At 46.3% G+C, this 66,301-nt stretch overlaps 8 protein-coding genes across 12 annotated transcripts; 5 read left to right on the forward strand and 3 right to left on the reverse strand.

Moving 5' to 3' along the window:
* Positions 1–5,425: 5,425 nt before the first annotated feature.
* Positions 5,426–25,190, forward strand: chn (zinc finger transcriptional factor charlatan). 5 transcript variants are annotated; one of them, XM_004444153.3, is made up of 7 exons: positions 5,426–5,993; positions 18,781–19,133; positions 19,218–19,774; positions 19,849–20,871; positions 21,063–21,266; positions 21,571–21,882; positions 22,196–25,190. In XM_004444153.3, the coding sequence occupies exons 2-7, from the start codon at positions 18,912–18,914 to the stop codon at positions 23,883–23,885; spliced, it is 4,008 nt and encodes a 1,335-aa protein (XP_004444210.3). In that variant the 5' UTR covers positions 5,426–5,993; positions 18,781–18,911; the 3' UTR covers positions 23,886–25,190. The 5 variants fall into 5 exon arrangements, with proteins under 5 accessions (XP_004444210.3, XP_015039967.2, XP_001361015.4 ...); XM_015184481.2 differs by lacking the exon at positions 5,426–5,993 and adding an exon at positions 10,233–10,575; XM_001360978.5 differs by lacking the exon at positions 5,426–5,993 and adding an exon at positions 10,233–10,575 and having other exon boundaries at positions 21,580–21,882.
* A 274-nt stretch (positions 25,191–25,464) lies between these two features.
* Positions 25,465–26,021, reverse strand: Polr2K (DNA-directed RNA polymerases I, II, and III subunit Rpb12). The gene is made up of 3 exons (XM_002138499.3): positions 25,878–26,021; positions 25,673–25,765; positions 25,465–25,576 (listed from the first exon to the last, which is right to left on the reverse strand). Exons 1-3 carry the CDS (start codon positions 25,933–25,935, stop codon positions 25,554–25,556), a joined length of 174 nt encoding a protein of 57 aa, XP_002138535.1. The 5' UTR covers positions 25,936–26,021; the 3' UTR covers positions 25,465–25,553.
* Positions 26,022–27,961: 1,940 nt separating this feature from the next.
* qkr58E-2 (quaking related 58E-2) lies at positions 27,962–31,126 on the forward strand. The gene is made up of 4 exons (XM_001360979.5): positions 27,962–28,467; positions 28,545–29,106; positions 29,177–29,277; positions 29,337–31,126. Exons 1-4 carry the CDS (start codon positions 28,224–28,226, stop codon positions 29,579–29,581), a joined length of 1,152 nt encoding a protein of 383 aa, XP_001361016.3. The 5' UTR covers positions 27,962–28,223; the 3' UTR covers positions 29,582–31,126.
* A 159-nt stretch (positions 31,127–31,285) lies between these two features.
* Positions 31,286–32,624, reverse strand: mRpS29 (mitochondrial ribosomal protein S29). Its single transcript, XM_001360980.5, has one exon. It carries the CDS (start codon positions 32,548–32,550, stop codon positions 31,366–31,368), a length of 1,185 nt encoding a protein of 394 aa, XP_001361017.3. The 5' UTR covers positions 32,551–32,624; the 3' UTR covers positions 31,286–31,365.
* Positions 32,625–32,795: 171 nt separating this feature from the next.
* On the forward strand, positions 32,796–37,416 carry rad50 (DNA repair protein rad50). Its single transcript, XM_033377343.1, has 10 exons — positions 32,796–32,973; positions 33,028–33,598; positions 33,654–33,867; positions 33,928–35,106; positions 35,166–35,232; positions 35,289–35,645; positions 35,699–35,868; positions 35,932–36,192; positions 36,256–36,358; positions 36,422–37,416. Exons 1-10 carry the CDS (start codon positions 32,905–32,907, stop codon positions 37,358–37,360), a joined length of 3,930 nt encoding a protein of 1,309 aa, XP_033233234.1. The 5' UTR covers positions 32,796–32,904; the 3' UTR covers positions 37,361–37,416.
* A 54-nt stretch (positions 37,417–37,470) lies between these two features.
* LOC26533432 (uncharacterized) lies at positions 37,471–37,950 on the forward strand. The gene is made up of 2 exons (XM_015184482.2): positions 37,471–37,662; positions 37,722–37,950. The coding sequence occupies exons 1-2, from the start codon at positions 37,501–37,503 to the stop codon at positions 37,932–37,934; spliced, it is 375 nt and encodes a 124-aa protein (XP_015039968.2). The 5' UTR covers positions 37,471–37,500; the 3' UTR covers positions 37,935–37,950.
* On the reverse strand, positions 37,669–38,960 carry LOC4804460 (probable palmitoyltransferase ZDHHC24). The gene is made up of 2 exons (XM_001360982.4): positions 38,646–38,960; positions 37,669–38,578 (listed from the first exon to the last, which is right to left on the reverse strand). The coding sequence occupies exons 1-2, from the start codon at positions 38,875–38,877 to the stop codon at positions 37,953–37,955; spliced, it is 858 nt and encodes a 285-aa protein (XP_001361019.3). The 5' UTR covers positions 38,878–38,960; the 3' UTR covers positions 37,669–37,952.
* ppk12 (pickpocket 12) lies at positions 38,951–41,767 on the forward strand. The gene is made up of 8 exons (XM_033377344.1): positions 38,951–39,069; positions 39,130–39,578; positions 39,627–39,827; positions 39,891–40,172; positions 40,233–40,348; positions 40,405–40,493; positions 40,547–41,132; positions 41,195–41,767. The coding sequence occupies exons 2-8, from the start codon at positions 39,397–39,399 to the stop codon at positions 41,473–41,475; spliced, it is 1,737 nt and encodes a 578-aa protein (XP_033233235.1). The 5' UTR covers positions 38,951–39,069; positions 39,130–39,396; the 3' UTR covers positions 41,476–41,767.
* Positions 41,768–66,301: the final 24,534 nt, after the last annotated feature.

The raw sequence follows: 66,301 nt of genomic DNA on the forward strand, positions 1-66,301 counted from the left end.
CGCCCTCTAAAGTCAAAAGTCGCATGCTATGTACTTCTCCCCTCCCCTTCTTGTCTTTCATTCTTTGGCGCGACTTTGAGCAACGGCATGCAAGTCTGTGCCAGCCTGTTTTAGAGAAGTGCGGAGCGGGCAGAGGGTGAACGCTGCATTGGCATCTGTCTGAATGGGAATGCATTTCCCAGACACTCATCAAACCTGTCGCAACACAATTGTGCCGCTCGAACATGTGCCAGGCTGTATATGGTTGGTGTATCAGCTAAGGCAACTCCTAAAACGGGCGTAGAAGAGCCCAGTATAAGTATGAGTTCTATATAAGTAACAGTATGCGTGTTGTATGCGCCTGATATAAGATAGCATATAACAGTTTCGACGCTGCTCATACATATAAGTTGCAGCTGAGTTCGAGTTGCAAGGCAAACGAACTGATGAGAAGAGAGACAACAAAACGTAAAGGAGGGAAATGCAACAAGAGGTTACCCCCTAATTTCACTGAACTGATATTAAATTGTTTAATTTTTAAAATATATTGTTCGACTAGCCATACAACCGGATCTTTATACCATCGGAAACTTGTGTCACTCAATTAGTCATTAAATTTTAGTTATAAAATACTAACGATTTTTGTATATTTGCCAATAAATTTATACTACCTTATATCACAATTTCGCAATATTTATTTCCACTTTTTTGGTATCCGAACATCTTATCTTAGACCCTTCCGGTCGCCTTTTCGTGGCATTTACTATCCGATCCTCTGCTAATGACCTGGCTACCATCTCCTCTTCAGAAAAGGACCACAAAGGAGCTGGATTCTAGGAGTGGCGGTATATTTAGCAGAAGTTCTCCCTACGATTAACTGTGTCTGCTCCGTTTGTTTCCACAAATGAATCAGTCAATGTTCCATTCCACTTTGCATTCAACAACCACCAAAAAGAAAACACTAGCACACTCGTACAAATGAAAATCTGAATAATTCGAAAAGCAAACGAAATATTTTCAGAAGCATGTGGGTGCAGCAGAGTCAATGGGGCATGGGATGTGGCGCGGCGCGGCGCGACGCGGCTATAGTAGGTCCAATAACTCCACTCTTTCGCTCTCTCTCCCTCGCCGGACACAGAGTTAAATACACTGGACGATAGTTTTAGTTGCACTTGAAACTTTCAACCTGCAGCTCGAAGCCCCCCCTCCCCGTCCAGCACGGGGTAAATGAGAAATGCACTTCCGATGATTCCGGGATTGAGGGAGAAAGAGAGAGCGCGGGAGAGTCATGACCACCCGCAACTTTTTTGTGAACCCGCAGAGCGGTAATGAAAATATTTCCCCGTCTGTGGGCAAGCATTTGTGTGTGTGTGTGTGGGTGTGTGTGAGTGAGAGAGTGTATTTGTGTGCCCTGGCACCTCACCCCACCCCGCTGTATTCCTTGTTCATTGAATCGTGCAACGTTCAACCCGTCAACTCGTTCATCTAAATTTCATTGGCCGCAGGCTGCAGAAACTGTAACTGACATCCACCCAAGACCCGAAATTGTACGCAAACTGTCTGCTCCACTCCCCCCACCAACACCCCCGTTCATGCCCCTGCCACCTGCCACAATTTTCAGCTAATTGAAATGTCTGTCTGTCTGTCTGTCTGTTTGTCAACGAGGATGCGCCGCATTGAGCACTGAAATCTCCGCAAACTAAATGCAGCTCAATCAGTGAAAGTTTTCAATCAACTTTGGCTGCCATTAGACAAAGTTCTTCTTGCCCCAAACCCAATCCGCCATCATCCGCCACTATGCCTCTCTGCCTCTCTTTTGGTCCAATAATTGTACAAAAATAGCTGCAGAAGAAGGGAAAGAAAAAGATGCCAAAGCAGACGCAGAAGCAGAAGCAAAAAATGGTGAACAATTAAACATGAATTATGTATTAATAATTTCTTCCACTGCAAATGGGGTTGGGAAAACACTCGATGAGGCGGCGGGAGGTGGGCGGTGCAGGGTGGGGGCGGGGTCCGGGTCCTGCCACTGATTCAGTTGCTTCGTTGCTGCAACAACAACAGCAGCAGCAGCGGCACAAAAGTTTTCTCAAACAAAACAAAACATTGGAAACGCTTCCCACGCGCACCCCAGACAATAGTGGGAGAATTTTTCTGTTTCGTTTCGTATTTTTATGTTTTCCAGGCATTGGTAATACTTGTACTACCGGCACAACAGACAAAAAAAAAACTCCAACAACAGCCAAATACTGGCTAAAGAGGGCAAAAATCTTTTGGCCACATGCAAGAAACATAAAAGCAGAGGAAGCAGAAGCTCCAGAAAAGAATAGCGACAGTGGAAAGATATGGATCAAAACCAGAAACAATGATGGTTCCAATGAGGCGACTTTAGCTGTGGTGCACCATGGTGGTTTGGTTAAGATACCAGGGGTTGTGCAGATCTACATATACAGGCAGTTTCATTATGACTCTTCCGAATAAAATATATTTTTAGGAAGATGAATCTATGTCCTCGCAAACACTGTGCATTCTGACAGCTCAAAGGCATTACGATACTGACTTTTCTAAGCTCTATGCACATGTATGTGTCTACGATTGATAGCTATTGCCAAAACAAAATACATACATATGTGAAACTATTTAATTTGTTGAACTGAATTGCAAATTAATGTGCTTATTCAGGAATATAGCTGCACATTGTATACATAATTTATTAAATTGGTATCAATTAGGCATTCCGCAAGCAGTTAAGTCTTTACTAAACTAATGAACTTCAAAATACTATAGATCCTATTAAAAATGTATGGCAACCGAATTGGCATTCCATATGTAATGTACATTGTATAGACATAGACATCCAATAGTTAATTCAAAAGAATTTTCGCTTCATTTTGCTTTTGCATATATATACGAATACGTATGGTTTGCCAAAGTATTATTTATGAATTTCCATTTATTTAAATCGGGTTTTTTCTGCTGATGGAACCATTTGTTCCATTGGATCTCGGAGTGGCCCCATTGTGCTGCGTTTTGTTAAACAAAAGGCAACCAATTCTCACACACATACAGACAATGCGTGGGAGAAACACTGCAGCATGCATACACAGACACACACACACACACACCCAGCCATATGAATATTTGCACTCGTGTGCGGAATTGCGTGCATGTGTGCCGCCATTTTCATAAGCAGCCAAAGCCAACATTTACGAGTAGTATCTGGGGTTATTTTTGCTCGTTTCTATTGCTCTTTTTCCACATATGTACGGGTATTCGTATATATTCATTTAAGTATATTTGTGTTGTTGTCTGGTGCGGCGTCTAAATAAGTTTTTCCGTTTCTTGTTTGCATATTTAAACAGAAGCAAGAGCAGCTCTACTAGTGAGTCCGTCTCTATCCCGCACTCGAACGGTGTCTGTCTCTGTCTGCCTGATATGTATCTGTATCTCCATCGCAGTCCTTTCATATTTATTCGTTTTCATTGCATTTTCATTGTAGCTTTCCCTTTGGCTTTGGGCTCTGCACTCCAGGGTCTTATCATTCCCATTTTAATTAAATGCATAAAGCAAGCAGTCCGCTTGCCATCAAATGTTGTATTAAAAATCACTTCTCTTCCAAACAAACCCACAAAGCTGTGGCAATATTATTTTATACTGGCCCCAGCAAGGGGTACTTCGGTTTACAGCACATGTTTGCTATGTGTAAAGATTGCTCTAACTGCCACAGACCCTTATTTTTTCGTATCGCTATATCATATTGCTGAAATCGTTCAAAAGAAAATTCTCTGTGAGAAAATCTTACACTAAGCGTGCAAGAGTATTCCAAGACTCAGCCTCCAAATCTCGGCTTTTTATTTGGATTTTTACAATCTTTTTGTTTTCCCAAACTGGAGACAAATTACCGAAGGGCTGCAGGTGGGAGGGGAATGGTGCGGTGCAGCCTCCCATTATGAATTGTTTTTAATTGCATTGAATTTTCTGTTGGTGAAAATGCGGCAACGTCCCTCAAACACACACCAGAATCGAGGGCAGCAGAAAAACCACACAAAAACAGACCAAAGAAATTAAATTGTTAAGTAGGAAAAGTGGTGAAAAAAATGTGTTTGCCTTTGTTGTTTGCTGGTGACGTTGATTAAAAACTTTTCGAGACAGTTGACGTTGCACGAAATTCTGCAAAAAGGGACGAAAAACTGCCGTGGTCGCACTCTAGAAGCTGTAGAGACGACTCTAAAATTAGGTTAGGCAAGTAGTTAGGGGGCAGGGGTGGGGTGTTTATGTCTGACTTTGTGGGGACACATGTGCGATTTGATTAAAAACTTGCTTGCCACCAAAAGACTGTTGCAAAACTGAGGGGGAAACGAGTAGAACTACTGACCAAATGGAAAGGAACGTCGTCATGGCCAAACGGAAATCATGTGTCAGGCAATCGATTTCACAGGTAACCACCTTAGGGGGGACAGGTTTCTTTTGATACAAATTAATTGAAAAGGCTAAAAGGTAGGACCAAATGACGCAGAAATGTACATTGCACCAAAGTTCGGGCTGCGGTCCCACACCCTTCGCCATGTATCGGTGATCGAGGGATGTCTACCATCCATCCTATCATGCTGGACACACCGCAGAAGCATCGTTGGACATGAGGAAGGTGCTGCCGCCGAACAGGATCTGGCCACCTTCGCGGTATGCACGTTCAATCGAAGTGTCTGCGCGCCCATCGGATCACATATGTGTTTTTTTCTGCAACTCCGCTGGAGCGATTACTGGGGTTTCTTTTTGGCCAGTAGATGGGCGGCAATCGACTCGGGAGTTCCTCAATTATTTTGTATTCGGAAATTCGCGCGCGCTACTTTTGAAATTTGAGTGTATTTTCATATTCGAAATTTTAAATCTCATAGCAGGCAGCCTCTGGGAGTCTGCAGTTGGTTTGTGTCTTTGCTATGTGTCCATGTAAAAGGTTACACCATTAATGTAGCAATCAATGTAAAATTAGTTGAAAACAAGGATATCCCTATAAATACAGCCATGTATAGAGAACATATTTTTTTATTTTAATTATAAAACCCCTTAATATCTAGTTTTGCCTACCTTTTTATCTACAATCGATGCTTTTACTCTTCGTTTCCCCTTCCACATTCGACTGCTGTTTTTACATTTCCTCTTCTAAAATTCGACACGAGTCAAACGTCCTGTGATGCCGCTAGGACCTCACTTGTAGAGCCCGAATACCGTTAAACTTTTTGTAAATAAACATGGCCGCCAGGGTATGAGACAAAAAGAGAACAAGAGCAAGAGAAAGAGAGAGCCAGGCAGAGAGTGAGAGAGAACTCACTTGTTATGCGTGGGAGCGTTGGTTGTGGAATGCGCGCGCTTTTTTACATCACCAGCAACAACAACAACAGCCACGACGAAGTGGGTGGCAGAAGGAGGCCAAAAGGCGGCTGGCTAGAAGCAAAAACATCGGCAACGGCGGCAAGCAGACAGGAAGCTTTTCCCAACAATTGCACAACATCGTGAGAGAGCGCAATTATTATTACGCGACTGGCAATCGGTGAGGCAACAACAGCGCGTGCCACGCAGCGCAATAACAAAAAACAAATCTATTTTTGAGGGGGAAGAGGGATCCAACTAAGCCCCAACCCCCAGTTAAAACCGTCCCACCCCCCGTCGCCGTCGGGAGCGTGCAGGGCTGGCGACTGTCGGAGCGCTCCTCCGCGACCATTCATTCAGTTACACAGAACAGCGCACTTTTCTCATTCGGTGTGTGAGTGTTGATGAGGTTAGTTGTGAAAGAGCCTCCGTGCGACTCCAAGAGATACCCCCAAAAAGTGCATCGTTAAGGGGAAACGTTCAATCGAAATTCGCCCAACGGAAACGGAACGGAAGTGAAGAAAGAAAGCGGCTGACAAAATATTAGCGGTTGTTTGTCTGCGGAAAGAGGACGAGGAGGACTGGAGAAGAAGGATTGAGTTGTGTTGCATACTTTGGGGCGGACGGCTGAAATCGCTGCGAAGATGTTGGTAAGTATTTCTAAAGTTGGCCATGTTGGCCTTAGCCATGGAAAAGTCACTGTTGACAGACAGATGGATGGGTTGGCCAATTGATTTGTACGGTCAATTAAATACATTTTCCCAACAGCATGATTTATTGATTTTTCCGCATTGCGTTGCCTTTGTGTGTGATTGTGTGTGTGTGTGTGCAAGTGTGTGCGTATATTTTTCGGTATGCACTTTTTCCCAGAGAAACACCCCGCCAGAACAACAACTACAACCAACAACCCCCAAACTAAAAAGCGCCAACTTCTATTTTTCCATCATCAATACTTCCCCCTGCCACCATTAAAAGCAGAGAGAGGGAAAATATCGCAATGGTATTGGTGTGGAGCAGGCGCTCTCTATGCAACGGCCAACAACCCCCAAACAATGCATCCCCAACATACCCACACTCTCTCGCACGTACACTCACTCTCTGGCTGGCTCTCCCAACAATGGCTCTCCAGTGTTTTGGCATTTGAAAACTAAAAACCAGTTGTCAGCCCCTACTACCAGACACCCACATTCCGCCACCTTTTTGGGGGTGGGTGGTTGTTTTTCCAACAGAGCCACATCATAAATTTCGTGTCTATAACAATTTTTGTTATTTCGCCCCTGGGCCAGCCACCAGCCCAACCCCACCCCATACGCTCTACTCTACGGCAAGTGCAAAGGAATTGTGTTGCAGTTTTCACAAAAGTTAAATTTCCGCTCTCGCTCTCTCTCTCTCTCTCTATTGGTACAAGTGCATAAGCTTGCGCTCTCTTCGGCTTGCTTTTGGCTCTCTTCTGCTGCCGCTGCCGCTGCTGCTGCGTTTCTAGCGTTGATTCTGCCGGTGCTCACTGCACTTTCATTTCGATTTTTGGGGGCGTTGGGCGGTTTTTGCATATGGTTTTTTGGGTTTTGGTTTTTATGCAACATATGCGGCATGTTTGAGTGCCTGTCCATGTGTGAGCGTGTCTGTTTGTATCGTATATAAATGCAAACATACTCGTACACATTATATAATTTGTATTTGATTATTTTTGCCTTTGATGAATTCGCATTGTGGAACGGCACCTACAAATTTGTGGCTCCTATGTTGCTAGGCAATACACTTGTCCAACAAATTGTGGGCGGTCGTCTGGTATAGACTGCAAAGCATTGCAGGGGGGAGTTGAGAGATAGACATAGCTACATATGTACATATAGATACATACATACATATATTCTACACATTTCTATATTCTATATTATATAAAATGCAATTTGTATGCACTTGAATTGCATGTCTAGGGGATTATGCTTATATAAATAAATCCACATAGATGGGTGTCTCCCTAGCTTAAATGGAATTTAGTTGTGCATTTAAAGCCCCTCCTCACGCAGCCTGAGAGCTTAATTACTTTTTGCTTGATTTCTGGATAGCGAAAATTGATTTTTTCATCACAATCAGAGAGTTGAATGAATATAATATGTAGACACAGACATTGCAATGGTTGGAAAAGTTCCAGATCGATGATGAGTTTTTTATAGTTCCAGAATCTGTTTGAAAGCGTTTAGGCAACAGCATTTCGTAATTGTCTATTAAACGACCGATATACTACTTTAAAATGGACAAACTTTCCTGATTTACTTCACTACTGACTTTACAATCGGATTCTATTTCACAAAACTCAAAAACGAATGCTGAGTTTCTCTTGTAGGAGTTCTGCAATCATATTCAAACTAATCGAACAAGTCTTACGACCATTAGATCTCAGACAACATGGAGGTCAACCATTTCCTGTCGATTCAATTTCATTCACACTCCTCCATCACCCATGGGGCCACAGAGCCAGTGACTCACACTCGCCAGACCGCAGGCAAGCGAAGACTGTACCCAACCCAACACATACACACAAACACAGACAGAGGCCCCGGCCCACCCACTCACACGAACCGCGTTGGAGTTTGAAGAGAATTGCGCATGCGTGGCCGTCCGACGCCCACCCGAGTAGGGGTGCCGCCATATTGGATGTGAACGATCGCTCAACCACCCCAGGAGGGCTCGAGTGCGACCCCAGTCCAGTCCCGTCGCTGTCGTTTTTTTTTGTTGTAGTTTTCGAGTCTTCTGTTAAATGAGACGTGACAAAGTGCAACCCATTTCGGGGCTGAGGGAATGCAGATTTCTTCCCCTTAAGTGGCGCCCATGAGAAGCCCTACGCTCAGACAGAGGGAACTTTCTCCCCGCCAAAAAGAAGGGCTTCGCGGGCAACAGGTTTTCGTCCAGAGGAAGCCATGTGTTACTGTTACCGCCGTTTTGTAATTGGCCCTGGCTCATTACGGCCCTTTGGTTATATCACAACTTCCACCGGCCCAAGGATGGACCCAAGTAGAGGCTAACGGGTCCACATCCACCCAGCAAGATGTTACCATCAAGGTTTCCTTCACTTCGTATCGCCCAGAACCTCACCTCCTGGGGGATTTGGACTAGTGTGTATGCCCCTCTGCCTGTCTGTGTGCGTCGTGCATCGTGCGGTGGTGGCCCACATGTTGGACGGCGGCGACGGCTGTTGTCAAAACCGGTTCCAGTTTCCAGGCTGCTCCTTCAGCCCATCACCGTCGTCATCCACTTCCACTTGAGTGGCAATGAAGGTGCTCCCGCTGCTCCATTTCGATGGTTAACCTGTTGCCTTCTAGAAGAGCATGTGGGATTCCTTAGTCAATTTGGTCATTGAAATCTTACTATCCAAAATCCTTAAAGGTTTCAAACAGTTAGTTCGGTTTGGTGTGTCCTTTAATGATCGGCAAATACTGTTATCCGAAATTCTTGCATTTTTGTGGAAGCAGAGCATTTAGAAGTCTCCTTTGATTCCAAACAACTTCTTTATACATTTTTGCTACAGTCTTTGGAGTTTTTTTTCGTTTCCTGGGGGGGAATACTCACGACGCCAGTTGCATGATCAAAACGATCGGTCAGCACCACTACAAACACCATGATCATCAAGGGATCCAAGATGATGCACTAGCGTCCCCGATTGCGTTTAACTTTCGGTTTCAATGAACTGTTGTTGTCGTCGTTGCACTGGTTGGTGGCTAGGTGTTTCCCACTCATGAGTCATGGATTTTGCATAGTAATCGAATCAGAGACTAGTTTTTTATAGCACAACGGGAGTACGCAATGGTAAAGGTTGAATGGCAAGACTTGAACCCTAAATCAAATTCGGGTGGGACATCAGACATCAGCCCACGCCACTGAACAGCGGCCAGTGCCACCCAATGCATGCATATGTACATATGTATGTATGTAGTATATGCCTATGTTATGTGTCTACCTGGACCATGTATCATGGACCCTCCTTCTGGCCATATACCAAACCCAAAAAAAAGCCCCGGCCCCGCTAATGAACGCAACAGTCACAGTCGCCTCCGCCACCGCCGCAGCAACAACAGCAACCCACATGCACGAAGATCATTACCAACCCGGCCAAAGCACAATAAAAAGGTAGAAAAACCAAAAAACCAAACGCCCATGCCGAAAACATAGATACTCTAATATTTGACTAATTTGACGGAGCCATAACGAAAGAGTTTGCCATTAACGAGCGTTTCAAAAATCAAGTAAAAATCACAATACCCTCGGCAAGGGTATACAAATCAAGTTGCTGACCTGCTTCTGCGCGACCCCCGAAGTCGACCAAAAATTCTACCATCAAACCACCCTACGCTGTGCCTGTCTCCCACTCCCACTCTCGCTCTCTGCCGACGCCAACGACGACGAGAGGAAGAGAAGGAGAGAAGGAACAACAAAAATAAACGTGAATGAGCGGGTGCGACGGAATGCTTGCTTGTTGCAATTTCTCTTTTATGCGATCATTCGCTTGTAAGGTGGCCGTGTGCACAGTGGGCTCGATAATACGATTTTCCAATGAACTCATGATAAGTCAAGTCGATCTAACAATTTCTTTTTGCATGTCTGTTTCTATACATATTAGTGTCTCTCTCTCTTGCACAGTGTAATATATAAGAGGCAAATAATTCTGCGCAACAGCCCAAATCGGACCACATGAAATGACCATACTCAGATCCCTTTTAAGTTAAATACATACTTTGTTATATATATATATATGTCTCTATATCCGCTATTATTATAATCTCCGTTCTCGGATCGCTTGGTTCTCTAATGCCACTAGTCCCACTGTGCGCGGCTTTGTGCGTCGGCATCCACACTGTCCGTCGCTTGTCTCGCTCCCTCTTCTGCGCTCTGAGTATCGCCAGCACAAGCAGCGCTGTCAACGGCGCAGTCCAAATTTCATCGTCGGCTCGCGTGGTTCGTTTCGCTCGTTCTCGCTCGTGAATTTACTTGCTTCGTGCGGGATTTTTGTGTTACTACATTTTGGCACTATTCTTATTATAAAAACTACACAATTAATTGTGCGTGGTTGCATTTGAATTGCACTTTATGCTGATTGTCGCGCAGTGAAGAAATTGAGCAAAGTGATAGACGCTCGCATAGAAACATAAAGCAGTGTAAAAAGCCGGCTAGGAAGCTGATCACAGCAATGGCCTAAGGGCCGTATACGCAGAATCCAAGCATCAACAGTAAAAGGTATGCAAAGCATTATATATTTGCCAGGTGCGTCCGCGACTTATATTAAGTGATACTAAGAATGGATAAATGAGAAGTTAGGGAGTTTTACAGCCACAAAAACCAATGCCAGGGGGAGAATTTCTCTGAATGTGACACATGTGTTTCCCAAGTTGAACCCACACAACAAACTCTCTCATAGACCACGATCTTCGGCCCATCCGAGAAATCATTCCGAAGGCCATGTGCAGAGCCCATCGGAGACAAGCCCAGCCAACCCACAGGTAGCTCTAATCGCAGCGCACAGAACCGGTTACCCAATTTCCAATTATACTCGAATCCCCAAAAAAAAAACAGCCACTCCAACGCCCAAAAACTCTGTTGGGCACCCCTTTTCTGAGCTGGGTCGGGTCGGGTCTGTGATCAGGGCCCCAGAGACAAAAGATGCCAGCACACTAACACAAACACACACACACACACACACAAGCACGTATGCCCTCCCTCGCTTGGCGCAAATGCGACGCCGCAAGGGGCTCGAAAATAACCGAACAAAAATGATGATGAAACCCACCACCACCATCAATCCTTGGGCAGCAGCTTGCGTGTGGTGGCCGCCTCTCCCTACCTCCCTCATTATCCTACTTTCTTCTCCGTCTGCTGCTTATCATCTTCGCCATACACACAGACAGCCAAACTCACGCACGGACACGGATATGGGAGTGGGTGATGTGAAAAATCTTGCCTGCCTTGGATCAACTCTGTCTCAGGGCCCAGGCCCAGGCCCAGCGCCCAGCGCACAGCGCACAGAGTTGCTCAAGCAAAGCCGCCTACTCAAATGGTCTCTCCCATTCCGCTGTGTCACATGTTCCTCTTCCTTTCCCTTTTGGTACCTCCCTGTCTGTCTCTTTCTTTCTATTACCCTGTTGCGCTCTTTAATTGCCGCTTCGTTGGAAGTGGGTGAGAGAGACGGGGAGAGGCGGCGACTGACCGTCGCGACGCCCGCTGTTTCAAATGTTGATTTCTTGTAGGTTCTTATTTTGGCGTCACTCTCTCCTCTTTGCTTTATTCCTCCCTCTTTCTTGCACACACACCACAAACAAACACAAGCACCCATACACACCCTCCTGTTGGTTTATCACAATTCTGCGGCTCTGCCTGCGCACTCTCTTGCATTCGGATGAATTTTGTACACCCACCCATCATCGATGGCAACTTTTGCATTCAGCCTACTCCGCCTCTGCCTCCTCCTCCTCCTTCTTCTTTTCCCTCTGCTCCTACTTCTCTTTTTTGCTTGCGTTGTCTCTGCTGGCCTCGCCGTCGCCGCCCCCACAGACAGACGCCCTCTATTATTTTCCTTTTTACTTCGCCCCATCTTCGTGGATTTGTGTTTTGTCTCTCTGTATACACACGTTCTTTCTGCTTGCTCGGCAAGGAGTTTGCTCTTGCTGGGACGATCAACTGGAAAGGAAAACCTTAAGAAATCAATGCAAAGTTTCTTGTGATAAAAAAAGGGTACTCGTACTTCCCTTCTCTAGAAAATTGAGTCATCATTCTTCTCGCATAACTGCACTTCCATTCCCCATCCCCTGCACCTAGACCGACCCACGCGGGCTCACTGGCTCTCTTCCTCCCCACAACGTCGAACAACTTCATGTTCCCATGAAAAAAAGAGCGACCCCAAAAAAAGGGCAAAAATAAATTACGCACTTCCCGTCGGTGCAGAGCAATTTTATTGGGCTAGTGGTGTTTGATGGGGAGGGGGAGGGGAGCTGCCATGCCGCATGGAGGGGGTGGCCACCACCGGTACCTGCCCTGTCACAGGGGAGGTTTTGTTCCCCTACTTCTGGTGCTTCTGCTGCACCGACCCGACCGGACCGATTCGATACGATCCGATCCGATCTCGACCCCAGTGGCAGCAATCTCACCGAAAATCACATAGGAATTTCCTGTGTTACACCCGCCCCCTTCCAAACATCCCAGAAAAGTTACCTGCCCTCGATCGGCTTACCTGTTTTGGTCCCGCAGTAGTGGCAGTGGCAGTGGCAGCATCAGCGGCGACAGCAGCAGCTGTTTGTTTTGCGGCTTTCAAGGTTTCTACTTTTTACCTGTTGGCGTCGGAGTCGGAGTCGCGTCCCCTTTTGCAGCAGCCACCCCATTGCGTAGGATTCATTTCACTTTGGGCTCATTCCTTATTCTTTCTCCTTTGCTTTGCTTTGTTCGCTTGGGTTGGGTTGGGCTTGGTGTTGATTGGGAGGGGGAGGAGTAGGAGGAGACCCACTTCTTCTTTGGCTCGTCATTATCATCTTTCTTTTGTTGGCCCGAAAACTCGAAGATCTTCAGAGCGGTCTCGTTTTTCGCTTTTGTGCTTTCCGATCATCATTATCTCCGTTTCGCTGCCTCATTCTATGGCACCACCATCATCGGCACGGCCCCACTGCCGCATTTGCCTGCTGCCGCCCTCCTACTACAATTTGCCTAAAAAAACCTCAACCGTTTCGACCGTTTTTCAATATTCAACGCAGTCAGGCCAACTACAACAACAACAGCAAAAAGGCAGAAACAGAAAAAATAAGAAGAGGAAGAAGACCACGACAGCAGACGGCGACGATGTCTGCTTGAAGGTTGTTGTGAAATTTCATTATGGGTCTGGGTCTGGTCTGTCTCCTCACCTCCACCTCCAACCACCAATCCTCCTCCTACTTCTTCCTCCCCTCCCCCTCTTCGAACTCTTCTGATTGCCTGCTGCTGCTGCTGCTGCTGCCGCCGCTGTTATTTTTAAGAGGCGTCCAGCGTCAACATTTCAACGTTGGGTTTTCGGTTTTGGGTTGGGTTGGCTATAGAGGGTAGGGTAGGGTAGGGTATAGGGTATACATATACACATTCGGCTGGATAGGCTGGCCGCCCGTCTGCTTCTGCCCGTCATGGGATGGGATGGGATGATGATGGTGGCTTGGGTATGGGCTGGGGCTCTCTGGCATTTCTCGTGTGTAGGTAGGTGGTTTCTTGGAAACCCATTTGTACATACATATGATAACCCAAAAACCAAAAACAAAAAATTAACAAAAACTGCCGGAGGAAACGCAGTCATTTGCTGACGCGGACCTTAAGCCACAACCCGATCGCCATTCTGGGGGAAGAGTATGGGGTATGGGGTTGGGGTTGGGGTTGGGGAATAGTAGCTATGAAGAAGCCATCCTCCTCTCCCACACACTGAGATTATATCAGATGGAAGGGTTTTCATGAATGAGCAACGAAGAAATCGGAGACTTGCAGGGCCAATAGGAGACATGCATCGAGCGATTCAGCAGAAAGGAAAGTCACACTTAAATGCATTTTCGGAGCGCTCGTTCGAACACCGAATGAACGCTACCATACAAATCCATTTATCTGGTATTATACCAGACCTCCTCCCCTCACTCGTCACCCTCCCTCTCTCTCTCTCTCTCCCCGAGGGAGGGCCCAGGAGCATCCGTTAGTCTGCAACAAAAGCAACAGGATCAGTACTTAAACCCCTCTCCTCTCCTGTCCACCTCCACCTCCCCCTCCCCAGCCATCCGCAGAATGGCAGCTGCAACCTGCAGCCCCGTCTGGTGGCAACCCTAAAAGAGATCTCCGTCTGGTCCCGCGGCAGCAGGTTGTTCTGTGTCTGTCAGTGCGGAGGAAAACCACCCCTAACCGAAGACGAGAAAAAAAAATAAATTGAAAGGACAAGAGGAATAAATTGCTACCCCATGGATGATCGGACAGGCCCGCCGACCGAAGCACATGTTGCATGCCTCAAGTGAGAGGCAAAGATTTCACAAGAAAAGGAGCAGCCAACGAAAGGAATGGGCATGGGAATGGGAGGGGTGCAACCGACACTCGGACCCAGGACGAGAGACAGGGCCAAGACGCCGTTCGAGTCGATTCGATCCGAGTCGGAGTCGGGGTCGGAGCATGTGCATCGTCTGCGCCTGCATTTTGTTGCCGTTTTTTTTTTTTTTTTTGGGTTAGCCATTCGTTTTATGAGGGCGCGCACCTGCCAACAGCTGCCGCCACCGACTCCAGCAGCAGCAGTAGCATAAGCACCAGCGCCAGCAGCGGTAAAAAGAAGAGGAAAGGTTGTGCCAGCGACCCATAAGTGATCATAGCCAAAAGCTAAAGTCCAAGTCAGAGACTTGACTTGTCTGCCCTTGAATGTGGCTGTTGAATGCCCGCCCACCAGGCGGCAGAGAGTGACCACCACAGTGGTGAACCACCCAAAAATTCAGATGAAGAAACACATACTCGTATCTACGAAAAACCAGCTTCATTGGAGACGATGGCCCGAAAGCAATTTGCTTTTGTTGTCTGCTGGCCATCCGCCTCGAAAGACGAGCTTAAAAAGAAGACGCCAAAAAAGAAGACAGCAGCAGCAGCTGCCTTTCGGTTCGTGGTCGGGTCGGGTCCGTTCGGTTCGTTGTTGGCCACAAAAAGTACCACCTGCCGCCCATATTCATATATCTGCCGCCAGAGGCCCTTTGTTCGGCCGCAGCCCCCCATACACGCAACCAAGGCCTCAAGGATAATGAATTGGGCAGAATTGTAGCCGCAAACTAAATTTCTATTTCGATTCTCAATTCTCAAACGTATGAAACCTGAAAGAGACACCCCGCGTTGACCCACGCAAAAGAGTGAATGCAATCGATGACAGCAGCTCCAACCCACACACACACACTCACACATGTACACAGATTTGATGGCCTCACCCCATCCCATCCCACCACCCCCACTCCACCCGGCTGCGTCTGCGTCTGCGCCTGCGTAGGCGTCGAAAGCCAAAGAGAAACAGCAAACAACCGAGAGAATACCGTTTGTTGTTGGTATTAGTATTAGTGTTGGTGTTAATTTGGCTCGCGTATAAAATCGAAGATTTTATTTTCCTGTCCGTTGGATCGGTCGAAACGTTTGGATCAGTGGGACGGGGACTGGGGCAGCTGTGGTCGGTGGCTAATGCTAGTGGCTGTTGTTGCTGTTGTTGCTGTTGTGCGGACACCCACCCACTTTGATGATTAGTGGTTGCTGCTAAAATTGTTGAGTGGGATCGGGTGCACTGTGGTACAGAGATATGTACATATTGTTATTGTCATTGTTCCCTCCTTTCAGATCTTCATTCCTGATGACTCATTTGCAGAATTGAAAACGATGTACAGGCATTTCCTCTTCCACTCTCCCAGACACCTTTTGTCCCACTGTGCGCGTCATCGGGCAAAAGCGTTTTTTAATAACTGCGTGCTCTGGCCTATAGCGTGAGGGACGGGGGGTACTGTGGCGGCGTTAACATGTCATTAGCCAGGCATCGTCTGCTGCTGGTACTCCTCCTACTCCAGCCCCCTCCTCCCCCTCTCTGCCTCTCTGTCTTTCTGCGGTCGGGCTATGGCCTTTCACCGCAACAACAAGTAAATGTTGTGGCTCACCCTGAGCTGCCAGGTCGCCGCAATCACTGATGCCTGATGCTGGTTTGGCTTGGCTTTGGCTTTGCCCAACCCACGGGTGTTAAAAATTGTCCATATAACTCCGAGCCCACTGTATGCGTGCATGTATTGTAATTTGCACTTTGATGACCGCCCCCGAATGGAGGCCGAATAGCATTGATTAGCCGAAGGCTCCCCGCAAATCTCGCACGCAATAAAAAGACCAACACAGAAATACCCAAATAAACACCCCAAAAGACGCCCAGGAAAAGGGAAAAGCCAATAATAAATTTACCGTTAAGTGTGGGTCGCGGCATCTGCAAAAGCAACTCCACCGAAATGCGACATCTGCCGTCAAACAGCGTCGCTCTTCGTGCCTCCTCCCTCCCATGCTTCGTGTTTCGGCGGGTGAGGAAGGGAGGGAACGATCACGAAGCGCTCTCACTTATTACGTGAGAGCGAAGCCAAAAAGACAAACAGCGAAAATTCCCCCAACCGGCATTTTTTTCTTTTTTTCAGCTGCCCAACCGGTTCTGGCTCTCTCGCTGCCTTTGCTCTCTCCCTCTCCCGCTCTTCTGCTCTTGCTGTTGCTCTCGCAACTCCCCCAAGTTGGCGTCTGTTTGCACACCCACCACACGACGCAGACGTCGGCCGATCGCTGTTCTGATGTGCGCGTGGTGGTGGCGTTGTTTTTGCTGCTCTTTTTGTTGTAAATTGATTTTGTTGTCGCTGCCTGCGCGCCCATTTTCAGCCCACTCCCGTTGCTGTCGTTGTTTTTATACCCTTTCCGAGAGTATATTTATTTTTATCGAATGCTAGGCCCCAAAGCCTTCCTGCGAGCAGCTTTTATATTTTTGTAGTCCATTACTCCTAGTCCGATGTCTGATATATCTTCAAGGGTATTAAAACCTTCGGCTCTATTCATTTCTAGTTTTTTACTGCTGTCTGTTATTAGCAAAGCGGATGTTGTTGTTGTTGTTGCTGCCTGCTGCTGGTGGTGGTGATGGTGGTGCTGGTGATGCCTACCCCACACCCCCCACAACAGCACCCACACGCGCGATATTTGCTGTTGCTGTTGGCAACGCATGACATTTTTTCTGTGTCGTCTGTCGTCTCGCCCACAAGAGTTGACCCCATGGCCGTCGCCTTATCAGAGGGGTGTGGTGGGGTGGGGTGGGCGCTGCTACTGCCGGAACTGAGTGTGGGTGTTTCGGGGGGGGGAACTCTGATGGAAATCTAGGGAGTGCTTCGAGTTTATTTTCCACTCTTCTCTCATTAAAGGAACATCTGAATGAATTGAGGTTATCTGGCATTTCCTATAGAGTGGGATTTGTAAAGACGTCTAAAACTGGTTTCGATCCCCCACAATACTTGCACTTTCCACTCCCCACAAACACTCATACACACAAATGGGAGTGCTATGGTGCGGCATGATCTTGAGCGTAGCCCAAAGTCAAGCGGCCACAGCCGCAATGCCCTTGGCTTGAGAAACCACACGCAGAGAACTCGGAGTCAGGCCAAGCCGCCAGATCAGGGCACAGATCGCAAAGTCAGATCCCCAGACCCCCAGACCCCTGGCACACACAAAGACACGACGAAGCCGCCACAGAGGCAAAGCAAACAGCAACAACAACCACTAGCGAACGCCCCCATGGAGGCAGCAACGGCAGTGGCAGGCACAGGCACAGCAACACCCAACTGTAAAAAGCACACGAAGCATAAAAATCAAATATGCAAAACTCAAATACGAAATATGAACTCGAAGCAGACCAGAGAAACATGGCTGGGGATCGTCGTATCGGATCCGGGGACTGTGACTGCGGGACCGGCCGGGAATGGTATTGCTGTTGTGTGGGGGCGTGGGTGGGCGCAGTTGGCGCTGGGCCATAGAACGTGCCCAGGGCCCACCACCACCACCACAACAACGAGGACCGTTTTGTCGCCACAATGTGGCAAAAAAAAATGTTGGCATCTCTCTAACAAAAAAATCAAGGCGCAGCAACATGTGGCTAAAAGAGAAATTCCGCCTATGCACCCATCTGCCCATCCACCCACCCAAGAACAAAAGCACCGCCAAAGAGCAATTTAGCCGTTTTCCGATGATGCTGGAGATGAAGTCTCTCCGATGGGCCCACTCTGGTGGGCACGCCAAGGTGGTTCAATTTATTCAAATATGCAGCCGAAAAGCTGAAAAAGATGTTGAGCACCCGCCAAGCCTGAGACCCAAAAAATAAGTCTAGTAAGTGTGGTACAGCCGACAAATTTGTTCAAGACTTTCAGTTGTTACAAATTTCAAATGAAAGGAAGATAAATATATCCTCTAAATTATATACAAAAAACACTACCTCTATACAAAAATTAGCTTTTCACAAAAATGATTTCGACACTCTTGTCGCCTGTACCCCCCCAGCATCGGAGCTCAATAAAGAAAAGAGCCGTAAACAAAAAGCGCGCTCCAATCAGTGGCGCGCCGTCGCTGACTCAGCTGATGCTGCGACGACGCCACACCGCAACCAAAACCCCCCACGCAAGCGCCCCAAGGCAGACCAGTCCCAATCCCAATCCCAGCTCCAAGCACACACACACTCTCGCACGCCCAGGCCGCCCCCTCTCTGGGGGACAGACAGAGAGACTGACGCTTGATGTGTCAGCGGACAGTTCCCAGAACTGACGTCGCTCTGGGTATTTGTGGGCCGGATGTGGCTTCGACTTAGCCAGATCGACTAACTATCACTGTGGCCCCCATTCTCATTCGCTCTCTTTTTCTCTCTCTCTCTGTGTTCGTTTCTTGCAGCTCTCGGAGGGTGGACGTCGAGGCAATAGCAAGAGTAGCAGCAGTAGCCGCAACTTGAGTGGAACGCGCCCGCAAGCCAAGGCCAACGGCAACTCCGCCAAAGAGTCGCAGTCGCAGTCGCTGTTGCTGCAATGGCAACACTAATCCCAGCGAACGCCGGCCATCCTGGAGCGAGCGCACAGTCCTCAAATGTTGAGGCCACATATGAAGATATGTTCAAGGAAATCACACGCAAATTGTACGGTGAGGAGACCGGCAACGGTTTGCATACTCTCGGAACGCCGGTGGCTCAGGTGGCCACCAGCGGACCGACAGCGGTACCAGAGGGAGAGCAGCGTTCCTTCACAAACCTGGTGAGTGGATTGTGGGATGAAATGCATCCACATTGGGCAGCCAACTAATCTCTCTACTCTCTTCGTTCCTCCCCCCCACTTCAGCAACAGCTCGATCGCTCGGCAGCGCCCAGCATTGAATACGAATCCAGTGGAGCTGCCAACGGGGCAACAACCAGCAACAACGTGGCCACCTCCCAGGCAAATGTAATCCAACAACAACAGCAGCAACAACAACTACAGCAGCAACAACAGCAACAAGCAGAGTCGGGTAACTCTGTAGTAGTAACGGCCAGCACCGGCGTAGGAGGAGGAGGAGCAACTGTGGTGCCGGCACCCAGTGTGTCCGTGGGTGGCTTCAAGTCCGAGGACCACCTAAGCACGGCCTTTGGCCTGGCAGCCCTCATGCAGAACGGCTTTGCAGCGGGCCAGGCGGGGCTCCTGAAGGCCGGAGGGGACCAGCAACAGCGCTGGGCCCAGGATGGAGCGGGTGTGATCGCCGCGGCGGCCGCTGAGCAGCAGCCGCAGCTGGTGCAATGGACGACGGGTGGCAAACTGCAGAGCTATGCCCATGTCAGCCAGCAGCAGCAGCAACAACAACAGCAGCAGCAACAGCAACAACAGCAGCAGCACCACCACCACCAGAGCACACCGAAGTCCAAGTGAGTAGAATCTAAGCTGAAAATTTGAAGGATTTCCACTTAGTCTCCCGTTTTGTTTCTTCGCTTTTTCATAGAAAACATCGTCAAGAGCATGCGGCCGAATTGATCTACGCCAGCCCTTCCACATCGGCCAATGCGGTAGGACAGAATTTAACCCAATCCACACCCACCTCAGCGCCCAGCAACAGCAGCGGCGGCAGCAGCAGCTCCGGGGGCAGTCGCAAGAAGTCCTCGGCCCAGGCGCAGGCAGCCGCCGCCGCAGCCAATGGAGTGCACATCCAGAAGCGTTATGCCTGCACCCATTGCCCGTATTCCACAGACCGACGGGATCTGTATACACGGCACGAGAACATCCACAAGGACGAGAAGCCCTTCCAGTGCTATGCCTGCCTTAAGCAGTTCAATCGGGCCGACCATGTGAAGAAGCACTTCTTGCGCATGCATCGCGAGCTGCAGTACGACATCAACAAGACGCGTCGCCATGTGTCCGCCGGCAGCAGCTCGGGCAGCGGATCCTCGGGTAACTCTCACCACTCGGGCGGGCGTGGCAATGTGACCATCAATGCCACGGGCGTCAACATCGATAATGCCTTCCTGGAGGCCCAGCGGCATCCCACCTCGACCAGCATGAGCATTGTGGAGACCATCGAGGCGGTGGCTTCGGCCGGCGAGATGCCGCTGGCCCAGCTCAAGCAGGAGAAGCTGGACGATGGCAGTGTCCTGCCCCTCCATGTGGGCGTTGTGATGAACAACGCCCAGCAGCCGGTGGCCAGCTCCAGTTCGGGCAGCAGTTCCGTCGGTGGTGGCAACGGTGGTGGCGGCAACAGCAGCGGCGGCTCCGGCCTGCTGAAGCCCAAGCGCGAGAAGCGTTTCACCTGCTGCTATTGCCCCTGGTCCGGGGCCGACAAGTGGGGCCTGAAGCGTCACCTCAATACGCATACAAAGCCCTTCGTCTGCCTGCTCTGCGACTACAAAGCGGCCCGCTCCGAGCGCCTGGCCACACACGTGCTGAAGGTGCACAACAAGCGGGCCTGCAGCAAGTGCTCCTATCTGGCGGACACCCAGGAGGAGTATCAGGTCCACATGAGTGATGTGCAGTAAGTATTCCCCCCATCCTAGCCTCATATGTATAATCTGTGCGTATTTGTGTGTGTGACAAAAACCAACTCTAAACAGCTTTTGAACTCTCTCCCTCTCTCTCTCTTACTCTCTCGTTGTTGTTCTCCTCCTACTCCTTTGACAACTCCCTCTACACTCTGATCCCCCCGCTGCTGCCGCGCGATATCAGTCCGCACGATAATCGACCATCTCGCAGCGGCAACTCGACAAACAACAATGGCAACAGCAACAACAATGGCAGTGGCGGTGGCAACAACAACAATGCCGGAGGCAACAATGTCTCGCATAGCCAGAATCTGAATGTTTTGCGCACCATTGGCAACACTCTGGTGGCCAATAACCAACTAAACACCTATGCCGGCAATGCTTTTGGGTAACATTCTCAGACCGCCTCCTCTACTCCTCTTGTCTACTCTACTCCCCCCAACCACCCTGAAAACACCCCCTCAAACCCAACCAAAAACAAAAACAAAACCCGCACCCCAAGTCCCAAAAGCGCGCACAACGTTCCTAACTCTAGTTACTACCCTCCGTTCTCTCGTTCTCTCAACTCGCTCTCATGCTCTCGTGTCTCCAACTCCGAACCGATAACACCGACAACCAATCCATCCACATGATCTCCTCCTCATCATCAACAACATCATCATCCACATCAACCACATCGACATTTTGCTTAGCTCCTCCAGTGGCAATGTGGGAAATGGGAATGGAGGCAATGCCGTTACCATCTATACCACATCCAACGAGGGCGTATCCGGCACCGGCGGCGGAAACATCACTGGCGGCGGCGGCGGTGGTGGCCCACTGCAAGAGATCATTGTGAATCCCACATCGATGGTCGGTTGGCGTTTGAGCGCCAATGGATCGTTGATACCACCGCATGATCTACTCACCGGCGGCCTACCGAATGCTTCGACGCAAAAGCGCGGATCGGAGCGTTTGTTTCAATACCTTGAGGCCGAGGGCAGCGATCCGGAGGACTATGCGCGGTATTTTGCATAAAATCTGTTTCTGTTTCCGGTTATGTTGTGCTTTTGATTGTGTTGTGATTTGTTTTTGCCGGTTCTATTTTCACTGATTGTTTGCCGCTTTTGTTTGTTGTTGTTTCTTTTCATTAAGTTGTCCAACATTTGCTTTATTCTTTGGCCCCCGCCCAATTCTTGTTTTTCGATGGTAATACTACATACATATATGTATGTATTTTCACTTGTTTACTTGTTTGTGTCCTTTACTGTGCTTTATCGTTCTTTATCGGAATCAATTTTTAATCGATGTTTTTCGATTTGTCTCGTTTTATTGCAGTCTGCTGAAAATGGACGCCATTAGTCGCAACACCGCTTCGGTCGCTCAGGATTTTCATAAGGCGGGAGGCGTGCACGAGTTGAAAATACCAGCAAATCATCAACTCCTGTTTAATAATAAACTGCCTTCGCAATGGACGACACGAGAGGCTGCTGCTTTACTGTACAGCCTCAGCAACATGGGCACCCACAGCGGCAGCAACAGCAGCAGCAGTTCCCAGCGACAGAAGTTTGGCATCCGTGCCCGGCAACATTCCACGGGGGAGGATGACGAGAATACACCATCGTCGGCATCCTCGTCGAGCTTCTCCAGCGATGAGTATAACATGCTGTCCACATCGCCGGTGAAGCTGTTGCGTCATGTGAAGCTGGAGAAGCACGAGGAGGATGGGAAGGAGGTGAAGGTTCCGGCCCAAGTCCAGGCAAAGGCGATGATGGCGACGGCATTTCTGGAGGCAGCTAGCTACGAGCAGACGGCCATCGAGCTGCTTACCAGCAAGCGCAAGATCAAGGTCGAGAATGATGAGGATCAGGAGAACCAGGAACAGCCACAGCCACAGCAGCGATTGCAGCTTATTAAATCGTCTCCCGCGTACAAATTGAATTCCAATTCCAATAATAACAATAGCAATAGTAACACCAACCACAAGGACAAGTCGTCGCACAGAAATGCCGTTCATCATAGTCATCGTCAGGATGATAAGGAGAACAACACCAAGTCTGCAGCAATAGCCGCTGCCGCAGCGGCGGTCACAGCAGCTGCAGCAGCAGCGGCAGCAGGAGGAGTAGGAGCAACCGCACCCAGCACCACCAGCAATCAAACACCATTTCTCACCCAAATGGAATATCAGAATCTCAACCGCATTGGCACACAGTTTCACAATTATGTTAAAGATATCATCAACAAATACTACGCAGCCGAGACGCCTCTGATGCTGGCCGCAGCAGCAGCCGCCCTGCCCACGGCCACCACCACGGGCCAGCAGAGGCAGCTGGATCTGGACCACCTGTCGCCGAGCAAGCGTCGCCGACTGCTTAGCGAGACTGAGGAGTACATTGAGTATCTGCGCAACAAGGAGGACATCACCCTGACCATTACACCCAAGGCGCCCACAGTGAAGTCCTCGCCACCCCAGCCGCCTGCTTCGTCCCTCCTGAAGCGTCAGCTGGATCTGGCGGTGCCTCGTAAGAGTCCAAAAAAGGCTTCCCCAGCCCACAGCCACAGCCATAGCCACAGCCAGGCTGCTATTTCCAACGGCCACACAGCGAGTGCTGCACGCAAGTCCATGAGTCAGCTGGCCACCTTGCTGCCCCTGCTGGCCGATGCAGCCAGCAAGCAGGAGTATCTGGCCGCTCCGCTGGACTTTAGCAAGAAGTCGGATGGCGAGAACGGACGCAGCTCCCGCAAGCAGGCGCAGCCCAAGAAGATACGCCTCACGCCGGAGGCTGTGGTGGGCCTGCTGCGCGACAAGTATCTGAATCGCATGGTCCGCCAAAGACTGGGCTGCCTTAAGTGCAACCAGTCGCGACGCAGCAGCTCCATTAGCTTCAACTATCACACGATTGGGTCACTGGCTCTGCACCGATTCTGGCGGCACGGCCCGACCGGCGGGTCCAGGCGGAGAGTGCAGGCAGCTTTGCTGCTCAGGCGTGACAGGCAGAGTGCTGCTGCAGCAGAGGTGCAACTGTAGGATGACAGACGACTCTCCTGAACCTCGTTTGGGTTAATTCTCGTGTAATTTTGGTTCTCTTAATTAATTAGAAAATGTTTGCTTGCCATATGGAATGCATTAGGCATTCACATTGAAATTGTTTAAAAAATTGCATTTAATTTTGTAAATTTTAAGTTGTGATGTACCTGAAATATGATTTCTCTTAAAACAAACAAAAAATTACTTAACAAAACACGATTCATAGAACGAAATGGGCGCAAAAATTCGATACGCAGCCGCATCTCAAATGAATTTCATTATAATTATTATCATTATCATTATCTTAGTTGTATAATTGAGCTCTCAATCTATCATAGAAACACACACACACACACCAACAAACACTCAACACATACTCACGAGAACACGGATATTTAAAGATATAGTTATATGTGAGCATTTATCAAATAATTCAACCCAATATATGATTTATTGAAATGTGAAGTAAAAGCTTTAATTTGCCATTTACAAAGCTTCAGTTTAGTTACGCGAAATGATTTGCCATTTATTTACAATAACTTAGCTTGTACTTTTCTAGTTGCCTTAGTTTATTGTATAATTTATGAACCCCGCGCGTGCGCGCACGCACACGCACACGCAAACCTCATTGTCGTACCCTTTGCCTTATTTCTTAAACGTAAGACTTGATCGTGAAAATACATTTAGTTTTATTTACTTTAGCCATTTACTTTAGAGTAGCAGTCACGCCCACAAATGCCCACGTCAAACATTCTCATAAGGAACATTTTAAGCATATTGAAAAGAAAACAACAAAACAAAAAGTATATAAATATTAACGAACGAAACAAAAGCTAACTATATTATTGTACGTGTAGTGTACTTATGATTTTATCAAAGGAAAAGCTAAAGGAAAGCACGAAAGGAAAAAGAAACACAAGAACAACATACAAAAATACTCAAAGAACATGAATATAAAACCATACATACAACTTTTTACCACACACTGAACAAACAAGAAATATTTGACTGAAAAGTGTCGGGGGGAAAATATGATATATATAGTATTATTATATCATATGAATGGAAAACATAACGAATAAATGGTATAAACAATTTTAGTGTACAATGTGTGTGTTTTTGCTAAATGTGGTAAACTTAAACGTAAATCTATTACACAAAACTAAAACTAAACTAAACTAAAAATAAAAACGTAAAAACGAGGAGAAATTCTTAAGTAAAGTAAATTTTTGGATGACAAGCCATTTAGACAAAATTTTTGAGACGAAAAAAGACATACGGGGAATGAAACAAAACAAAACAAAAAGCAAAACCCAACAAATTACTTTAAATTTTATTTAAGCAAAAATTTGCAAAAAACAAAACCAACAAAAAATGGAAAAATAAAAAATATATTACTGTAATGTGAGTGTTTTTAGTTTAAAAATTATATATTTCCAAAACATTCAAAATAAAAGATAATTAGTTTAAAATATAAAATATATAGACTTTTGAATCGTAGTATATGGCAGAGGCCCTTCTGTTTCTGGTAATTTGAGATTGAAAGATCCATTGATCTTGAATAAAAAAGACGCATTTCTTCAGTTGGTTAGCCCTTTTTATTCAAGCACACATATTCCATTAAAAACTAATTCCTTACACCTGTAGTAGTCGAATTTTCAGTTGGCATTAGCGTGCATCGAAGACAACCACTGAAAAGAAGAACGAAACATTCCATTAGCCGCTTGCTTGCCTACAGTTTTACAGCAATTGGAGGCTCCCAGCTAGACGCCAGGAGGACTACTTACGACGCTTTGTGCGCTTCTTGTACATGATGCGGTAGCCGCACTCGCGGCAACGTATGGGGTCACGTGGTCGCATCTCATTCTCATGATGGCATTCTAGAAAGAGTAGTGCAATTGTTTATCAAATTAACAAATTGTACATCAACTTCGCGGCCATGTGCGTGGACAAAAGGCCGTCTTGTTGACCTACACGTTCTAGCCCACTTACCGCCACAAATATAAGTCATTGCCGTCTTAACATTTTCCTTGGAGCTGGTCTCGGACATTTTTAGTTAATAAATTTAACAAATTAACAAAATTCGCGGAATTTTACAGAAAAAAAAAATTTGTTTTGTTTTGCTGCTATCAAAATACGGTCTGACCCTCAGAAATATACCGAAATATACGGTCTCATTTGAGAAATATACCGAAATATGCGGTCTCATTTGGAAAATATACCAAAATATACGGTCTCATTTGAGAAATATACCGAAATATACGGTCTCATTTGGAAAATATACCGTAAATATACTGACAAATTCAAGTTATGTTTTTCATATTCCCCGATTTCTTTGTTCCGTCGACTATTACCAGCTAAATAGAACATTTAGCCGTGCCCACATAATTTTACACGATTAATGAATCAATTTTCTATAAGATTGGTTAGTTGTTAATCCTTGCTTTTATTGTATTTATTGTAAAAAAAGGGTTAAACGAAAAAGTTCAACAAAAATACACTCGCAATGTTGCTGGTATTTAAAGACATGATGCGTGTATAGGCCTTTGTACACCCTATTTCGCTAATTTTATATGAAGATCAAACGCAATTTATTAAGAAATTTTCTCAAATAGATATGTTTTTGACTTATTCATGTGTATTATTAGTATCTTGTATAAATTTATGTCGATCCTGATACCTACTGAGCGTTGGAAGACAAACGTATTCACAATTCTATAACATCCATTTCCCCCAGGGTATGTGTGCATGGAATTAGCAACATGTTTGTGTATGGAATGAGACTCATTGTTGCTATAGCGAAACTGCGGCGAATCGGGTATTGCCTATATTTCAAGCTATATAGATTTGCCCACTTAGCTTTATCCCATAGATAAATGCATTTTCTACAAGATTGCTTCTTTTAATTACCTTTATGTATTTTATTTTGACCAAAAAACGGTTTTCAAGTAAATGTTGCCGCAACTTTTGTGTATGGAATGCGCAACATTTGTGTATGGAATGAGACTCATTGTTGCTAAAGCGAACTGGGGCGAACTGCGGCGAATTAAAATTTTCTCATATTCTTTGTTCCGTTGAATAATACTATCTAAATGAAACATTTAGCCATGCCCACTCAATTTTGTACGATTGATGAATCAATTCTATACATGATTGGTCTATTCGAAATACTTGCATTTATTGGATTTCTATATAACATTGAAAATTAAATTAATAGATGACAAAAATACTAAAAAACACCTCATGGGAGGGCGGCGAAAACCAGTTTCTACAGTATATACGGTCTCACTTGAAAAATATACCGAGTGGTGCGCGCCAAATCGAACTTTTTTGAATGTGAGCGACAAGGATTTAAATGTTGTCAACCGGGCCTTTATCTATGCCCACATAATTTTATACGATTAATGAATAAATTTTCTACTTAACTGGCCAGTTTTTAGTCCGTGCTTATATTTTGACTAAACAAGGTTTAAGCAAAATAGTTCAACAAAAAAACAGTTGCAATGTCGCTGGAATTTGAAGACATAACGCTTGTATAGGCCTTTGTACACCCTTTTTCCTCAATTCTATAACATCCATTTCCCCCAGGGTATGTTAGCAACATGTTTGTGTATGGAATGGGACTCATTGTTGCTAAAGCGAACTGCGGCGAATTCAAATTCGATTCAAAAAAACGACCAATTCCTCATATTCTTTGTTCCGTTGAATAATACTATCTATATGGAACATTTAGCGATGCCCTCTCAATTTTGTACGATTGATGAATCAATTTTCTATTTAACTGGTGTATTCTTAATACTTGCTTTTATTGTATTGTTTGTAAAATAAGGTTTAAGCAAAACCGGTCAACAGAAATTTCCACTAAATCAATTTCCTTACATGGTAACTACACACTAGCTACAATTTTGCTACATCGTAACGACATGATCATGTAATTACCAAAGGCGCCACCTGAAGGGGAAATGTGTACGTTATCCGTTATCCACTTTTCGACTTTCGGCTGGATAACAGCCGATAGACAATCGTGTGCACCTAACAGCACGTCAAGTGCTCTCAACAGCCATGGAATCGCGCTTAACAGAACGCGGGCGAGCACACGAGCACATCTCAAGTCGGCGGAGTGTTGCCATATTTCGGCGTAAACATAGTAAAAATATACGAATAAAATACACACTTGAGAGAAAAAAAAAATTAGGGCCATAGGAAGGTTGCCGTCACATTTGCCGAAACCGAATCGAATTGACTGCGAAACGTGCCGCGCACTGTGATAAGCACCCACTATTTGGCATTAAACGCGGCGACTAATTGAGAACGGGCTCCGTGGGGGAAGCAGGACAAATGGCGGAAAACGGAATGCGTGTGGGCCCAGGGTCATCTGTAGTGGCGGCAGCGGTAGGCGTTGTGGTTGCGACGGGCACAGGTGCTGCCAGCAATGGCGAGCACGAGAACGAACATAATGCGAATGGGGATATCGAAAAGGCTCAGCCGGCGCCGGCCATCCAGAAATACATGCAGGAACTGATGACAGAGCGGTCGCGCATGGAGAACCATTTTCCATTGGCTGTCAAGCTAATCGACGAAGGTATCGATTCGATGCGTGTGTCGCTTGCCCTTTGCTTGCCAAGTGCTCAATTTACCCTTTTTCTGGCCATCTTTCAGCCTTGGAGCGGGTGCAGCTAAATGGGCGCATACCCACGAGAGACCAGTACGCGGATGTCTACCAGCAGCGCACCATCAAACTGTCGCAGAAGGTGCACGTGCCCATTAAGGATAAGAAGTTCAACTACGTCGGCAAGCTGCTCGGCCCCAAGGGCAACTCCTTGCGCCGTCTGCAAGAGGAGACGCAGTGTAAAATCGTCATACTCGGTCGCTTCTCGATGAAGGACCGGGCACGCGAAGAAGAGCTGCGAAACTCAGCAGACGCCAAATACGCCCACCTGAATCTTCCGCTCCACGTCGAAGTATCCACCATTGCCCCACCCGCCGAGGCGTATGCCCGCGTGGCCTACGCCCTGGCCGAGATTAGGCGCTACTTAACACCGGATAAGCACGACGACATTCGCCAGGAGCAGTACAGGGAACTCATGGAGGATCCCGAGGCGGCTAAGAAACTAACACTGCGCCAGCTCCAGCTGCAGTCGAATGTGGCTGCCAGCAGCGGACCGCCTCTCTCTGGTGGCAACAATGGCAACGGCAACAATCGCTCTGGCGGCAACTACAGGTGCGTACTGCTACCCAGTAGTGGGTGTCCCATTATTAAGTTTCACTGATTTGGATCCCTTTGCTTGCAGACACAAGTTTCCGCAGCAATCGCATTATCACCACAACGAAGAGACTGTCTACTATCGCTCACACACGAACGCCTACCACCAGCCAAAGCCATACGTGCCCCGTAAGTGTCGAGGCTCGAAAACCTTTGGGTTTTGTTACTTACTTCTATCCTTATTTCAGCCAATCAACGGGGAAATACCATGCACACGACTATGCAACCACAGACGATTGTGCGAGCCTCGCCGCCCGGAATGGTGGTCAGTGCGGCCAGTTTCAATGGTCGGAATGCAGGCCTGGGCAACGCCGGCGGTGGCGGTATAATGGCAAATAGCATTGTGGCCACCACAGGCGGCGGCATTGGTGGCACAGTGCAGCAGACCATGCGCTACCGTCCCGCTGCTCCCTATCAGTTTGTCAAAAAATAATATACATACAGTGCACATCCATTGTTGAACCATTTCGCGGCCACCCCATCAACGTCAACGTCATCGTCATCGCCATCGTACCATCCACACGGATCCACACCCATCCACGCGAACACACGCTGCTCCAAAGGTAGAAGTAATCATTAAAAAAAAAAAAAAAAATCATTGAACAGTTTATCACGCATTGATTTTACCAATATTTCGAGAAAGTGGAAACCAAAAACGAAACGAATCGAATCGGTAAATGTATGATTAAGAAAACTAGCCTAAGTAGTCGAATGCTCTAAGAAACAGATGACGAAGAGGATCGATCACCCTCCCCACAAACACACACACACCCCACCTGTACACCCACACAAACGACACTGGCACTCCTCCAAATTTGATTCAAAATCGGGGGAGTCCGCGCTGGAAACATTTTAATCTGTGCGCTTGTGTCTGTGTGTGTGCGTTGGACTCTGCGAGCATTTGGAAGAACCCGAACCAAACCCCTCAATGTGGATCGAGTTGAAACGAATTGGATTGAATTGTTTTTGTATTCAGGAAGGACCCCAGTTGGCCCAAATGTCCTTGTTTTTGTTTTTCTCTTGATTCTTTATTATTATTATTTTATTATTGACGAATTAGTTTTTCATTTAGGTATATATCCTTTCATATTTAAGTATTTTCGTCTGCATATACGTATACCCCCAGACCCCGATGCTGCTTGACCTTTATGTATGCTTTATTTATCCAACTCCCCTGCATTTTCAACTACCTTTTTTTGTTTAATGCATTTTTATTACGTTTACGATTAGAGGAGGCTTATTATTATTATTATTATTTTTATTCGTTACGTTGCCAGGACAAATATAAACCTATTTCAGCTGTGTATGAATACACTATATATATCCATATATATGATATGATTTATTACACATAGTACATACATATGTAATACACAACCACACACGTACACATACACCGCAGACATGCATATACATATATATTCAAAGCATCAGCATAACTACATAAAAACCAAAAGAAGGAACTAGTAACGGAGTAAAGGAGAATAAATTTACATAGATCGGGGCGAGGAATGCATTCCTACGACTCGACTACGATAATATTAACGTACACATAGAGCATGGGCCACAACCGACTCCGACATACATAAATACATAATTGTTATTGTTGTTGAAAGCAGCAACTAAAATTGTAATAGAAATTATGCAAATATACATACGAAATATGACGACAAATGTTAAATTGCAGCTTAGTTATTCTTATTATTTTGTTACCCATCCCATCCCCCATCCACGTATAGAGATGTGGAAAAGAAATATACGATGTAGAAGATACATAATCGCTTTATTGTAGAGGTGCCCCACTGGAGTTAGAGTTTGAGTTTGATTTAGTTGAAGATGCGCTTCTGAAGCCGCACACATACTCACACACACACACACACACAAAGCGAAACAACCATTATTGATTTGTATTGATTTTTGAAACCATTATTGAAACCAATATGCATACATATATACAATACAAATACATATATTCGAATATTTACTATATATTTTACAGTGCATTAAAGCGCTGATTATTGTTAAATAAATTCCCCCATTTGAATTCGCCATGTTGACTAAATGTGCACCAAAAACAAACAAAAAAAAACATTGATTAAATCCATAATTTATCAAAAAAAAAAACATTAGATAAACATTTTTGATTTTCATTTCTTTAACAAGTCATTTTATTTCTGATTATTAGCTAACAAATACGGGATACGACTATCAGACTCCCTACAATGCCTTTACGAGCTGCATGAGCGTGTAAGGATTCTTATTGCTCATGAACTTTAGCTGCTCCTCGAAGCCCTGCGGCGTCTTGTTGATCCAGTGGCGGTCCAAGTAGTAGTTTATGTAGCTGTGGAACTCCTTGTCCGTGTAGTTTTCCACATGAATGGGCACAAAGGGGTCGATGTGCTCGAATCCCTGTGTACCCAGTAGATACCGTGGCATATACGAGTCCATGTAGCCCTCGGTCATGGCGATCTTATCGACTGACAGAATGCAAACTCCATTGGTCCAGTCGTAGTTGGTGATGTCTAGGAAGGGCTGTGTCAGCGTAATGCGATCTGGGGTCACCCGCTGCTTGTTGTCCGAGAAGATACGAGTCTCGGGGTGGAAAAAGGCGTTGAAGCCATCGATGGCCACCATTATTTTGCACTGTCCCGCCGTCGAAAGCTGTTTCAGCTCTGAAATCAAAGCGACTGTTGTATCGGTGGCATACTTTATGCGCGCTATGCCATGCTCTACTAGCTCTATAAGGGACGAGCCTGCCGGTGTACTCTCGCGCTTGCTCCACACATACTCCTTGTTCGTCTTCAGCTGCAGTTGCTGGAGCAGCTTGGCATTCTGCGTTTTGAAATGCACCAGCCAGGCGGCCGCATCGAAGGGCAGATCAAGCATACCCTCCTGTGAGGCGTTGGATGCCTCCTTGGGCCGTTTCATCCAATTGGGCGCCCAGGGCACATGCACCAGCAGAAAATCATTTATAGCTCCGTAGTGAAGAACATGGGCCATGGTCAATGTCTTGCCCACACCATTGTCTCCATAGAGCACATAGCGCACCACGGGCTTTGTCAGATCTGCGTTCTTAATGTAGTGGAGCAGCTCCAGCGCCGGCGACCGCACCATGAGGCAGGGTTCGGTGAAAGTCTTTATCTGCTGTTCGTACTGTTTGGGCAGGCCACCGCCGGTGAATATTTGCTTCTTCTGCTCCACTGGTATGGTGTAGAATTTGGCCACATGCAGGGCCGAGTGCTCGCCGGGATTGGCAACGGCCGTGCGGAACTCGTTCACGCTAGCTGCCGCTGTTTCCTCAATGGGAGAGGCTTCCGCATTCGTGGACAGTTGCACAACATTGCGCTGAAGTTGTGTGGAGACACGAGACAGGTTCCCCAAATGTTTTCGAAACATTTTCATTGAGAATTTCCGTATTAAAATGTTAAATAATATAATAATATCGATACACCGTCGATGGCGATTACAGTTCAGGGATGGATGCTACTGAGTATTCAATTCAATAAATTTTAGTGTAATATTAATACACATATTGTATTTCTTACTAATTAAGAATCCTAGCTGGGTTGTTTCTTAGACAATTAGTTCAATTTCATGGTTAGTTTATTGTGCGATTAAATGAATCGATATCTGTATCGAAAAAACGCCTGTTGATTCTGATCACTCCATCCCTGGCAGCCAGGCGGCAAAATTGCGTCTTGTGAAATTGGAAAATCATTTGAATCCGACTTTTGCGTTTTGTGAGTGGAAGAAAACATGTCGTCAATTGATAAACTGTCCATTCAGGGTGTGCGTAGCTTTGGATCCAATGCAGAAGATCTTCAGGTAAGCAGTTGCTTAACTTCAGCTATATATAAACTTAATAAACTGGGTTTCCAGAGCCTTACATTTTCGTCGCCTGTTACCCTGATTCTGGGTGAGAATGGCTGTGGAAAGACAACAGTAATTGAGTGCATCAAGTATGCTCTGACGGGAGAGTCCCCGCCTGGTAGTGACAGGGGGAAGAGCTTTGTCCACGACCCAAAGATTTTTGGGCTGAATGAATCCTTGGCGCAAATCAAGATGCAGGTTCGGGACAAACGCGGTGCCCGTGTGTCCATCTGTCGCACCATGAAAGTCTGCAGCAAGCGTGGCAAGGTCTCGTTTGAGACTATGGACTCCACTATCAACTTTCTAACTGATGCGGGACATTCAAAACGTGAGAACCAGGACTCATTGAGCGGCCGCACAGTGGACATTGATTTGGCCATCTCTGACTTCATGGGCGTGTCGAAGGCTATCATAAACAACGTCCTATTCTGTCACCAAGAGGACTCCAGTTGGCCGCTGGACGAGGCCAAGAAATTAAAGGAGAAGTTCGATGCTATATTTGGCATTACCGAGTACAACAAAGCCCTGGATAAGATTATTAAGATGCGAAAGGAAGCAATGGATGAGCTCAAGGTAATGGGTGAGTGTCTAAAATTTTCTTTTTAAGCCATCATAAAGATGTATTAATACAACAGAGGCCGGAATGAAGCATGTGGCGTATCTTAAGCAAGAGATGGAAGTAAAAACGCTGGGCCTGCAGAAGGCTCAGAAAAAATGTGATTCCATCAAAGCGCAGTGCAGTGAATGCGAGGAGGAGATGAAACCCATTGAGTCTAGGCTGCAGGAAATCCGAGACATTGAATATGAGATTGGAAAACATCAGGCGCAGAAAGTGGAAATGGATACCAAGTACGTACGTTCCAGATTGTTCTTTCCCGAAATCTAACTATCTAACGATTATTTGTACAGGCATAAGAACTGCAAGGAGCAAATTTCAGCCCTTTCCAGGAAAATCAAGACCCATTTTGAGGGTTCTTTGGTTGACTTGGATCTAGAGATCGACAACTTTCATCAGCGAATGTCCGAAATGAGACTCAAACGTTCCGAAACGGAAGAACAATTGTCCAAGCTAAAAAAGTCCCACGGAGAAACGCATCAGACACAGACCGCGCAAGACAAGAAATGTTGCCTGGCCAAGCAGCGGCACCAGAGCGAGCAGGCGTGCAAGACACAGTTGGTAAAGCGGGTCAAGGATCTCTGCCATGAGTTGCAAATTCCCATACCGGGTGATCTGATGGCAGAGCCCGAGAAACTGGTTGACTTATTGCAGGACATCGAAGGGGTCATCTTGAGCAAGCACTGTGAGATCACAGAAGTCTCCGGGCTCAACGACAACGCGGATAAGGCCAGGCAGGTGAAGATCGACGAACTGCGCATTGATTTAACCAAGTCGGAACAAGGCGTAACGGCGCAGGAAAAGCAAAAGGAGGCCAGCCAACGGGAGAGTGAGACACTGAAGGTAAAGGTTCAGCAAATTGAAACCTCCATGCAGGAACTGAAGCTGCTGGAGAAGCAGATAGCCGACGCCGATGCCATCTATGAGCGCACATCGAAAAACTTCAATCAGGAGAATTTCCGGGAAATCATAGCCGGCAAAAAGGCTAACATAGCCCAAAAACAGGCTCTCTTCAAGAAACTGGATGAGAAACTGACGTTCCTGGGGTCCATGGCCAAGCTGGTGGCCGAAATGAATCTCAAGGAAAAGGAGGTGGAGAAGAAGAACCAGGAGATCCATCGCGTGCGCAGTCGGCACTCGGATAATTTTGGAAAGTTCTTCAAGGAGCCCATCTCCAGCAATTATCGCCGCTCCCTGCAAGGTGCCTACGACAAGGTGCGTCGCGAGATCCAAGATCTAAACGAGCAAGCCAATGCCCAAAAGCTCAAGGAACAATCGTATGAGATAAAGCGCAAGAATCTCATTGCTGAGACTGCTCGCATGGAAAAGGAGCTGAAGGAGGCCGAGGAGCTCATATTTCAAAAGTGCCGCTCCACACCATACGATGAGCTTCTGGATCGTAGCAAGTTGGCCATTTCCAAGCTGCAGCTTGAGCATGGTGCCCATAAATCTGCAGAGGCTCTGTACAAGAAGTGAGTCCAAACAGTTTTCGCTGAAAAGGGAACCAAAACTAAACCATATTTACTACTAGGTACATACAGAAGATCAATGAAGAGCCGTGCTGTCCCCTATGTCATCACAATATGTCGGGCGATGAGGTGAAGTCTGCTGCCATGTTACCTCTGACAATCATTCCCAATCCCTTTGATTTTAGGCCTGTGATCTAACCACGGAGCTATCCGATGAAATCCAAAAGTTGCCAGACAACATCAGTAGATCGGAAAAGGCTCTGAAAGCAGAGCAATTGAAGTACGAGAACTTGTTGCACATCAAACCCAGCATTCTTAAGGTGAAGGAGCTAAAAGAGATCTTGCCCAAGAAGAAGGAAGAGCTGACCGAAGTTGAGATGCTACTGGGAGAGACTGTCAGCGAATATGAGACGCTGATTGCCCTGATTGGAGAGCCCACCCAAAACATGGACCTAGCCAATTCAATGCTGGGCGATATGACTCTGCTCGATGAAGCCCTCAAGGATTCTGTGCGTGTTAAAAAGGATCTGGATCAGCTTAAGGTAAGCGGATGATAAGCTATGATGGACCAGGACTCTTACTCTTCGGTTTTTAGAGTAAACTACCAGCTTCGTATGATTCGAGTGTATCGATGGATGCTCTGCAAGCGGAGAAGAGTCAGGTCTCGAAGGACTTGGAGACAGAACGCAAGGAGTTGGACAGCACGCAGCATACCTTTGAGCAGCACGTTGACGCTCTCAATCGTTTGCGTGAAGTTAAAAATGGGTAATGTTTTCAAACAGTCAAAACAGTTCCCTATAAGTCGACTAATCCCGTTTAATGACATAGATTAAAAGATAAGCAACTAAAGCTGCAAGAGGGGCTGCAGAGCTTGCCACAGTTGAAGGAGAGGCTCAATGAACTGATTCAACTTCTCGTCACCATAACCACAGAAATAAGCGAGCTGAAGGCCAAGATTCAACCGCTCAAACAGAAGCTAAGGGCTGCTATAGACGAGAAGGAGCGTCTGAAAGAAGCCGAACGTAAAAAGTTGAGTCAGCTTAATTCTAAATATAATTCCTACAAAAGTACAGATCAGGATATACAAAGGTAGGTCCTACAAAAATATTTTAGTCTCAGATAAAACTAAATCTAAAATGATTCCATGCTCAGGTTGCACAAAGAAGCTCAGGACTATGCTAAATTGGATCTGAAGAATGAGATCAGCACACTCGAAGACTCCATAAGGGCCACCAAAGAACAGCTGAAACAATTGGCAAGTGAAGTACTTCAATGCCTCCGATAAAAACGTACCTAATGTTTAGTTCTGGTTTCGCAGGAAGCCGAAATAAAATCGAAAACCGTGCAACTGGAAAGCGTAAACACCGAGTGTCTTAATCAGCAGACCGTTGAGCGCGACCTGAAAGACAATCGCGAGCTCAAGCAGCTGCAGGATAACGAAACAGAGCTGAGAAAAACCTGTGAGAATCTGGCCAAAAAGTTGGGCAATTTGGACTTGCGCAACGTCAGCAGGGAGAAAATGGATTTAACCAAGAGACGGGAAGCTGGCACAGTGCGCAAGGGAGAGCTGCTGGGCCAGCTGGGCGAGATTCGCAGTCAGGTGGAGAGACTGCAGCGGGAGATCGATGAACCCCGATTCAGGGAGGCGGTTAAGAATTTCAGAAAAGGCAATTACGAGATGGTTGTCACGCGACACAGTATTGATGACTTGGCCCAGCTTCGATTTGCCTTGGAATGGGCCCTCATACAGTTCCATGCGGAGAAGATGGAGAAAATCAACCGACTAATTCGGGAATACTGGCGTATGATCTATCGCGGAAACGACATCGACTACATACAAGTGAAGACCGACGAGGTCAACACAGATGCATCTGCTGATCGCCGCAAAACCTACAACTATCGCGTGGTCCAGTCCAAGAACAACACGGAGATCGAGATGCGTGGGCGCTGCAGCGCCGGCCAACGGGTGCTGGCCTCTCTCATCATCCGGATGGCTCTAGCCGAGACGTTCAGCAGTAATTGTGGAGTCTTGGCTCTGGACGAGCCAACCACGAACCTGGATCGCATCAACATCACATCGCTGTGCGATGCCCTCAACTGCATTGTGGAGGAGCGTCAGACGCAGTCCAACTTCATGCTAATCATCATCACCCACGATGAGAACTTTATCTCCTCGCTGGGCAAGATCACCAGCTATCATCGTGTGTTCCGGAACGATGAGTGTAAATCGGTTATACGCAAAGTGCAAATCAGTTGAAAAGTCGCTCCTCATTCTTTTTAATAACTCAATAAATTATCTGAACTAAAGCCTGTTATCGTAATGTTTGCTTTTTTTGTCAAAACATCTATTGCAATAATTGCTAATTGTTTGCGAAGTGTTTTGTTCAGTTTCCGGGCATGGGCAAAGTCGTGTGGCTGCTGCTGTCGGCAATTCTTCTCGCCACTGATGCTATTGGATACTCAGTACAGTTTGGAATGATGCAATCCCAGGCCGTGCCCATCTATGAAATGAGCTACAACATATCTGAAACGTTTCGTACTGTGGAGATCACACAAAAGGTTGGATTTCTATCATTTGTATCGATGTAAATATGAACTAATTATTTATTTATATGCAGGATAAGTTGATTTCCAACATTAACCTGATTTTGGTCTTGGACGAGAGTCAAGTGGAACGGGTGGTGGTGGCAACCATACTCACGGGCGGAATCGGCTGCAACTACACCATACTGCAATTTACCGGCATCCAGCCCGAGGAAAGTCCAGCAATAGTCACGGTACTCATCTACGGACTGCCCAGTCGGCAGGCCTCAAAAATACATCTATCTTAACCTAGCTCAACACACAGATCAGTCTTCGCTCTTCTTGGTAGAGGTAGAGGCCCTCCAGTGGTAGCCATCGTCGGGTAGATCACTGCGAATGAGTGGCGATAGCCAGGCTATGTGCATGCGCACTCCAAAGACACTTCTTAGGTTCTGTCTGACTCCTCGTTTGTATTTAAGCTTTCGCTGCTTCGTGCGGTCGGCGGAAACTCCGCCACGGAGCACAATCGGCACATGATAGCCCAACAGGAGGATGCCGTACGCCAGGGCCAGCACATTAAGGCTATAGAAGAGCAGGTAGATGTTGGTCCAGAAGCCGCCGGTCACCAGCAGCAACATGGGGCAGGTCAGCTTGAGGACTGTCAGCCAATTGCAGTATATGCTGCTATGGATTATCCACATGTAGATCGAGTTGTAGACCAGGGCGTACACAGAGCCCACAAACAAATAGAAAATGAAGCCCATAAAGAAGCGGTGGTTCCGGTGGCCGATGCAACAGCCCGTGTATAGGCAGTGGTGATCCCGCTTCAGTATGCAAGCTCCGCATATCTTGCAGTGCCACGATCTAGGCGGTGCCAGCCGATTGCACTCTGTGCACTCGCGCCACTCAAGGCGTTCCACCGACTGCTCCGGCGGCGGCTCCACTTGCTTGACTGTGGATTGAAATGGTTCATAGTAGTTCCCATCACTGGACCATCGGCTGGACACTGTCTGGCTCACCGTTTACGCTGGTGTCGATCATCATGCATGCGATCATGTTCCCCTTGATGTTGAACACCAGAAACATGGCCATGAGGAAGGTGAAGGTGTGGAAGAAGCCGCCCGGCTCGTGGAATGCCGGCAGCACCACAATAATCTCGAACATGAACACAATCGGCAGAAAGACGCCGATGAGCAGGAAGCACAAGACATCTGCCAGCCGCCGGGGCAGCGGATTGCTCCGGATTTTCATTTTTATTATATATTGTATATCTTAAAGTAAACAACGATCGCAGGGCTTGTAGTTCCAGAACTGACGATGGTTCGCTTTTTCATCACGTGCGGCCAAGCTTTCATTGCAAATGGGGCCAAAGCTTTTTTGGGGCCAAAGCGCCACACATTTGTGGCGGAAAGCTTCGCAAGCGACAGCTTCAGTTCAGTCGAGGTAGAGTGAAACTTTATCATATTAAAAGTATATTTAAATCAATTAAAAACTATTTCACAGGGCAGAGAAGCTCCAACAATTTCATGTGGGACTTGTGGAAGCGGAAGACTGATACAATTTGCTTATCTTATCAGACACGACCGCACGACAAGTGTACGTAAACCTAATTGAATGAAAATGCTTGCGGCAACTGTTGTCAAAGTAATTAACTTGAAAGGATTTACTCTGACTCGACGCAAATCACCGCAATCGATAGGACGCATTAATTATTTGGGTCTTTAATGTGGGGGTGTTTGTTGCTGATTGCCTTCGAGATATTAGGTATTTATGGAGACGTTAGCAGGAATTAGCTCAATAGTTGCAATGGAGTCATCAAAGAAACCAGAAAGGGAGGGATCCTCTATGTTTCTGTTGAGGAGCTTTGGCAGGAGTCTCAAAGAATTCCTCAAGAGCACGGGCCTGCATGGACTGAAGTTTGTGGGAGACTCCAGTCTCAGCAGTTGGGAGAGGTGAGAGGAGATGTGAATTAAAAATACAACCCCTACAACCGACATTAGATCATTTTTCCTTTGCTCATTTGTGGTCGCCTTGGTGATCACATGCAATCTCATCGTGAATATCTACGCCAAGTGGGATAGTACACCGGTGATAATTGGGATCAGCCCACAGGCCACCTCCATTCTGAAAGTTCCCTTTCCGGCCATCACCATATGCAATATGAATCAGGTTCAGAGCAGCCAGGTTTCCCATTACAAAGAGTAAGTTCTATCGTTTTTCTAATCCTAAAGATAGAGCTCTAATCCTGTATGGTATCGCTGTAGAGGCTCCGATGAAAGTGCTATCTTGAAGCTGTTGTGTAATTCCGAAATCGACGACTCTGATGACCTTGAAGATATTGTGAAACGCAGTAGTTTTGCTCGAAATACCCTCAGGATATCTGATTTTGTTTCGAAACACTCGCAGCACTGCGATACAATGCTGCTCTACTGCAGATTCAATGCCGTAGAGCACAACTGCTCGCACCTGTTTCAACCGCTCCTGACGGACGAGGGGCTCTGCTGTGTATTCAACTTCCAGCCACCAGAGTTCCTCTACAAGCCATTGTAAGGGTGCATATCGTTTTGTGGGATATAACCAAGTAAATCATCTCCATTCCACTCCAGTTCAAAAAGCAAACGAAATTTAACAATGAAAAATGGGTTTGAGGCGGTCAAATGGAATCTAGAGACAGGTTATCCCGACAAATTACCAGCCAAATATTATCCAGCGACAGCCATTGGTGAGTGGTTATGGATAATAGAAGAAAATATATGTAATTAGTGCAAGAACTTCTAGGGACTGGGATTGCACTGGGATTTAGTGCTGTTCTCGATGCCCAGATGAGCGAGTACTACTGCTCCTCTACCAATGGACCCGGCTTCAAGGTAAGATTGATCTGATATCCATCAAGTTATCTTGTGCTTAAATCATTTTGCAGGTTTACTTCCACAATCCAACCGAAGTGCCTGTTGTTAAGGAGGCAGGACTCATCACCGCCATCGGCTATGAAACCAACTACCGCATGGAGGTGGTACGAGCCGAGGCAGTGCCAGCCATTCGCTCCATTTCTCGGGATGGTCGCCAGTGCCTTTTCGGAAACGAGAAGGAACTGATCTTCTACAAGACATACAGCCGGCTGAATTGCGAGCACGAATGCATGGCAGGATACTTGTATGAGTCGTGTGCCTGCATACCCTTTGACTATCCGCAGATCTACAGCAACGCCACAATGTGTGGCATGAAGGACACTCTCTGCCTGCGTCGGGCCCAACAGGCGGCCATCCGACCTGAATGGGTCAAGTGCCGGCAGCAGTGCCTGCCCAGCTGCTTCGACCTCAGCTACTTGGCCAGCGGCTTCTCCTTTCCCCTGGCCACTAGCAAATTCCAGTTGGCCAATCCTCTGGTGGAGAGCATGAACAAATCGTATCTGAGTGAGAACATAGCCGTCATCAATGTCTACTACCGTGAGTCCGTCTACTACGGCAATATGAAGAATGCCTATGTCGGATTGACAGAGTTCCTGTGTAAGTTGATCCCTACTGTCTCTCTGACGGATAACTTTATTCTACTCTTTCATGCACTCCAGCTAACATTGGTGGCGTGATGGGCCTGTTTATGGGCTTTAGTGTAATCTCACTGGCCGAAATCTTTTACTTTCTTTTCCTGAAACCCCTCGTAGAACTCTTCATGTGGAAAAGATCACCACAGGTTGACATAAAGCATAATGCATTTGCCATAGAAAAGCCGGGGATTTCCGATAATGAAGCCATGTGGCATACACGAGAACTGTATCCCCAGGGTCTAACGCTAAAGTTCAGCAGAAAAGTAAAGCGAAGTCGAAATAGCACAAATGTATTCCCCCAGTGAGCAATAATAGAACATAATAGTTCTACCACAAAATTGCAAATACAGTGCTTGCTAAATTATTTAACGCTTACATTTGTGTATGTGAGCACATATAAAAATAAACTGCCATATCATGCATATCATTTGCTGACCACCAAAAAGAAAAATTCGAATGGAAATCAGTTCCATCTAGCCGTTGGACCCCACAAAAAGAAACACTTGAGTAATTGAATTGAATAATAAATATGAAAACCATAAAACATTTCGGTTATTGGAATAATAAATGAAAAGTTCAATCGTAAATAAAAATCTACATAAGCGAATATATTCCATATATTTTCAAGATCTGAGGATAAATATCAAACGCTGCTGGAAAACCTAACAAAATATTGAGTATTTCTTGAATGTTAATTGAAAAGAAAAAACTCTTCAACTGAATCAACTTCGGGTAGAACATATTGTACATAATGTTGTTTATATGTATATATGTATATATATATGCATAATTTAACTCTCTTAAGCATCTTCTCCTTGGTACTCGTGGAACTCTCACAGCTGCCGTCCTGCGAGGGAGCAGATGGGTCCATGGCAAAGTCCGTAATAGTATACTCTGGCCGTGCTTAATGCAATTAACTAAGTTTCTTGGTTAAAAGGGCCACCCCTAAGAGTGTACTAAGTATCACCCTTATTTATACGATGTATTTTATGTCAATAAGAGCATTTTGGCCAAAATTACTTTTCCCTGCTACGGTAGCAGCTCGGGGGAAGTACATAAAACAAGAATTCTGGTTGCCTCCTCCTCTTCCTCTGGCTGGCCCCCCATTGCGTTCGTTCCCGTTTACGGTTAACTATCGAAGATGCCACATTTCTCGGTCGTCTTGCACTTCTGGGGCAAATTCCCGTGGCCGTGGCCATGGCCGGGACACGGATACGGACACGCTTGCCTTCGCTTTCCCTGCGTTAATTACTGACCTCAACGTGCACGTGAAGCGACTAATTTTCGCACACAGCTATTCGGAGCAATGCATAGCTGCATTCATGCATTCATTCAGCAGGAGCACGGTGTCTCTGTTCTTCCTTCTTCGTCTTTCGTCCGCCTTCTGCTCGACATCCTCTCCATCCGCATCTTTTGCCATCTGCAGACCATCTCTGAAACAGCCCGAAGGGTTTGGCAATACCACAGAAAAGGGGGAGGGCATACTGAGAAACGGCAAGGGTAAAGCGGAGTGAAAAGCATTCTCGCAGTTGAAGACAATTTGCAAAATTGCATCGCTCTTGATGTTTTGCACGTGGATTCCATCTGCTTTCTGCCTTCTTGTTTTTGTGGCGAGTCAACAATGCAATTGTGCTCTCTTTTATGGCCCCGACTGTGCGGTACAGTGCGTTTAAAAAGTGTGGAACACCTATCAAATAAAAGCAGGTTGGATGTCCGCCTTGATCCTTGATAAGATATCTGTCATGCTGCCATAGTATGATGCGCCATTCTTGATGTCGAATCAAAAACTAACAGATACTGTCTGACTTTTAAACCCTCGTCTTCACGCTTTATCTTTTGGTATTATCTCTTCTAAAGACTTACCAAATTGTCTACAACTGTCTAACAAGATGCTACAACGCATTGCATTGTGGTAGGTTGGTGAGGGTGGGGAGCAGGTTTTTAAGGAGTTGGGTTTAAGGGGGCCATCTAAAACCAACTACAAAAAGCATTGCTCTCGACCATCTTTCAAGCGATAAGACAACTGGCGCAAATGATTACGACGTGTTCTATGGAAACGTATACATCCAGAGGGCGAATGCTGAGCTGCAAGGGCGGCATCAAGGTACGAAGATAGGGTAGGAAGGGCAGTTGTAACAGGACCCAGTCCCAGTCAGAGTACCAGTCGCAGCCAACGATGCTTCGTAAATGTCAAGAGCAGGACTAGATTCAATTCTTTATGGCTGTGTTAACGAGCCAATTCGCCTCCCACCGGAGTAGGGATACCAGAAACTTTGGCTTTAGATGAAAAATTATGCCATTAAAATGGTGAAAACAAACCACAAATTATTTTTTAAGTCAGCTCTGGTTATTTTTGCCCCGTCAGGGGTAGAGAAGGTAAGAAGAGGGTTAAATGCGCACACGAGTAATTAACATCACATTTTGCTGGCAAAAGTTGTCAACTTGACAATGAAGTTTTCCCTTCACTGCCACTCACTGGGCGGGGGAGGGAGAGGCTGGGGCGAAACTCCCTGATTAAGGTATAAATATTTGATACTAGTGTGGCCCCTGACCCCTGACTCCATACCCCATGGCAGCTCCTACTTAAGCATTGTCACTTTATGGGGTTCTGGTCCTGACGCAACCGCCTCAGTTATGCATGAAGTGTATTCATCAAAATACGAGTAGACTCCGAAAACGTACCCGTGAATGTTGCACAGCGTTTTTGGCACGTGTGTCTAGTGGCACAGGCTGGAAGGATAGATAGATAGATGGATGGATGGATGGCCGGATGGAAGGCTGCATGCAGGGGAAGCAATTTAATCGAATACCAAGAAGTCTTCATTCCAGTCACCCATACACAAACAAACACCCAAACACACACAGGCGTCGATGGAGAGAGAGGCAGAGAGAGAGAGAGAGAGAAAGCAGAGTTGCATGCGGAAAAGCAATTAAAACTTCTTGTCAGTGTCTAGGAAGTGTTTGTTCATATTTTATGATGTTTTCGTGTAGAAAGCTTGATTATGAATGTGTCACCAAGAAGTGTTGCAACCGCTTCTCCCTCTCTGCCACGCTCTCTGTCTCTCTCTCTCGCTCGCCCTCTGCCTTTCCTGGAGACTGTTGCATGCAACGAGACTGCCTGCCATTGAGGTTGCAAGAATAATGTATAACATATTACACATCCGCTACGTTGGCGCTGCGAGTGCCAGTGCCAGTGCCAGCGTCAGTGCCTCAACAATGAGGAAGACCGAATTGTGAGAATTTTAAATGTGCAAAGTTCCAGCAAACAAAACTTAAGACTTGGCTACCGCCTGATCTCTCGTCTGACCAAATTCGATTGAATAATTTATTGAATTTATCATGGTGTTTGGTTGAGCGTTTTCCCATAACGCTTGAGTGCATCAATATTTCCTCCTAGCAGTTTTGATGGCTGCCACTTAGGAAGCCATATTTGGGCCGAGCAAAGCAACAACAACAGCTAACAGTCAACAGTATTGGCGTAATGGAACCTTGCAGCCATAATGGCACTCATACTCAAGCGCCCACCCTTTGGCTTATGTATAATATGTGCTTCTGCCACCCTGAAAAGGGTTTCATAAGAATGGTTTCCCCTGATACCTGCGGCAGAGAACTAGAAATTCGTCGAAAATATGCAAATTTGTCGTCCTGACATGCACATGCTGGTCATCCCCGTTCCCTTCCCTGTCCCCGTCATCCAAGCCCACGCTCGCCCGCACCTGCCTAATGCACCAAAATGCATTTTAAATTGGGTAATTTTACACATGCCACGCCGCAGGCGGCAACAACAGCAGAATCGGGTTTAAAAATGGGCGAGCATTTTGGTTTTCAGATTGGACAGATAATATTCATTGCATCAAACATTCCAGTTGGCTTCTGCTAGCCTGAGGGAGAGGAGGTGGAGGTGGTTGTGGAGGATGTCGGATGTTTGAGTCGGTTGGGATTAGGATAAGCCTGACAGGCTGAATAATCAGGACCATCAATCAGGTCTGCTGGCCAGGCCAGGCCGAGCCGGGCCGGGCCATGTCGCTTCGTGCCCTGTACACCTCATTAGCCTAATCGTACAATTGCGCACGGCCGGACACACATAAACGTGGCTTTGAGGGGGCCTTGATGGCTGCTGGAGGCGGGATTAACTTTACCGCAATTTGCCCTCATGCGCTAAATAATATTTCATTTTCAAGAGTTGACTTTTCTCACTGCCGACAGGAGGCTTAGCATTTTAAATCCCGACCACAAGGCTTTTTGACTTCTCTTTTATGTTTCTTCTTGTTCCCCTTAGTACCTATACTTTGTGAATATGTAATCGGTGGGGAATGAGTCCTACGCAGATCTGATACTCATTACATATGCTTTTATAGAGAGTTTTGTGGAACAGCTCCCGAAAAACAGGTGCAAACGCGAATGAAATTCAAGTAATTTGCCTCGAATGCAAGAGGAAAGTATTCCCAGTATTTGTTTGGGTTACGCCAGTACGCAGACTCCGATGCTGCTGGCAAAAGGGGGACAACATCCACAGGATAGCCATGCACAGAAAAGGGGGACAGCATCCACAGGATAACCATGGATTCAGTCCTCCACAGATGGCGGAGTCGATTGGTGGGGCTGCGGCCGCATGTGGCGAAATTGCTGAAATTAAAAAGGCGACTCTTGAAACATTGCGTTTATTGTTCTTCATATTTCGAAATCATATCATTTTTCTCCCTTTTGGGGGAAACAAAAGGGTCTAATTGATCTATGAATTTCCATTAGTTTCAAATTAAAAAACATTTTTGTCATAATTGCTCCATATTTCACAGCCAAATGTAATCAAAGGAAAAATTTGAATTTCCTGCGGTCGGTGCAACAAATGAGAGTTTGCAAATGAATTCTGCTCGAATGTCGGCGCCAAATTGATAAATTTGTATTTTATTTAATATCAAAATTGATGCATCATTGCACCGCCCGACATGAGGTCTGTCCAGAATCGCTTTTAACGCGGACGTGATTCCATATGCACACTGATGATATTTAGTTTCATTCGAGTCTAGTCGAATCGATTCCGATTCATTTGTTTTAAATTTGCTCTAAATGTGAGCTAATAAACGGATTGGAGGAGGCGAAAAATGGAGCTGAAAGACAGACCTGAGATCTGAGATCTGCGAGCTGAGCTGCAAATAAATCGTTAGCAATTCATTTTCCTTGATTGTGTGCCTGGGTGTCTCCTTGGGACCCTCCTCCGTCTCCGTCCGTGTGCCCTCAGAGTCTCCACACAAGTCAATGCAATCGGTGTAATCGGAGTAGGAATCGCAGCTTTTCCCCTAATCTCTTTGCTTTATCCTCCGTAATAATAACTACTTCCAGGGCTTTGCTTTAAGGACTTGGCTTCGTCTTATTCTTCTTTGTTCTTCACTTCTCTTGCTCTTCCGCTTTCCCGCTTTTCTCTCTGTTACTTTTATTTTTTTCCCTTGCGTGACAGCTCATGTCTTGTTTATCTAAATCATCCGACTGTGTAAATGCCAGGCCTGTCTTCCTGTTACCCAGTCCCCAAGCTCTGGTCCGTCCGCCTGCCTCAGCTGCCACCTCTTGTGTTGTGTGCCACGCCACTCCAGAAGTAAGCTCGTGTCATCACATGGCAATGAGTGAATGACTTTGTCGACTAAACTGTTGTGTTCTGCTCTGGCCCGGCCCGGCTTGGTCTCCGTGAGGCTATGCAAAAATCTGTCGAGTTCTGGTTTTGGTAACAATGGCATGTAGGTTCAAGTGCTTCAGTTAGTCGGGTAATTACGGCACCGTTGCACATTTCAAAGTCCCTTCCCGGCTCCGAGTTCGGTTTCGACTCAGGCTCTGACTCTACCTCTGGCTCCTACTGCCTTCTCTCGTTATCTGGCAGTGTCGCAATTTCTCTATTGCTGCTGGCTGCTGGGCTGTGCTGTGCGTGTCGAGTACTATATTTCTTTTTCTTTTATTTCTTGGTTGACTTTCACATACGACTAGGCAAGTCCTGGTAATCAGAAATTGATCGCAAACGTTCTCTGGCTCTCTGGTGAAATAAAGGAAATATTGTTACATCATTGAGAGTGCAGTTTTTGTGTGCGCTTCGCATCTGTCGGAAATTGCTAAAGACATTGATGCCCGGGACAAGCCCTGCCAGTGCATAGCCAATATATAGCCAATTCTGCCCTCTGGCTACTTAGTACACATTACTTACATAACCTCTATATGTATATGTGCATGTTTGCCAACTTTTCTATCGTTTTTTTCATCTGAGCGATTGCACGTGCTTCGTGTCAGGTTTTTTCCTCATTCTGCTCCGAGCATCTAACGCCTTGAATAAAGGCAGAATGGAAACAAGAAGCTGGCGATAATGTAGACAGCTGTCTGTAATATAGCCGTAATATAGATGGGAGATTGTTAAGCTACATTTAAGTGCTGCCTTCATATAGAATTTGAAGAGTTTATGCTTATTTGTCTAAACAATTGGCATCCGGGATGCGTGGGTATTGCTGTTGAGCTATGATCCCCTGCAGCGTTTCGATTGATGATTATCATCATATTGAAGCGGGGGCCGAATTCCATAGTGGAGTTGCATTCCATATGGAAATTACTCTATGCTGTGAAGTACTGAAACATATCTCCCACGCAGCATTCAGGTAAAATCATTGCTTAAAGCCGTCAGTAAATGGTTGGATTCTCGCCTGCCGCAGAGCCATTTTCATCGCGATTCTTCTGCTGCCGTTTTGGAGTAATATGTCCCTTGTGTGTTTTTTGTTGGTTCTGCCTCTGTTATTGTTTCTCTTTCTTTTTGGTGCCGTACCCCGCCTCCCAAAGTCAATAATGGGCATCGTTTAACCCTACGGCACTGCGTACTGGGAGCGTTGGGAGGAATCTCATCGGCCTTTTTTTTCGGTGGAAGCTCAGGTACAATCTGTGTGGTTGTAGGACATCGGAGATGGGACTGGGAATGACTGGGCCGGATGTGGATGAGCGCCATAAAATAAAGGCTGGAGAATTGCCTTCAGTTATGATTTGTTATTTGATTATGATTTGCATTTCGAGTTACCAGGCCAACAAATTGGATTGTCGAACCGAACAATGGTGTGAGGAAGCAGTCAAAACAATGATTCCGATTTTCTTGATAAAGTAAGTTTTCCACACTAGAGCTAACAGTTGCCGGTTGCAAATGAACAGTTCCCTTTGTTATAGGATTGCCTGATTACCATACTCACACACACACATACACTCACACATCTCATATGTACATACGAGTAGTATCTATGCCCCCGAGGCGTGCCTCACACCCTGCATTGCTCTTTTGTGCTGCTCCTCCTCTGTGCCAGGGGAGCCATAAAAAAACAAAGGAGAAGGAGCTGGCTAACCGTGTGCATATGAAAACGGTAGAGTTGGTGCCCGACCTCGTCCCCTTCCTCGCAATCTGAAGAGTGCTCCATTTTCAACGCTTAAATGCCGCACATCAAGTATACGCCACGAAGAGCAAAGGAGCCTTGGCTGGCCAATGGGCAAGCAGCAGCACAGGTGAACGTTCTCTCTGTTAAACCATCGAATGTGCGGCAGTTTATATGGCCAGGCTCAGAGGCCAAAGCCAGTTGTCTTCCCGTGTGTCCGGCCAAATGATAGATGACATCTCTGACAGTTGGCCAGTATCGAAGAAATTGCTCAAGACAGCCGACAGATGTGGATAAGAATTTGATTGATATTCGGCCGCCGGAGTGGCCGCCCCACTCAAACGGATTGTAAAGAAATCTCCAGATAAGACCCGGATTGACTTTAAAGGGAATCGAGCACTCAGAGGCCAGACATTAATGGGAATTTGTGTAAATTTCCATTTGTCAAATGCGTTGGTGAAATTTTCCATATGTTTCAATTTATGACCACAGCGGGAGGGTGGGAGTGTGCGAGTCTCGCCAAAGGCCGCACCCTGTCGGCAAATAATGGCAATCAGAATGTCGGAGTCCGCATTCAAATGCCGAGGCGAAATTTAATAACAAATATAAATCATTTTGCTGACAGCCAAAGCACGACCGCCAGCAGCTTCGTGTCTCTGTCTGAACCCCCGAATCTCGCTCCCCATCTACGGTTTACTGCTCCAGGGACCTCCTTCAACTTCCATTCACACCTCAAGTGATACGGCACAGCTGCGGAGGTTCAGAGGGAAGGAGGAAGGAGACGCACTAATGGCGCAGGCACCCAATAGCAGGACAATTTCTCATCCTTCCCAGTCCGTCTGATAGTCGGCCTGTCGCTCTGTGGGAGTTGGCGCATGTCCTTGGGCCCGGACCAAAGTTGCCACTCTGTCTGTCGTGTTAATTTTTTATCACTTTGAAATTAAAGAACAACACTTGGGCGGTGGTCCGGAGTCCGCTGTCCGCTCTCCGATTTTTTTCTTTCTTTTCGGGGAAAAGATTTGATGCTGCAGGACATGCGGAAGACGGAAGGACTATGCTGGTGTGGACCTGGACTGAGCCCGACTCCGGTTCCCCAGGCTCGTGTCTGGCCGGGCATAAATAATTAACTTAATGCCATGTTGCCCATAAATTAGGCATACTCTCCCATCTTCCAGCATTTGTTAAGTGCCTTTCACTTACCTCTGGAGCTGTAGCTACTCTTTGATTAACAAGGATGCCTCCAAGGGCCTCTGGTCAGTAGAGGTCCTTCACACCCTCTATCTGCCTTTCACATTTCCTTCCATCACTCTGGGGACTGGGGCTACCTATTTGCCAATGCACTGCCAAATGCAATTTCGAGCAAATCAATTGAAAACACAATTGCCTTTCACTGAGAAGTGCTTTGCTGGCTGCCCCTGCCCCGGGCCCTGCGCCACGCGCACCGAGCCCTTGCGCTCTCCACCACGACCCTGTTCGCCCGATCGGGGAATGGAGTCGAGATTTGTTTTGTATTGACCGCAAATTTCAATACAGCTTTGCGGTCGCCGCCCAATTGCCATACACTTCTCCCTTTCAATTGACAGCCGGGGGCACAGTGGGGCGTTTCCCTCTAAAAATTATACCAACACAAGAACCTACATATATCTACAATATATCTCTTTCGATTAATTGGCGTAAGGACATGTTCAAGCCACAAATATTGTGTCGGCTCTCAATTATGTATGTGCTCAATAAATATTTTATTTATACGGAGGACAACATTTAGCACCATGAAAACAGTGGGGCAAGGACAGGCAAAGTTTGTGTTTGTGTTTTCGTAAACTAATGCAAACATAACAATTTTACTGTGGAACCAAGCCGAACTAATGAGCTCAAACTTCAGTGGCACTTAGCGGCGTATGTTTTTATTACAATGGATTCAACTATACCTATAGTTCGACTTATAAGCTCTAGCTTCTTAACTTTTTAGCACTAGCCTCTCCTCCATTGATACCAAAGTTTTGCACTCGATTTGCACCTGTAATATTTGACAGTGTCAAATCCAATCAACACAAACCATTAGTAAATGGTTTCCCAACCACTGTGCAGCTGCAAAGTGCGGTTGCATCGGCATTAAAGATTTGTGTTGCGGCCTCCTGCCTCTTGTGGTTCGAAGTTCGTGTTCCTGACATTTGTTGTTCCTGCCGCCCTTGCGGTGTTGTTCCGGCTGATGCTGTTGCTGTTGCAGCTGCAGCTGCTCGAGCGGGCCCAGAGTGTTTGATCAGGTGTACGTCAATTAACTACAGTTGCCGACCCAATTGCGTTGGCGCCATTTACTAAAACCGAATTTAGCGCCCACATTCTGGATAATGTAACTAATTGAAACACACAAATTCGGTTGATTGCAATTCATTAGGTTGGCTAATGTGCATAAAATGTTCATAATCAGCTAAGTGAAGACTTGCAAAAGTTATCCTGCTCCGAGGACCTGTCTCCGCTTAGCCGAGGCCGAGACGGGTTCGGTGGCGGAGTCTTCGAGGTGTCAACTTTGCTGGCAACGGCCCTGACCCACATTTTCGGTAGAGTGAGAGGGTGCAGGGTGGAGGGTAGAAGGAGGGAGCTAACAAGTTGAGATATTATATTTTAATGAGATGCAGTTGGTAATTTTTGGGGGCTTGGGGCTAGCCTCAGAACTGTTAGAATTTGTCACTTTGATTATGCAGCTCCGTCTCTGGCATCTCGTCTAATTTTATTACTCTTGCTGGCTGGACGAATGAATATTTATGGCCATATAAATACATTATTGTGTCCGGGATGTTCGGTCCTCGCTTCCCGCTCCCCGCTCCCCGCTCCAGATGCAGCTCTAAGTTCGTACCATCTCATCTCACTGACCTCGTAAGCCCTTGACATGCCCTGCTCATCAAGAACATAAAGTTTGTGCATCCTCTGGCCCCCTGGCCCCCTGACCGCCTGCTCCAACACTGAAGCTGTCGTCTCGGTGACTTTGCATATGATTACATGAAATTTGCATCGCATTATTTTGCGTCTGGTTCAGGGCCCGGTCCGCTGTCCGTTGTCCGCCGTCTTCCACTTCCTTCCAGTCACGTGGGCTAGCATACAAATTACTCTTGCAACATTTATTACCCGGCCTCATCAGGTCACAGCCCAAAAGTAGTGCCAACTGTCTTCCATTCGACTACATTTCGAGCATCTGCAGCGATCCACTCCCCGAATTGATGAGGTTCACGTATTCAAACTGTTTTACAATCGAGGAAGTCTATGCAAATGAAGTTCGTTAAACGGGCGCACTGAGCCGTGGACTGAGCTCCTGAAGTCAACAAAATTATTGTCTCGCCCAAGCAGGACCCGTGGAATGAAAATCGTGTAAGCGGGTTTTATATATTGTGGGGAGTGTAAGCTGAAACGATGAATACCAAATTACTTAATCGATTGGGCTGATGAGGTGGAAGAAACAAAACTTGTATGGCATTGCATAACATATAGAGCGATTGCGCTTCTTATGATCCCATTATATCATATATGTATGTACATACCATCGATGTGCACGGACCCTGAAGCTATGCTTCATTTATGAAGATAAATGATTATGATTTTTGGCTAAAATAACTTTAATTCAAAAAAGTATAGCATACTTTTTTGATCCGTGCTGCAGTCGAATGAAATATTGTCTTTAATACAATGTACAATACAAACAAACGAGTACACACCCGCAAAAAAAACTGTTGATTTATTTACACGGGCAATATTTTATCTGCCACATCATGCCCCGAGCATTGGCTTTCCTCCAAAGAAATAAAATCAAACCGCACTGGGAGCGTTGGAAAGTTAACAGTGCTCAGGGCAAATATATTGCGGGTGGGGGTCAATAAATACACCACGGGGCTGCAGTCGGTTTACTTTGTGTTAGAAGCCGAGCGATGCCATCGATTTTTGGCCAATATATTCTGCTCTGGCCATCTGGCCGGGGCAGAGCTGCCTATTCCCTTTTAGAGCTCCAGCGAGTACCAGCCGGAGCGCTGAACGCTAAAGCTGATACTGATGCTGCATCTGCAGCTGACGCTTAAGCTCAAGGTAAAAGGGTCACATGCAAAATATGGAATGCAGCCATCTTCCACTTCCACTTCCACTTGTCCCGTTATCCTCTCGCCCTCTGGCCACACCGTTTAATTCATGCAGGCGGGGCCCAAGTGCTGCTGCTGCTGCTCCCGCTGCTATGTTCCACTTGCAGCTGCTCCTTCAGTCAAGGATTCTTCACACTCTCCGCTCTTCCCATTCCAATCACTCACCCTCCCCCTCCCCCTCGCCCCTGTGCTGCGTCTCCTCCGCCACTTGTGTGGATGGATTTATTGCCGTTTTCGGCTCCAGCTTTGAAATTGAAAAGCAAACAAGCCGCTAACAAGGTGAAGCTTTTTACCTCCCTGCTCGCCATTTTTTTTCTCCGCTGCACCCACACCCGCTCTCGCAGCCGCACCCTCACCCCTTCTCCTGCTCGACGCTCACTTCAATCTAAATTTGAAGCTGCTCGATTCGTTTCCTTTCCTTCGCTTCGATTCGATTCGATTTTTTGTACGTGCTCGATAATCCCGTCGTGGTAATCGCTGGGAAGTCGTAGTCCCCGTCGCAGGTTGAGTTCTCTTGTAAATGTGGAACATTTTTGATTTCTCACGTATACTTATGCCTTTGTGTGCTCTATTTGTATTTGTATTTGAATTGAGCACCATTAAATGTCCAAGTGGCATGCAACATTTTTCTCACTGCGGTCGTGCCTTGGCAGGGACCGGCACTCGTCCTCGTCGTGCCTAGACGGAGATCAAGAGGGATACTACCCTCTGCAGCCTCATGTCCTTATTCAATTTCGCTTTGCTTATTAATTTTTTTTTTTCGCATGGCTTTCCTTTTGGTGTTTTTCTTTTATGGCGAGGCAAGCAGTTTTGCTGAGGAGTTCCGTTCGATTCGAAACAACTGCCAGCAAATAGAAGACTGTAATGAAAATAACATTGCTGACGCAGAATGGCGTGAGAGCTTTATGGGACATGAAGCAACTTGATTATTCTGATTAATTCTGTTTGTATTTAGATATTTTACGTTAGACAGGTGTTACTCTACGCATGCTCTTCATTTCGGATCCACTTATCTGCACTGAGAGAAAAAGTGGAATCGTTAAACTAAACACATACATATTTAAATTAAATATTCGGTTTTTAAGTGAAATAAAATAGAATTCACTTAATTAAAAATACTTAATTTCAATATATATAAATATATATTTAAGTCTAAGTTTCGGTACCCACTAATTTATTTTCTGTAATGGATGGTCTCCAAATCTCCCATATTTAGTTTTAAACTTGCCGAACTTTCTGCCACTTAGATAATTTTTTACTTTTTGCTGACACTTTTTGCAGGGTCATCGCGAAGAAAGTTTAGCTTTGACACATTTCTTTCTGCAGAATGAAGCAAAGTTCTCCTCCTTTTTTTCATACGTTTTTGATTATTTATGGATCTGTTTTCAGACTCAAACATGAAATCCAATGAAAACAAGTTACGTAGTTGGGCATTTTCCGCCCATAAATACGACTATGTCTGCACACATATGTACAGATGTAGGTACACTTGTTGGGGGGAGCAAATTTGTGAATGCATGAGCTGGAATCGAACAATGAATAATGTTTGGCCAATTGATGGACGTTAACTGGGCTCCGTTATTTCGGGCTCCGTTCGGGTCAAATTAGGGGCAATAAAATTGAAATTTATGAGAGCAGAAAGCCAGGCCAGGAACGGCACAAAGTAAAGGCTTATTCCCAATCCGCACCTATTCGTATGAATGGATGGATGTTGGTGGCGGGAAGCGGTAGACAAAAGAGCAAAATAAATTGGCAGTGCCGCCATCAAGTTTGCCTCTATTAAAACACACAAAACAAATGCAAAAGTTACACAAAAGGAAACTTTCTCTGCCATCGTCCTGTTACGGGAGACGGTGGCTCTGGCTGGTGTTTTCGGTTTGTCGGGGAGTGGGCCGGTGGTCGGGTGGTTCTGTTCTTCTGCTGACTGTGTTATTTTAGAAAAAACTTGCGCCCACATCTTCGGTTTGGTTTTGGCTTGACTCCTTCCTCCTCCGCTCCTGCTCTGACTATGTCTGGCCGTGTCCTGCCATTCAGCCAAGCAGAAACTCCTTTCGACATACATATATGTACATAAGTTGAAATTATTTGGAGGCAAAAAAAAGGTTCAAAGCCGAATTCAGCCGCCGATTCATTATAATGACATCAACGTTTTGCCCATCTCAAGCGAACCTAATTGAGATTTAATGGATGTCTAGGTCTCCCCACTCTCGAGCTCTGTCCTAAACTGCGGGCCCATTGGCCGGGTCTATGGATCTATGGAAACGATGGGGAAACTGCAAATTTAGTTGAATCCAATTATTTTTTATGTTTCTGCTGCATGCCTGGGTGGGAAGTGGCGTGGAAGCCCATCAGAGTAGTAGCGCCCTGAAAACGCCTGAAAAGCGCTGGCGGAAAATTGAAAATTTCACAAAGAGCGAGTGGGGAAGACAAAATGCTGGCACATTGTTGGATAGTCAAGTTAATTGTCTCCCCGTCCACAAAGAGATGCAATCTGACAACAAAAAGGGAACGGAACGGAACCAGAGCCGGGCACTTGGCCGGAAGACACATTTGCAGGTGACAGAGCCTTTTGAGAATGGTGTTTATTAGCCTTAAGCCAGATAGCATAGTCAATGGTGCAGCAGTATAGTAAAATCCTATAACTGTTTGTCTGTTTGTTATTTAAATGATTTGTTTATTGATAATGTGACATCGCTGTATTCTGGAAAGTATAAGAACAATTGTTTAAACCCAATGGCTTGATCTCAGCGGATTTCTGATGGTTCTGCTTAATGTTAGGTCTGGCTCCTGTTATTCTCTTTTTACGACTTTCCCTTGTTTCTCTGCTATGCTCTCCTTCTGCCGTTGCTGTTTATTTGCTGTTCCCTGTCCCTGCCTACTACTTCTTTAGCAGGTTGTATGCAGCAGCAGCACGTGGAGATTTTGTGACTGTGAGGATGCAAGCTTCGTCTACACGCTGCTGCATTTTTCAAGCAGCATTCAATTATCAGTGTTGCCATCTCGCTTGTGTGTGAGCTGTGGACTAGTGTCAGAGAAAGAGAGCACACAGCTCACGCACTGCATCAGCCAATGCAAACGCTCTCTCCCGTCTTCATCTCGCGTCGTTCGTTCTTTCTATCTGTTGTTCGTTGTTTGATCGCCTCGGTTAATTAGGACTCGGCTGCTTGTCTTGATCTGGCACTTACATACTTCTCGCACTTCGCACAATTGATATCCAATCTGACACAGTCGTGACCGACCTCGTCTTGAATCGCTCAACTGTCTCGTCTTAAAAACCCGTTATCGCTCTCACATCCGCTCTCACACCTTTCGCTATTTTATATTATAGAAAAGCTGTCACTCCACTCAAAGTTCCGTTGTTCTCTTTTGCATCTCTTGAGGCGACCAACAGGTCTGTACTGCAATTATTAAATTCAAGAAAATTTAATTAAATTGATTTTTATAGCGAATTCCCAAATTACTCTTTTATAGCTTTTATATAGTTATTTTAAATTTATTTTGCTGTGTGAGTGGTATGTGTTTCAATCTATTAATAAATTGTTGACTTTGTCTGGGCTCAGACACACAGACACAGGCACAGACACAGGCACAGACATCCGGGAATATGTTGGTAAACATAAATAAATATTTTGATGTAATTATAATGCACATACTCGCATAATCCTTAGCGAGAAAGTTCCGTTATGGCGTCACAATAAGCCGCCTTAGCTCCAGTAGTCCCCGGCTTATGAGGGTGTGGTGTGGTGCGCGGGTGTCAGTCAGAGCAAGCAAATAAAAACATTTAATTAAACTTTACCAGCACACACACATGAATAATTAAAATTTAATTTCGGCAATATATATTTCACAAAGAGAGGAAGAGCCAGAGATAGAGACAGCGACAGCGGGATAGGGAGTTGTGTCAGCCAGGTGCACAGCCACCCAGCCACACCCAATCGGAGGCACGGCAACTTGTCACCACCACACAACAACAAAAAAGGAAGAGGAAAGAAGAACGTTGAAACGAACCGGGGAGTACAGGTACGGGATACTCCCTCCTTGAAGAGAAGCAATTTGGCTGGCGAAGCCAACAAAAGCCTTCGCCTAAAGGTGAAGCGAACAAAGGAAATACATAAAATATTGTTCCTGCCCTGCAAGACCACCATCTTTACCTGCCACATTCCAACGTCTCCCACTTCTCCTTCTGTTTGTGTATTGTAATAATTGCTGTTTTGGCTTCATTAAAAAATAAGTCGCAAAATCGCTTACAGGAATTTCTTATGAAATTTCTTTCGTTTCCGACGTGAAAGGCGCAAACATAACTCATGAAGAATACGGCACAAACTGCGACAGAGACAGAACGTTGGTTTCCCCCCAAATGTGGAGGATAAATTCCTGTGGAATGCCGTGGATTTTGAGGTCAGCAATCGACTAAAGCCATACGGTAGCTCGATAAAAGCCAACGCACTCTCTATATATTGCATTCATAGGAATACGAGTATTGAATCCAAAGTTAATCGAATGTGTAACAGGAGAAGCCGCTCAACAAAGACCACCTTTGACGCAGATGCATTATATAAAGAAGTGTTCGATTTTATTCAAACAGAGTTGTGTAAAACAATATCGTCATGCAGCTGGTAAAGTTTAAAAAGACTATCGCAATATTACCAGTTTAATTCTAGACTGACTACAAAAAAAGGTCACAAGCCAATAACGAACTTTAAGGGCAACAATTTACTGGCACTTAAATTTCCTTACTTAAATTGCTATCTCCCCCAAGCCGCAGCCGAACGTTGTAATAAATATGCAAATGAGGAGGGGGTGTAAAAAGGCAAAAATAAATAATTTAATTGATTTCATTACGCGACGCCAGGCATCTTTCGATGCCGGCAGTGGGTAGCATCCTCTCATCTTCATCATCATCATCGCTGTCATCGATTCCTAACGAAAGTCTGGGTTGATGCCTGTCTCCGGCCTCATAATTTTGAATTTGCTTTGGAAATTGTCGCCAAGTGCTGCAACAGCACCTTGCTTCCGCCTCCGCTCTGGGCCCGTGTGTCTGGATCTGTGTGCGTCCTCGGAGGACTTCGTCTCGGTGACAGCTGCCAGAGCCAGTAGCTAACGAGATAAATTTCAGTTTGATGCCAAGCCAGAACCAGAACCAAAGCCAGGACCAGAGCCAGACCCAGAGAGAAATTGAGAGTGAGATAGACCAACGGCAAATCATTTGGAATGAAGCATCAGGTAATGTGAAAGCGGACGATGGCAATTTGGAAATGTTTAAGTTATTGGCACTGCTACTCCGACGACGCTGTCCTCCTGGCTCCATCTGCTGTCCGCCAATCAAGCCATAAAGCCGTCCCTCACACCGTGCTGGGCACTAGCACTGCGGGATCTGGGATGGGGGATGGGAGCTCTAGTGCTTCCTAAATGAATGGAATTGTTGTGATGCTGTAATTAGACGGGGAACAAAGTCCATAAGCCAGGGAGTCGGCCGGGAAGGCAATTTGAATTACAAATGTAGATCGCGTGGATTTGTCCTTCTACTCGGTCGGTACTCATCGCCCCTTAAAATCAACTTTTTCCCCCGTGCATCGGTGCGTATACGTAACGTTTGGTAGCACTCATGCATATACATATACATACACGACTACATACACATATACATCGTATGTCATTTCAATCCCACCATCCTTTGCCATCCTCTCCGCTAAACAAATGCTTAAATGCTTTTTGTAGAGCGAAATTTATGCAAATGTCAGTCGCAGAAGGGGTTGGGTGGAATATTGTGTAGCGCGGAAGCTCGGGCTGGGAGCGGTGTGGGGTGGATTGGTGGCTGGTGACGAGAAACAAGTGCGGGAGATTTCGTGACCAAGCGACTCGAATCCTGACAAGAGATTCACCCCCTTAATCGTACCATCCCGCTGACCCCATTCGATGGCGTTCCCAGAACTCACACCCCACACAATATACGAGAATATGCACCCGATTTCCCTATCAATGGCCGGAGGTGCCACAAAAAAAGGTCAACAAATATTTTCAGACTCAAACAATACAATTAACGAAGAGAAAATGAACAAATGAGAGTGTAAATTGAACTCTGGATACCCTTGGGATATGTCCCGCTACGGGACATTTTTTCAAGAAGCGTTGTAGCTTTGAGCGCTCTCTATAAACGATCTGTGGGATAAATGGTGGAGAATTATTTTTCAATGTAAATTCGAAACTAAAACAGAAGATAAGCCTTGTATAGGAGTTCCCTAACAGCAACCGAAATATTCTCTGGATCCTAGTATAACCAGCAACACTGAAGGGTACCGAGATTCGTACAAAAACAATGAAATTCTATGTCATAGCTCCTTCCCAGCCCATCCTCCACTTATCCAAAGGGAGCTGCGTGTCGGTTAAACGAGGTCAAATGGAAATCGCCGAGTTGGCATTAACTTTTGACACCACCATCATCAGCGTGGTGTGTTGAGGGGTTGGGGGGTCGGGGGGTTTGGGGGTGTGGTGCATAGCTGCTACTCCCTATCGATGTTCGTGCTACTGCCACACGATTAAACAGTCAACCTATAGAAAGTCACACGCAACTAAGCGAACAAAGACTTTTCCGGCTGGGAGAAGCAGGAGGAGAAAGGATGGAGCATGTTCCTTCCACCACTATTTTCCAGCGCTACCAATTTTTGTTAAATGCAGCTACATTGAGCATTTGGCATCTGGCTTTGTCCGTCCTCTTCTCTATTCCTCTATTCTCTATTCATTCAGGGACTCATTCATTCGATTGTCGCTTAGTTGAATCCCTTTTCATCAGGCAGCTGCTGTGGGTTTGATTGTGGATTCGGTTCCCACCGCGGCTACCTCCGGCAGCCTTCGCTTTTCCCAATCAATTCAATTGCATTAAAAAGTCACTTCACAATGGCTGGCACTTCCCCTCTGTTCTCATAGTCGTTAAGTGTCAAGCCATGATTCGGTTGGCCAGAAGAACACACTTGGCTAAACAAGTTTAAAAAGTTGATGTTTTTTTTACTTTTATTTTGTTTGCTGTAGTTGGCTGAAGAGCGCTGGCTCAAAGCGTGGGCTAATTGGTGCAAGCAATTTGTTGTTTGTTTAATCCAAACAATTTCTGCGGTTATCCCGGATAAAGTTTTTTAATCGCCTGAGTGGAGAACAAACCGAGTCCCACTGCCAGGACACTTTGCACCGAGTGCGCTGTGGGGACTAATCCCACATCATTTTATGATTATAGTGGAAACTATATTTTGGTAAATTCATGCGCACTTCAGAGTTCGCTAAACAATTATGTTTACTTTGATCATAGCCTCTAGCGGTGGTTTTTGCTCTTCATCACAATTCACTCCATAATTCACACTGAATCTTGTTAATTAGTAATGGGGTGATGATAGAAGGAAGGAAGGAAGGAAGCTTCTCCCTGTAAGAAGTAAATGCAAAATTAATTATAATATTTTCAGGGCCCAATATATTCAATTAGCGCTGCCATCAATTTATTTATTGTTTGCGGAAATGTCAAAAATTAATTGATTTACTTCATGGGCCATTTTTTTTTTCCCGCCATTTCATGCCCTTGTAGAGTGGTATTACGATTTTGTCCACCGTCAGATATATCAGATATCAAATATGTCTGTCGTAGAAGAATACCAGAAAGAAGAGGCACATGTTTGTTTGCCTGTGAAAATAATCCAAAAAAATTAATCTACAAAATTTCCAGATTACCCATTATTCGATCAATGGGTATGGATAGCTTCGAAACCAGCAGTCGTCTGTCTTCTTTTATAATTATTTTCCCAGACAGACAGCGCACACAGGTCGAGGCGCCAACCGCAATCGTCGTTGGCCACGCCAGTTCCGCATTGCACTCAATCGGTGACCACAAACCGCCGCTTCAAGTGTGAAAGCGCTTGAATTATTGAACCGAAAACGGTCGGAGCGAGAGCGGAAAAGGTGGAGAGGGCAGAAGAGAAGCTTTTCCAATCATTACAGCAATTGCAAAGAGGAGGAGACCGCCTGCCAAGCCGCAATTACATATGCACATTCATGCGAATGTGGCACTTGGTATCGCAGGAGCTGCGTTGCCGTTGCACTTGCCCCTCGCTGGGGCTCGCTGTGTTTGTTGGTGTGTGTGTGCAAGCTCTTTTTCGGGGGCGGGCGTCAAAACACAGATGCGTGGTTTGAGTGACACTTGAGTTTGCCACAATTTTAATTGACATCCACAGTGAGAGGAGAGGCGAGGCGAGCCGAGGCGAGGCGCCCAGGGATCTGATCTGTCTCCATGTCGCCCCAGTGGAACCCATGGGAGTTCTGGCTGAAGGAATTCGAAATGTTAGCTTCGGCACAATATTGATGAATGGCTGAAGAGGAAATTAATGAGCCAGGGCAATCGATACACCAGTATCAGCAGATGTAGCAGAAGACAGGCAGGTAATTGATTAGACTGCATTCAGGGTCCTTGTTCGGGCCAATGGACCAAAACAGTAAGCTCATAAGCCCCAAATTACACAACAATGGACACAATTTAGAGACACAGAGATGGAGAGAAAAACAGAGAGACAGAAGGAGAGAGAGAGAGGTGCATGGAGAAGTAAATAGAGCATTAGTAAAGTTTGGAGTAATTGCTTTAGACTAGGATTATTAGAAAAGGTTCCGAAATGAACATAAATTCCAACTGTCATGGCGAATATTATTTGCCCTTTGACATTTGACAATTTAATTAGTTAAATAACTGTTCTGTTCTGGCATTCGACCTCGCTTAAACATAAACTAATTAAAAATCGATATATATTTCATTGTAGCTATATTTATTGCGTGCACCTTTTGTGTCAGTTCCAGGTGAATCCTTTACTGGATGGAGACGTGTGGTAAAAGTTCTTTGATTCTGGCAGGTTAAGCTCCCTTATTCGGACTTCCCCGCTAATTGCAGCAAGTGTTTTATTATTTCCAATTTAAAGCCATCCATTGAATTAAATGCCAGCCGATTCCAAAAGGTAAACCTCAAAGCTCTATTGTCCATCGGACTGTGTTTTTTCTCTGTACATCGCCTCTCCGCTGAATGAAAGGCCCAGCATGCAATATATACCGATGTTGTAGTTGTATGATACGGAAAAATATGGTACAGGCGGACAAAAAACATGAATATGCATGTATGTAAGCAGAATAAATGCAAATACGAAGAAAAACAAGAAGGGAAAAGCCAGTCTCGACCAGACAGAACCTGTCGATACTCTGCCATATTCTGGGAGAGGTCATATTCTGCCCGTGAGGGTAGCCGAGGGAGAGGCAGATGCGGGACCCCCAACCCCAATGCTCCATCAAAGGAAGACTTACGAAGGCTTTCGTCTCGAGTTCAAGTTAGGGCACTGCAGAAGGCACAACAATCATAAAAGCGAAACAATCATAATAAATGTGGGAAATCCTTTGGCTGCAGCGCCAGAGTTGAATTGAAAATGGAGGCTTTGCGGTTACGGATGAGGTTGTGCCACTGTTTGTTGTACATTTTGTTGGATGGCCGCAGTGGGAGCACTGGGGTGTGGGCGCCCTCATCGTTGGGGTTAAATGAAAAAACGGTTCTCCAACGGATATTTAAGGGGCAATTCCAAGCCATTAGCTAATGAACAGTCCAGAAACAGGCACAGACACTGAGAGATCGGCTGTCTTTTTATGACTGAACACAACATTGATGGCACACAAAGAAAGTTGCCACCTTTTGTGGCATTTAATTAATAAAAAAAATAGAAAAAACTGAAGATAAAACCAAAGAAAGAGGAGACGCCAAGGAAACTGGTTTTGCTTGCTCCATTGAACAATGTGGTCTTACTGCGCGTCCTGCGGCTCATCCTCTTGGCCAACAGGGAATGCATTCCAATTTAACATCTCCTCTCGTCCATAAATTTCCTGTTGCCCCGGGCGCCCGGGCCCGGGCATGCCTCTTTCGTTGAGTTAATCAAGACTTCGGTAATTTGGCGGAGAGTGTGAAGTGTTTGCCCGGATACGGATGCCCAATGGAGTGTATTATATGCGCTGGCCACCGCAGCATCAGCAGCTCCTGTTCGAGCACTTCATCAATGCCCGGAATCTTTTGTGAGCAAGGTTGGGCCGCACCCGCACCCACACACCATCCTCCATCTCCTCCTCTGTGCGGCTCCGTTAAGTGTTTTACAGGGCTCTCCACAAAGCGCACATCATTCATGTCCGAGGCAGGATGTAATATTTGCCCAAGGCCGAAACGACCCGAAGCCTTCATCTGTTTTTTCCAGCCCCTCTCCACTACACAGCCACGTACACATCAATAGGAATGGAGAGAGTGGAACGGAATGGGAGAGTGCGATTACATTTCTGTGTGTTTGTTTGTGTCAGTATTTGTGGATGTCTGTCAGACAGCTTTGGCTGTGGCAGGCTCTCTCTCATTGCATATGAATCAAGTAAAGGTAATTGAAAATCAAAGCCACTGAATTTTGAAGTAGGCCAGGACTATGCCTGGTCCATGGTCCATGGTCCATGGTCCATGGTCCATGGCATACTCTGCTTCGGTCGTGTGGTACGGCTGAGTGACGATTGTAGAGAAATCAAGTCAAAAGCCGCCCGGAGTAATGCGGTCTTTTGGACTGGCAACTTTATGCTCCAAAGTGGCAATCAATACGTCCGTACTCCTATGTAGTTGTGTGCCTGCTGAGTGGCCTGACTGTTTTCGATAACTTTGATTAGTGAAAAGTAGTTCTCGCAATCCCCTCCAGCTCCGGTCGGGTGTTGGGCACTACGCTTAGTTCTAGGCCAGGTCAAATTAGCAGAACTACGACGAGTATCTGTGTGTGCTTGTACCTGTTTCACAGAGATAGCCGGAGAGTGTCTGTGCGAGTGCATGTGGCACGTGTCAAGACTGCTGCTGCTTCTAAACCAGGTGACTGTGCAACTGGGCCGTGGCTCCCATTGCGGCAGCCATCCGCACACATTCCCTGCGCACTGTGACACTTAACAGACAATTAAGTTGCTGACCCCCAAACAACATGAAAAGGGTCGTATGCCTTGTGCTTGTGCCGTGCCGTGCCAGATGACAGTCAGGTTGCATTTTACACACTATTCCCGCGTTGTTTATGCTGCTGATGCTCGTGCTGGGATGTGAATGGGTTTGGGGTATTTTTCATAATTAATCCAACAACTGGCGGGGCCATTTCCGAGAGCTTTTACCACCCGCTTGTTGCGGTACGGTGTGCGGCTGCTGGGAAAGCATTTTCGCCATTTTCCAAGACAATTTACGAAATTGCAGTACTGCCGCCTGCCTGCCGGGCCGTTTTTTGTTTTTTTTGTTGTTCTTGACAGTCCTTTTCCCCCTTTACCTCGTGGCTTTTGTTTTTCCGTCTTCCTATTTTCCTTCTCCTCGGGCTTGCACGAGAGAAAAAAGCAGAGCGGAGGTAGCAAGGGCTCGGCCGCTCGGCTGCAATTGCATCAAAATCTCCATTGCTTTGCCAAAAGGGAAATGCAGCTTGGACTTCATGCTTCTACGGAAGTAAAAAACTGTTCTCCGAGGTCTTTCTGGTTTTCAATTTGCCTTGGAAAACTCTTGGATCCGATAGTGAAAGCTGTGCTGCAGTTTTCAAAAGTCCCACCATCTCCACCGCGACCGCAACTGGAGTCAGTGCCCGCCAATTTAAACAATTTGTCGGAGAAGTTGAACGCTGGAATCGCCTGACGGGGGCTCGCTCGGCACGAGCATGCCTTTGGGCCACTTGCCTAATCCGCTTTGCCATGTCTGGGGCGCTGGATGTCAAATTTGCAGCCAACTTCGGCAACCTCCTTTCGGCCATAAAAAAAGTTTGGCGAAGCGCGGCATGTTCTGTGGCAAGTAGCGCCATTGTAAGGAAACTTTAATCCCGCTTAAATTATAAATGGCACATTTGGCTTTTCCCGCGCCTCAGTCTCAGCGTCAGCCGCAGCCTCGATGTGCAGCTACATCTCAGTGCTCGCCTCCGAGTCTCTGCCTACGCCTGTGCCTATTCCTAGGAATGGGCCCCATGTCAGGGGCCGCGCTCGAGTGCTCTGACAAACTTTATGTGTGTTGTCACAATCTCCTCCTGCCCTGCCAGTGTCAGGGAGCAGCGTCTGAGGCTATGACTGAGGGCTTGCGAATGGGAGTGGGAAAGGGAGTGTGGATGTTGGGTGCGGGAGAGACAACCAGAGGATGCCAGTTTTGATGCCATGGCAGAGCAATGGCAAATACAAAACACTTTGTATCCTTTTATTTGGCGAGTGGAATGGAATGCACTGCACTAAAGCCAAAGTTTACGGCTCACATTTAGTTGCTTCGGCGGCGTTTTCCCAAAGCGGAAACTTCTAAGCCGAAACACGAGCTGAACTGAACTAAACTGAACGGAACGGAACCGTACGGAACGGAACGAAAGCCAGCTAAAGTGAACTGTCTTTAGAGTCAGGCATAAAATGGTGTGCTCCTCCGTTTCCGGGAGGAGGCCGTCATGTTTCCTTCGCTCCCATTCGCATGTTGAATTATGATTTTCTGCCTGGTCTGGCAAAGCGACCAGAGTGTGTCTCCGGGCGACAGTCCGCTATGCCAGTCCCAGTCCCAGTCCCAGTCCCGAGAGTCTCCAAACAAATGGGATGCCAGGAAATCAATTAAAACTTTCTATCATGTCACCAGGGCAGCAGAGCAGCAACCACTCGGTGATAGACGGAGTGGGGACTTGACCATGTTTATGCACTCCTCTTGGGCATCAGCGTCGGCATTGGAGTTGGAGCTGGAGCTGGAGATCCCAACAAGTGTCCTGGGCATATCATACAAATGCCCTCGCTTGTTGAACATCTGACGTTAATTGTAATTGAACTGATGTACACATTAAACGAGCAATGCACAATTAATGCCCACCGATGACATGGACGCAAATCAAATTACACATCTGAACGAGTCCTTCTACTCTGCTAGGGTTGAGTGGCCCATAAGGCCTGCAAGGCCGTTGTAATAACCTCTGACTACATATTGCTATGTTAATATACACTTTCGATAGACTTTGCCACGCTTTGGCCGGCGGAGACTTTCCGGCTGCGGCTCCGGCTCCAGCTCTTGCTCGTTCATGCATTACGTACTCGAACAAATCGCCTTGGGCGCGAGCTTATTACATTTCCATGCTTGACCAAAATGAAGCCGTCGGTTCATTTGTTTAGTTTCTGTTTTGGGGGTTTACTTTTTCCCGCTTTGGCTGTAGCCTCGTAAAACATTTTACAAGCACTACGGCTGGCCGACCAGCCCCTAGCGAAAATTTTAATTAGAGTGCGCCACGCAAACATGGTGCACATCCTCGCCTCCCATCGCCACCTCCAATCCCTCGTTCTGGCCCACAACCCTTCCCCTTCCCCTTCCCCTGCCCCTGCACCGCGATCGACCAGAAGCAAACGATACTTCTGGGGTCTCCATTTCGCACACAATGTTTATGTTTGTTTGTCATACATAGGAGAGGTCCCTGGTGCATTGGACGTTACCCAAATGGGGCCCCATAGCGCTTTGTATCCGACGCTGGTTGGGAATGGAATGCGGTGGGGAAAAGGAAGTCACAGGAACAGTAGCAGTACCGCTAACAGTACCAGTACCAACACCCTGCGGGAGGTTGGTGGAGGTGAAGGTAGAAAGAACA

Source organism: Drosophila pseudoobscura, chromosome 3 (assembly GCF_009870125.1).
Source record: "Drosophila pseudoobscura strain MV-25-SWS-2005 chromosome 3, UCI_Dpse_MV25, whole genome shotgun sequence".
Classification (NCBI taxonomy): Eukaryota; Metazoa; Arthropoda; class Insecta; order Diptera; family Drosophilidae; genus Drosophila; species Drosophila pseudoobscura.

Excerpts from the sequence above, each read along its gene's own strand:
- qkr58E-2 (XM_001360979.5), top strand. The coding sequence starts at position 28,224 with ATGGCGGAAAACGGAATGCGTGTGGGCCCAGGGTCATCTGTAGTGGCG. Across the intron at positions 28,468-28,544 it reads TGTCAAGCTAATCGACGAAG|CCTTGGAGCGGGTGCAGCTA; the intron begins GTATCGATTCGA and ends GCCATCTTTCAG. Across the intron at positions 29,278-29,336 it reads GCCAAAGCCATACGTGCCCC|CCAATCAACGGGGAAATACC; the intron begins GTAAGTGTCGAG and ends TCCTTATTTCAG.
- ppk12 (XM_033377344.1), top strand. The coding sequence starts at position 39,397 with ATGGAGACGTTAGCAGGAATTAGCTCAATAGTTGCAATGGAGTCATCA. Across the intron at positions 39,828-39,890 it reads CAGGTTTCCCATTACAAAGA|AGGCTCCGATGAAAGTGCTA; the intron begins GTAAGTTCTATC and ends GTATCGCTGTAG. Across the intron at positions 40,494-40,546 it reads CCAATGGACCCGGCTTCAAG|GTTTACTTCCACAATCCAAC; the intron begins GTAAGATTGATC and ends ATCATTTTGCAG.
- LOC4804460 (XM_001360982.4), bottom strand. The coding sequence starts at position 38,877 with ATGAAAATCCGGAGCAATCCGCTGCCCCGGCGGCTGGCAGATGTCTTG. Across the intron at positions 38,579-38,645 it reads GATCGACACCAGCGTAAACG|TCAAGCAAGTGGAGCCGCCG; the intron begins GTGAGCCAGACA and ends TTCAATCCACAG.
- mRpS29 (XM_001360980.5), bottom strand. The coding sequence starts at position 32,550 with ATGAAAATGTTTCGAAAACATTTGGGGAACCTGTCTCGTGTCTCCACA.
- chn (XM_004444153.3), top strand. The coding sequence starts at position 18,912 with ATGGCAACACTAATCCCAGCGAACGCCGGCCATCCTGGAGCGAGCGCA. Across the intron at positions 19,775-19,848 it reads CAGAGCACACCGAAGTCCAA|AAAACATCGTCAAGAGCATG; the intron begins GTGAGTAGAATC and ends GCTTTTTCATAG. Across the intron at positions 21,883-22,195 it reads GATCCGGAGGACTATGCGCG|TCTGCTGAAAATGGACGCCA; the intron begins GTATTTTGCATA and ends GTTTTATTGCAG.
- rad50 (XM_033377343.1), top strand. The coding sequence starts at position 32,905 with ATGTCGTCAATTGATAAACTGTCCATTCAGGGTGTGCGTAGCTTTGGA. Across the intron at positions 33,599-33,653 it reads GGATGAGCTCAAGGTAATGG|AGGCCGGAATGAAGCATGTG; the intron begins GTGAGTGTCTAA and ends TTAATACAACAG. Across the intron at positions 35,869-35,931 it reads TTGCGTGAAGTTAAAAATGG|ATTAAAAGATAAGCAACTAA; the intron begins GTAATGTTTTCA and ends TTAATGACATAG.
- LOC26533432 (XM_015184482.2), top strand. The coding sequence starts at position 37,501 with ATGGGCAAAGTCGTGTGGCTGCTGCTGTCGGCAATTCTTCTCGCCACT. Across the intron at positions 37,663-37,721 it reads CTGTGGAGATCACACAAAAG|GATAAGTTGATTTCCAACAT; the intron begins GTTGGATTTCTA and ends ATTTATATGCAG.
- Polr2K (XM_002138499.3), bottom strand. The coding sequence starts at position 25,935 with ATGTCCGAGACCAGCTCCAAGGAAAATGTTAAGACGGCAATGACTTAT. Across the intron at positions 25,766-25,877 it reads AATGACTTATATTTGTGGCG|AATGCCATCATGAGAATGAG; the intron begins GTAAGTGGGCTA and ends TACTCTTTCTAG. Across the intron at positions 25,577-25,672 it reads CAAGAAGCGCACAAAGCGTC|TGGTTGTCTTCGATGCACGC; the intron begins GTAAGTAGTCCT and ends TCTTCTTTTCAG.